The sequence below is a fragment of the Mizuhopecten yessoensis genome, unplaced genomic scaffold (genome assembly GCF_002113885.1).
Source record: "Mizuhopecten yessoensis strain PY_sf001 unplaced genomic scaffold, ASM211388v2 scaffold11041, whole genome shotgun sequence".
NCBI classification, from domain to species: domain Eukaryota; kingdom Metazoa; phylum Mollusca; class Bivalvia; order Pectinida; family Pectinidae; genus Mizuhopecten; species Mizuhopecten yessoensis.
The window spans coordinates 462,578-534,666 of NW_018408849.1; the positions used below are offsets into that span (position 1 = coordinate 462,578).

At 35.3% G+C, this 72,089-nt stretch overlaps 3 protein-coding genes across 4 annotated transcripts in view; 2 read left to right on the top strand and 1 right to left on the bottom strand.

The window, feature by feature from the left end:
* The first annotated feature begins 6,477 nt into the window (after positions 1-6,477).
* LOC110464920 lies at positions 6,478-33,803 on the top strand. Its single transcript, XM_021520396.1, has 2 exons — positions 6,478-7,706; positions 32,367-33,803. Exons 1-2 carry the CDS (start codon positions 7,588-7,590, stop codon positions 33,463-33,465), a joined length of 1,218 nt encoding a protein of 405 aa, XP_021376071.1. The 5' UTR covers positions 6,478-7,587; the 3' UTR covers positions 33,466-33,803.
* A 5,309-nt stretch (positions 33,804-39,112) lies between these two features.
* Positions 39,113-58,936, bottom strand: LOC110464904 (alpha-tocopherol transfer protein-like). The gene is made up of 9 exons (XM_021520371.1): positions 58,738-58,936; positions 58,204-58,367; positions 57,140-57,373; positions 54,890-54,966; positions 54,519-54,635; positions 53,100-53,210; positions 46,153-46,254; positions 44,979-45,139; positions 39,113-43,855 (listed from the first exon to the last, which is right to left on the bottom strand). Exons 2-8 carry the CDS (start codon positions 58,340-58,342, stop codon positions 44,990-44,992), a joined length of 930 nt encoding a protein of 309 aa, XP_021376046.1. The 5' UTR covers positions 58,343-58,367; positions 58,738-58,936; the 3' UTR covers positions 39,113-43,855; positions 44,979-44,989.
* Positions 58,937-62,259: 3,323 nt separating this feature from the next.
* The window catches only part of LOC110464913 (clavesin-2-like), a 10,188-nt gene continuing 358 nt past the window's right edge, over positions 62,260-72,089 (top strand). Inside the window, exons 1-5 of one of the 2 annotated variants that reach the window (XM_021520387.1) lie at positions 62,260-62,324; positions 65,804-65,995; positions 69,091-69,521; positions 70,541-70,651; positions 71,307-71,488. In XM_021520387.1, coding sequence (XP_021376062.1) covers positions 65,851-65,995; positions 69,091-69,521; positions 70,541-70,651; positions 71,307-71,488 — 869 coding nt within the window. In that variant the 5' untranslated portion in view covers positions 62,260-62,324; positions 65,804-65,850. The remainder of the gene's footprint in view (positions 62,325-65,803; positions 65,996-69,090; positions 69,522-70,540; positions 70,652-71,306; positions 71,489-72,089) is intronic. The other variant, XM_021520385.1, reaches the window with a different exon arrangement.

Sequence of the window (72,089 nt, forward strand, 5' to 3'; positions counted from 1 at the left end):
AACGATAAAAATTGCGTCCGCTTCACGTGACGTGACATTGATTGTTCCTATTCGATTGTGACGTCATATCCGGTGTAATATAATATAATAATAATATAATAATATTATAATAGTACTGGACGCAGGCCTATGCCTATATATCCAGATCATGTGTATCGTCAGACTCTAAGCTGACACCCCGACAGTTAATAAGTTCATTATTATCAATTTCATGGTTATAATAGCATTCTGGTTTTTCCCAGTGCTTATCCAGTCGGGCTTCAAACGTTTTTAGTGTTGGTGATGTGACAACGTGGTTTGGCTGTGAGTTCCAATGGTTGACTACTCTTTCTTTAAAGGCATACTTTCTTAAGTTTAATTTACACTCTCCTTTTCCAAATGGAAGGCTATGACTTCTTGTTCGTTTGTTATCGTTTATATTTAAAAACCCTTCCGTTACAGAAGTGTCATAGCATCCGTGTGACAGTTTGGAAACTTGTACCATATCCCCTCGTAATCTTCTGTGTTTTAACGTTGGTAATTTTAGTACCTTTAATCTGGCTTGATAACTTAGTTCTTTTATTCCTGGTATCTGTTTTGTTGCTCTCCTCTGCACATTTTCAATTTCGTTAATGTCCTTTTGAAGGTATGGATTCCAAATGCAAGCTCCGTATTCCAGATGTGGTCTCACGAGCGCTTTATACAAAAGCATAAACCTGTTGCATCTAAATATGTATTTGTTCTTCTTCTTATAACAGACGTTACATAAACATAATTTATGTGACGGCTTTATGACACTGCATAACACGGTATTCATACGATGGATATATTATATGCATTTATTCTGTTTCCTTTTTTACCAGATTAGATCACTGACGGCCGCATAGATTGTTTCTGTGATCTGTTTCACATTCAGGACAGCCAGCAATGTTAATACTCCTTCCGTAATTTGACTTGTTTATAGTCAAATGGCATCAATAAGTCTTTGAATTATTCCTTTCTGCTGCTTCTATATATTCTTGACTTTGACTGATACATGTAATGGTTTGGTATATTAAGGAATTTTTTTTTTTTCATTATTTTATGTTTAAACACAGGAAGTTTACACATATCTATATATTCACAAACAAACATCCCCCTCCTCCTCCTCCTCCTCCTCGTGTTTATAATCTGTAAACACACGTACATATACATTAAACAATAACACACAATGACACACACATCTACTCTACACTGTTTCTAATCGCATTTCCCGACTAATAATTTCAGATGCAAAACATTATGTGTATACCCGTACATTCATTCGATCTTACAGTCTATACAACAGGTCAACGTACACACATATCAGAGACAAATATAGGAGAATCGTACGGACATAATGGCTCAACAGAAAAGTGCTATGTAATAACAAAATGGCTTGAAAATCCATAAGGAAGTTCCTGTTGTTTTATCGATGTTTCGCTTATTTCGGATCATCACTAGGTGATTAGTTAGGGGTAATTCACATAGGCCCGCGGAGGGTGACCAGGTGTTGTTCTCTGTGCTTGTAAAACCTATTCGATTGGAATTACCAAGGAAACTACGGAAGCCTTTATGAGAAAATCAAATAACAATTTTTGCGAAATATTTCTATTTTTCAAGATTGTTTTAAGCTGACATCTCTAATCTCATATACATGGTACGATGTATTTGAAAAATCATAATAATAACAAACCAGTTTTACACGAGATAGAAAATAGATATGTATTGAAGATATCAAGACTGTCAAGTTGTAGATGCTGCCAAGGGAGGCAATTGAATATACCAAGGGATGTTATAATTTATAGCAAGGAGGGTAATTTATCATATTAAAAAACAAACATTTGTATGGAAAGGTAGATGACAAGGGAGATAACTGATTATTTTAAAAGATATAATTGTCGAATGGTACATTTTAATGTAGTTAGGAAGAAACTATATATCAAGGGGCGTATCTATAAAAGTCAAAGGACTTAGGGAAAGCTATCAAGAAAAACCGGGTCAATATGCAGAGTCAACGATATAAGCGTAAAGATTGTTAAAGAAGGTAAAGCACATGGAAGGGGACTGCATGTACTAAAGGGAGGTAACTCTTATTAACTACGAATAAGGCAGTAATAATTAACTAACACTAATGTATATATACGTAAGGTCCGCCCTGCTAGTGTAATAATCTTGTTAACCTGTTTCTGTTAGCTCCCTGTGTACTATGCCAGGGTAAACATATGTTGTAAATGTTCATGTTGTAAAGAAATGATTATATAAACCTAGATAATAATATGTTTGTTAACTGGCAAAATTGGCCTTCCGTATACCAGTTATATAGATACATGTATAACATAAAAAATCGATAGATAAACAAAATATATCAGTATACCACAGTGTTACATCAAATTTCAACTGGAAGCGAACAAAAAAGGCACATTATTGAAACGCAAATCGACAGAGTAACATGATGAGAGCAAACCTATATTATTTGAAACCTGCGTATGGCGCTAAGCGGCCCTAGTACTTGTAATACAATCTCCAACAATACTTTGGGGACTCTATTCTTGATAAATAAATGATTGTCAATTTTAATATGAAACGGCATTGATTTGGCGGCGGAGAGTGCGGAAGGCCTTTGTGAGGGTTGGTCTGTAATAAGAGCGGGCGCTGACAAGTCCTCACAGGGAGTCCTCTTACCCCTGTCAGACCTGTTTTGTACAAATGTCATCTGTACTCGAGTAATTAGCACAATTACCCTCGCCCGGACTCCCCGGAACCACGGCATCGGTTGCCGACATACAATTTTAACAATTAATGATGTTAAGAGAAAATTTGAGTTATTGTGTGTGATTTTATTGACTTCTTAATACAAACTAAAACTTCCGACTCACCTGGGAAAAATATGAAACATGAAGTTAACATATCGCCCTTTTTCCGTCTATTGTCATTTTTTATTGAAGATCAGAATAATCACATCTTCAAATAGAATATTCAACGAGAGAATTCTGTAAACATTACAGGATCCAAAAACATTTTTTCCCCCCCATAAGTGATGTTTGATTTGTATAATCTATAATTATTTGAAAGTATTTTATTATCTTTTTTTTTTACTATAAGAGTGATACATAATGTTACCAAAATACTTCCATCCGGGTACTTGGCAACACATGTACTTCATCAATGACAAACCTGAGCTGTTATGAATGTGATGATACTCATTTCAATTCCAGAAGATAAAATAAGATAATAAAATTAATTCATACGCACAGCATGCCTCAGATTCTTAGGATTTCGTACGTTTTAAACAGTCTAAGTTCAATGAAAACGTTTATCATACAGTACGTGAATTTCAAAAATGACTAAGACATTTTGCCATCAAGCTAGGCAGCACTCTGTTTCATTCATAACAATAGTTACCACAGACAAAGATAACACGGCGAAGTACCATAAAATATATCACATGATTTCGTAAAGGGGTATGATCTGATGTGTCTACCGTCACATGTGAAGCACCGCGATTCTGTCAAAGTTATTTATTAAATATATTTTATGAAGGTCTGTGTTCGATTGTGTATACTAAACTCACCTTATATCACTGTCATCATTTGTGAAGTTCTGTGGTCGATTCTATAAACCAAGGTTACCTAATATCACTGCCATCATTTGTGAAGTTCTGTGATTGGTTCTATAAACCAAGGTTTCCTAATATCACTGTCATCATTTGTGAAGTTCTGGGACCGATTCTATAAACCAAGCTAACCTAATATTTCTGTCATCATTTGTGAAGTTAGGTGATTGATTCTATAAACCAGGGTAATCTAATATATCTGTCATCATTTGTGAAGTTCTGTGATCGATTATATAAACCAAGGTTACCTAATATCACTGCCATCATTTGTGAAGTTAAGTGGTTGATTCTATAAACCAAGGTAACCTATTATCACTGTCATCATTTGTGAAGTTCTGTGACCGATCATATAAACCAGTATTACCTAATATATCTGTCATCATTTGTGAAGTTAAGTGATTGATTCTATAAACCAAGGTAACCTAATATCACTGTCATCATTTGTGAAGTTCTGTGATCGATTCTATAATCCAAGGTAACCTAATATCACTGCCATCATTTGTGAAGTTCTGTGACCGATCATATAAACCAGTATTACCTAATATCTCTGTCATCATTTGTGAAGTTCTGTGATCGATTCTATAATCCAAGGTTACCTAATATCTCTGTCATCATTTGTGAAGTTCTGTGACCGATCATATAAACCAGTATTACCTAATATATCTGTCATCATTTGTGAAGTTAAGTGATTGATTCTATAAACCAAGGTAACATAATCTCACCGACATCATTTGAGAAGTTAAGTGATTGATTCTATAAACAAAGGTAACCTAATATCACTGCCATCCTTTGTGAAGTTAAGTGATTGATTATATAATCCAAGGTTACCTAATATCACTGCCATCATTTGTGAAGTTAAGTGATTGATTATATAATCCAAGGTTACCTAATATCACTGCCATCATTTGTGAAGTTAAGTGATTGATTCTATAAACCAAGGTAACCTAATATCACTGCCATCATTTGTGAAGTTAAGTGATTGATTATATAATCCAAGGTTACCTTATATCACTGCCATCATTTATGAAGTTCTGTGATCGATTATATAAGCCAAGGTTACTAAATATATCTGTCATCATTTGTGAAGTGAAGTGATTGATTCTGTAAACCAAGGTTACCTAATAGCACTGCCATTAATCATACTGCTTATTGTAACAAATGACAATTATGTCATTCTTGAATCAGAATGAAATATTGGGCTAACTTATATCTATATATGTCATGAAACCGCAGCCAAAGCTTGTCCGATACGAGGAGGGGCCCTGCTCTATGGACTTTTACAACTATATATATCATAACACTCTTTATATATAAAATCCAAATTTCGCACTATATAATACTTATTTTTATGATACAAAATTATCCATGACATGTTTGTATTGATGATAAGACTTTTCATCATATAGTACGTGTATTCGAATAAGGACCAAACCACAATAAATGTCATTAAATACAAAAAAATCATTAAAAGTGATTGATGTAACCGGAACGGTTGCCACCTGTGACAGCAATTTGACGTCATAAATCAACACTGGCATACTGACATGCCATAAATAATAATCTGAGCATGCGTTTGTTTTTTCTTACAAAAACGTCAAATGTAACTAGAGTCGACTCCTAATAACTGTAGAACATTAGATATGTCTCTCAACGGATCAACACGGGGATACGAAAACCTGTTAACTGAGATGTAATATAATGAGGGCTTGTCGTATAAGAGGAGACGTTTCGTCAACAGTCCGCGGTGACTGTTCCTACCCGAATATAATCTACTATAAGACATGCCAAGGGTAACCTAGGATGTGTGGAATCGGATTTCAAAACTACGGCAGGGCCAACACACTGTTTCGGATACATATTTCACCACATTTCTGACTCATTAGTCTCGAATACATTTCATATTGTCCGACTGGTGTCTGAAACACATTTGCGACAAAATGAGCGACATTGCACATATGGGAAGCATATACATATTTCAGGATTAACCTTTTATTTTTTAGTTTATGAGATAATAAATCCAATGGAGGTGAATATGATGGCTTCGCGTTTACGCAATTTACCTCGTGCTCCATTGGATATATTTTCTCATAAACAAAACTAAATAAAAGGTTAATACTTAATTAACTGGATGAATGCCAACAATGGATAAACATTCCTTATTTCATATTTATTGCGTAATAAGATTATAATAAAACCAGCTATTCCAATATCATATTTCCTCTCGTGAATTAAAAAACTGTTGTGTAAATATTTATTTCAATACCCGAAAGTGCCCATCACAAACTAAAAAAGTCACCTGTATATAAATGTTAATAAGCGATTGGAAATAATGATTTATGAATACTATAATATTAGGTTGAATGTTTGGGATCAGAGTAGAAAAACGTACGTCGCGATTCGTTAATCAATGGTGTCACCACTAGGACCTATATTCCCTATAGAACAGATTTTTGTCTTTGTCTACTACTTAATTAACGGGCCAAAGCTGTTCTGCTACCTCAATCACAATTAACGCTCATGGTCTTTATTTTATCCGTTCTCTCCTACACATATATTTTAGACGTAGTCCCCTCAGATTCCTGTTTTCATACATGTATAACTCCAAAACAAATCAAAAACAAAACAGTGCTGTTTTATGTGAACAACCCTTTCTATCCAGCTATCATTGATGTGGTTGTTAATGTATTAAGCCAGTATTTAAGTAACAGTTAGGGTGAAATAACTGCCATTTTCTTTTAATGGGATCATAGGTGTGGAGACGTCACTGGTGTACTACTTTGCAAACAGTACATAGTAGCTTGTGTGCTGCTCTCATTCGTCCGACCAAACAATGCGCTGTACTGTATTCTCGAGTGTGGTTAATGTGTACACAAATACGTGCGGGGCGGAGCTTTTTGAAAGATTATTACAGTTGAATTCTGTCACCGTTTAAAAAGTCAAGATTTGTGGGCCTAACAAGGTCGTACCGGCGAAATCTTTACAAGCCGTGCTTACACATGGGAGCGGCTAATTGATCGTTATCAGGAGGAGGGCGAGCAGTATTGACGTCTAACGGAGGAAAGACCCAGTGAAAAGGCCTCAATTAATAATTTTCGCTTTTCAACGAACGAAGTGTATACACTATTTAGCTTGGATTAACGTCAATACAGGGAGTTTACGAGATTTTTTTTATGTTTCATCCGTATAATTTTGCCAACATTCTTGTATTTTTTATAGACAAGCATACATGCTGGCTTGTTGAATAAGGTAATATACATACATATATGTGTATAAATATGTTAGAGTAGTGTAATCTTACCTGCAACTGAAGTACTAAATATAGTCGTATTTATATATAGTTTTACGTGTTAAATGTACTATAACAGTGTAAATTTATCTGCAACTGGATTTACAAATGTACATAGGATCGGGCAAGGATGGCAGTAGACGCGAAACATCTGTAGAGTGTGGTATACCTCAGACGATGATTGGAGTCGCAAGTAAGCGTTATATCTGCGTATGATACAGCAGACCTGGCCAACAGGAATAGTTTGAGTGACATGAGTGTGTTTATGTCCTCTTTGCCAATTCCCTGAATATTTATAATTCTTGATTCGTGAGATTCTCCTGCTGGAAGTGTATGTATAGAACTCCCCGTCAGATGTTGATGTTTCTCAGGGAACGAGCGAGAAACCAGACCAACAGAGGATCTTGTTCAGTTCTGGGATAAAGACGGAAAACTGGAGATATACTTTAAATTTATCTCGGCGGTAAAAGACAGACGAAGAGAACGTTATAATCTATACCTTGAAGGTAAATGTTAGAAGACTATATCGGCGGTAAAAGACAGACGAAGAGAACGTTATAGCGGATATACCTAGAAGGGGTATAATGTCTTATATCGAGTATAAATAAAAAGACAAAAAGAGGAATTACATTGCATTGTGTGGAACCAAGGATATGTCCGGGACGTTATATAATCCCGAGATGTAAGGATGAGACTGGACACTTGGAAGCGACACCTGTTGGCTGTAGTGGGAATACCGGTGACTGTCCTCCTACTCGGACCGTTGCTGTGGATGGTATCGGCACCACGCGATGATATATACAAAGAGTAAGTATAGATGGGGTGGGGTGTTAATACGGCTATCTCAACACATCGACGTATATTATAATGATGAGTTGTTCCTTCCTCGTGTGTTAGTTTCACTTTGACTGCGCACGTTCGTCAGCACAGGTATACTGATAGCGGTATTCGATATCGTCAGGTAGAGTTTTTTGGACATGTAAGAAATTACTCATGGCATTTAATGTGATAGCGACAGTGCTGACATGTCCTTGTGGATGACAATATGAAGGTTTCAAAACGCTTTAACACAGGAAAACACATACATGTATAGAGATGTAAGCGGAAGTATAAAGTGTCGAATCAATATTACTATTTAACTAGTATTAAAAGTGTGTTTTTCTGTAGAAGAAGATAATTATTATAATATGTGCCAAGTCAGACAATTTTTATTGAAAGGTCAGATTAATATTTAATTTAAACCACAAACATGTTTACTTCAAATATGCGTGTTGCGAATTCTTCGTTATTACGACATATCGATCGGGTATGCTTGCAGAAGATATTCTCAGAAAAAATCAAATTTCATAACAAATTGTGTTCGCCTCCCAAAAGTTCCTGTGTTGATAACAAACTCTTTACGAAGTCCTAACTACCTGAAGAAAGATGTGGTCGTCTCAAAAATCTTCATAACGATTTATCCATAAAGGGAAATCTGTTAAATGTTAGTACCATAGTTAGAGTTAGATATAAACTGACGCAGTAAGTATTTTAAAGTAACGACACATGCACTAACACATAGATTTTATGTAAGTGTAATCATAATCTATTACACGTTCCACTGTGTCGTTACAAAGGAATCCTACCCAGTCTATGGTCATACCACAGGGCCGACAGGTGTTTGAGAAAAGAAGGAAGTTAACTGATGATAAAAACTCAGTATGACATATATCATTGAACAGAAGTAATTATCGATCATTTTATTTCTTATTTTGCTGACCAACATCATAGTTCAATGTTCCCTTTTCTTTTGGTGCACATTTGAACTAAGAATAAGTTTTATATCAACTGGCCGTCTTTTGTCGAATATTGTACAGTCATCTGTGAATTCTTTCTCTCTCAGCCGTCCATGTGTTCTTCATCTTCTTTAAGAAGACATTGTTTGTATTGCCTTTTAATCTTATGCTCATTCTCAACAATTAACGTGGGATTGACACCTTTCTAGAGCTAGGTCGTGTGCTTCCTCGAAGAATTCCTCACAATAAACATGGAACAATCAAACGGACATAGTTTACGATTCAAAAATGTTTCCTTCCCGGTACGTGTACAACTTACTATAATTATCAATACAAATAATATTTGCCGTGCAGGCGAGGTTCAAGTTATGGTATGCACCGCGCTGTAGATCTACGCGATACGCGGCTTAGCAGGTATTTACTGTATTTATAAACAGGTTAAAATGACTTAATGAATTGTCCTAATTACCTCGTGGAGGTATGTAGCCAATTTGACTTGTCTAACAGCTGTTTATCGTGTCAAAAAGACAGTTGATTGCAGGCGCATAGTATATGGGATATGCCGTGAATAACTTACCACTCAATAGGAATTGTAACCCTTCTAATGTAGGAAAATGAACACTAGGGACCCCTTTCTTTTATTAAGGGACACTAAGATTTCTGCAGGGAACTCGTACCACTCCCAAAAATATACAATGCACTGGAAACCGCTTTTCTAGTTTGACTATAGCTTTGATAAATCATTTCTGAAAAGAAAATCATCTCTTGTGGAACTTTGATGAAATCATAATAATGAAGATAAAATAAACAAAATATCAACAATAGTGTTTTGAGTGTAAAATGTCAGCGAGCAAAAGTAGGATTCAAACCCTTAACTTCAGAGTTTTAAACTGTCACTCTAAACAACCACAGTTTATAAAAACAAACGAACTGGAGGGGAGGTAAACGATTCACTCTATTGCGATACAGTTCACTCTATTGAGATACAGTTCACTCTATTCAGATACAGTATTGAGATACAGTTCACTCTATTGAGATACAGTTCACTCTATTGAGATACAGTCCTGAGATACAGTTCAAAGTGTTGCTAAACTTGAGAGTAACTAAATTGCGGACTATGTTAAAAGTATATATCAATCTGTTTGGAAGAAATATGTATATTCATATAACAAAAAAATTCTTTGAAACTAATTTTCCACGATTTCATGTCCCTGGTTTTAGGATACAAACTTAACTCCCTTTGCAACACAATACGAACATTTACTGTTTTTAAACATTTTGAAAATTGTACATTAAGTGTCAGCATACCAATAACGTTTGGTCAATTGTGTGTACCGACTGTTTTAACGGTTCATTACGAGACACATAATGAGCGTTTGATTATATCTTCAATTTCTAGATAAATATCAAGCGGTCCTTACCAGAATCGGGGCAATAACCATCACTTGTTATCATCCGTGTAAGCTATTAATGTAACATTGGCTGAAGTAATAGAACCATTTAAACCTAACTAAACTCATAATATTTAGCCAATATCATGTAAATCGGTTTTTTAAATATTCGGAGAAGTAATTAGGCTTGCTAAAATTTGGTTAATTTAAAAATCAATATTTGACAATCTCTTTTCATTGCAAATATTGGTTATCATCGATTTTAACTGGAAAATCGTTTCCATGTTTTGATAATAACAGTGATGTTGAATGACAATTGGCGACATTTAGTGAAATATTAGTGGATGAAATGATATGTCATTGACAGAAAGGATAGACAAGGGTAGATATTAATTTGGATCTGGTAATGGTTATTTTGTGGCGAGATTTTAATTGATGTAATGTATTGTTAACTAATTTATCATGTTATGATTGGGTTTTGAAGTACCAGTCGTTGTACAGGGGCACCTGGATAATCTAACGAGCTTCTCTTACGTAGCTGAATAACTCAAATAGCCTATCAAAAATGGCAATCAGTTCCGTAAACTATTGTCTACGATGTCCAACTACACGGGAAGAACGCTTACAAGGAAAGATAATAAGAAATTATTGAATGAGTTGTTATAATCCTGAAACACACATTAGACCAGTAAAAGTTTCTTATTTACAAGATATAAGATGCTTAACCGTAAAGATTGCTCTGTGTTGTACGATATTTTAGTATCAAGTGGTTTGAACCTGCTCCTGCTTCAGACAAATGTCTTAACCTATTCACCTTAATCTCATTACCTCCACCTTAACGTGCAATCAATACAATGTCAATGAAGTAAAATAGGAAATCATTGTTTATATTTGTAGAAATAGGATTTTGTATGTATATAATATAGATGAATTTTAATCCCGGACATACATTCTACCATTGATTTTGATTATTGAGAACGTTGGAGGATACTCGTTCCACTGCTGAAAATGTAACAACGCATTAGAAACTACATATGTCTTTTTATGGTTTGATTATATCTTTCATACATGTTTGGTTTGGTTTGGTTTGGTTTGTTTGTGTTTTACGTCCTATTAACAGCTATGGTCATTTAAGGACGAGCCAGGTTTTGGTGGTTGAGGAAAGCCGGAGTTACCGGAGAAAATCCACCGACCTACAGCCAGGACCTGGCGAAATTAACATTGGGCGAACATTTCGAAGTTTGACTGAGCGAAAGTTTGACTGGGCGAAAGTTTCCCGGTATATATAAAATCTCCATATATAACATGCAACGAACTGCTCTCCCAATTACCTTTATAAAATCTTTCAAAAAAAATAAAATCGTTACTTACAAACGAACCTTATTTGTGAAACAATATTAACGATGTTTTAACGTTTAGATGAGGTAGAGTGGGTTGGACAATGAACCAAACTTTATTACACTTAAGATTTCGTAAAGAAAGTCTGTTGAAAGAATACTGACGTCATAGTTGCCCCTCGCGTTTAATCTATGATGTCATCTCAATGAACTTTATGACGTCGCGTGAGTTGTTATAATGTATAACATACATAAGCTTGGCAACGGCAACTGCATAGTATGATGATATTACACTTCATAAAACAGACCATAATGATTTGATGTTGAAATTTAACACTGCGTGAAAATGAAACCATAACAGATATTTATAGTTCTATATATATATAATTCCAGGCTTTTAGCAGAACAATTTATCATATAGTTAGATGTTTTAATTTTAACAGTAACGCTTTAAAACGGTCGAGAAAATATATACATTGAATTCAACGGAACAAACATTGGAACATTAGCCAACCACAATATCTAAATCAGCTATTGATTTCGTGTGCATTATGGTGGCTAATAAATAACCTTATTTCACGCTCATTCAAATAACTGGGGTTTAAATCACTATGAAATAAAATAATGTCATTATATTGAAAACCATTCACAAACACGATGTATTCAATTTAAGAAATCGCGTTAACGTAATGGCCTGTAGATTTACGACTTTTCGTCCGTTATAATGTAATGGAAAAATAAAACCACCAACTAAGCACTTAAAATCAGTGATGCGTAATTCAATTAACCCTAGCTAATCCTTAATACCACATAGAAGTTGACAGTAATGTGTTTCCACATGAGTGATCTGTCTACGTTATGCGTTAATGACGACATGCGCCATTAGCAAGCTGAGCCGATCATCACAGTAGGCAGTAATGAGCTGATGCATCCTCAGAGTCATTACACTACTCAGATATAATCTAATTGATAAAATCAGATCATTTAAAAAAGATATCTGCAGTAAATTTACCATTATTAAGTACAACGTGTCATAAAATGTAGAAATACAATTTGTTTTGCATAAGATATATGCATGTTTCGAGAAATATGCCTACATCGGTTATGCTGAAGGTAAAAGAATCACATTGCAAAATTGTAAATCAGCTGTTACATACATCAATCTGTTACTTTAATATACATGTGGCTGGTAAACGAAAAAAGGATAACTACCTTAACTAGGTATAGCTTATGACGAAACTTATGAATTATTGATTATCTATATTTATGAAAAATGGTAAATAGGAGACGATCATAAACATGACGTGTATCATGTATGTGTAAGTTTCCAAATCGTCTCTGGTTTGTAGTTTGGGTTTCTCGGGGGAGAAAGTATTGTCTTATCCACATGTGGCATTCGTGAAGATACCAAACTATGAAAGCTTCGTTCAGCAAGCTTGACAATGTCTGAAATGTACATCCAAGAGATGTAAATTAAAACATGTAAATAACTTTAGCCAGATAGCAAATGTGGCATAATAATCAAGTTCGCAACAATATATTGCAGTCTGATCTTCAGTCTGTATGGAGCAAGACATTGAGAAAATTGGGATGTTAAAAATATGTATCCTTAAATTGATCCTCATGAGGTAAAAACGATAATTAGAAATATAATTTCAGGCCAAATAAACCTATACTGTTGTTTCCGTTTTCGGTTCTATAGCGGCAGGGTGCCAGCTTTAACTGTTTTTGTCTGACTTAAGGCCAAACAATGTGTTTGTCTGAATTAAGGCCAAACAATTCAATGTATGTATTAAACAATAGGATTAGAAGGGGGAAGTAAAACATATATGTTTGTTGTGTGGCCTAACTAGAAAGTGTTTTTTTGACCTAATCGAGAATCTCCTCTCCTCACACGATACTCTCCTAACTTGTGCGTGACATATTTGATATGGCATTTATAAAATATTACTCGTAAAGGTTATGTACTGTTCGAAGAGAAGGAAAGGCCCACATACAAGGAGCACAAATGTATGACACATAATTCATAGCGTAAACCGCAGATTGGCGATAAGTTTAAAAATCAAATTAAGTGAGAAAGTGGGTAGAGTAAATATTTAAACAGACACTTTCACACAAGGCAACACGAATATGCTGGTACAACACGATAAATAGAGCAGCCTATCAAACAATGACCAATAGTTCCCACTCGCTCATGCATAAGTCTAAACAAATTACTGTAAAGCATGACTAGCCACAGCTCAATAGATTTACGACATACAATAAAACAATTTTTCAAATTAGGATAAAAAATATAGGTGACTTCATGCTTTTTCCTCCATTGCGTGCACAGATTAGGTTAAGTTGTGCTGAACTCTGGTCCGTCTTTAAAAATGGGTTGCTGTGGGTTCGAGTCACTAAAACAACCGGGTTTTCTGATTTATTTAAAGGACTGTCGTAAAATCAGTATGTAATTGTTTCATGACGCTGTGGATTAAATAAAGGAATAACTGTTCGTTTAATTAGTTTAAATATACCCAGCGTGACTTTATGACTACATTGTACAGTTACCCTTGCCCCGTCATACTTACTTTTTCGTTTTAGTCGTGACCACTACTGTTATCTCAGTTCTCTTTTCAGTCATTTTCAGTCGCGATCACAACTGTAACCTAATCCCGCGTTTCGGTCATAACTTCTGTGACCTAATCCGTCGTTTCAGTCGTTTCCACTACTGTAAGCTAATCTCTTGTTTCAGTCGTAACCACAGTGACCTCCTGCGTCGTTCCAGTCGTTATCATTACGGTGACTTAATCCTTCGTTTCAGTCGAGACCAGAGAGGCATAACCCTCGAACATGTTTCAGTCGATACCAGAGAGGAATAACCCTCGTTTCAGTCGTTACCAAAACGGCATAACCTTTCTTTCAGTCGTTAAGACGCTGTAGTATATTTTTACCTGTTTTTTGACGCTGTAGTATATTTTTATCTGTTTTCGACACTACAGTTTACTTGTACCTGTATCGTGTGCTGATGCTGAGGTATATTTCTTAATTGATATGTTCTCTTTTTGGCTTCGGCATTTTGATTTAAACCTATTTTATTGGCTATTTCGGCATAATATTTATTGATCTCAGCTCTGAGGCCATAGGAAAATATAACATTCCCCCCATTGGTTGATAAAACATTTGATTCACCTCAGTTAAGATATATATTTGTATACCTTTCTTTCAAACCCCCATGCGGCGCGAAGCACCGCAAGGTTTGAACTGTAAACACTTTGTCCACTTCCAGTGCTTCCCCATGTGTGATAGCCTTTTGGGAAATTGAGGCCGCATACTCTCTAAAAAGATAGGAGAATAATCATTCATTATAACGTTTTTTTTTCACAACTTCACAATTAATATCCTTTTTGTTTGGAAATAGTACCAGTTAAAAGTAGCAAACGGAAAACTTGCAGTGAAAACCTATTTAAAATGGCGCCCTGTTTTGTTGTCATGCGTGACGTCATATAAATCATGCGTAAAAATAACGCTTCAAATTTCCGCGCTTTTCTGATATAGCAATATTTGCCAAGAGTTTCGTGAAAAAAATATAAGAAATAGAAAAAAATATGTTTTTTTCCGTTGAATACGATATTTTTATTTCACGCGTATAACGAAGATGTGATAACAACCAAAAGATCAGCGTTAAGGCAAAGTGTTGTCGAGAAGTAATAACTATTATTCGAATGGGGGTTATGATTGACGCTTTAACCCAGAAGACGGTGGACATTTTTAAGAGAAGCATTTCTTAATATGTATGCAATCAAGTTAGCACCCACTGTTGTATTAATAAGGCTATATGAGAACCGCATCAATATACTCTAAATTTATTAATTTATAACAGAATATGTCACACGGTTATAAATTATGTATGATATTTAATAAAATACAGGATATGAAATCAATAACAACTGAAAACCGTCCCTGTTTGCATAAGATATATATACACATGATATTGGGTTCATAACTGTGTTTGCCGGGTGCGAATTATTGTATTAAAACTTGTAGTAAATAAAAACTATAAAACAGACGAGAAATGACTAAAGCATCAATTTATTGTCGCCATTAGTCATGTTAACACACTGGGTACTCGACCCGGTGACAGGGTCGCCCGATAGTGCGCGCGGCATACCCATGGTATACCAGGTTGCTAAGGATCCCCGGTAATTCTTCAAACTTTACACATAACAGTTACGTGTAAGCTGACATCACAACATGTATTGCAACTACTGCGTCAATATAATTCTTAATCAAGAATTTTCCAATAATAAGTAAATCTTGTTGACTTGGATGCATTTTGATGATCATATTGCAATTCATTAATTCTAAGTGAGGCTGCAATGTAATCCTATTTCATAGAAATTTCAAATAATTCAAATATATAACAAAATATTGCCAAAGAATGATATTTAAATAATATTTGCAAAGATATATTTAGACTTTTCCATTGTTTTGATTTTTGAACTTAACGGGAACTGATTTTTTTTTATATCTAAATTTACTTTCGATAACAACCCGGGCCTTCGTAATTTGAGATTCACTCCTGTCGTGTGCCTGGTCAGGTGAGTGTATGAAGGATTAACCTGTAAGCTAATGTTTGTCTTTCTCAAACTGCCGTTGACAGTTAGAACAACCCAGGCTTAGAATTGTCTCGTCAATTACATTATAAAGGGAGAGTGACACCACTAACTACCACGAGATGACACTCTGATGTTTGACGTTTGCACGAACTTGAACTTGCAGTAGCGTAAAACCCGCTTAATTCGAACTAGACACACTGAAAGGTCCAGTTAAGATAGGTTCAGCGTTCGAGTGTTTGAAGCACCCGGGTAGGTTATAAGATTAGGTATGGAAACGTCCTGTAGAGAACGGGGCATTCGACTATCCACGTTCGACACATTTGAGTCTCACCGTGTGCAATTAAAACAACGTAATTGTATGGTCACAAACCTGTTGACTGAATGTTGACTTCAGATGGGTTTGTTAAAGTTTATGCATCCACCACCAATCCGGTTGTCCCACTATCCGTCTATATAAACGCTTTCCCTGTAACTCGACCGCCTTAATTCTGTACTACACAGGAGGATGTCTGACTCCACACTGTATACAATCCCTTTACCTCAGTATCCCAATTATCAGTTATAACTGTTTAGGATTTTTTAGCGGTCAAAGTTTAATAACATCGTAAATATTCTAAAAATGGCAATACCATTATAAACTAGTTGGCTATCTTATGTATATGAATTTCTACTGAATTCTGTGTTATGTCCAAGACAAGCCTAAACTGTTGGCATACAGTGTTCATACCTATAAATTTTACTTTCTGTTTTAATAAATAGATTTAGAGATTTGATAATTACATTGCGTCTTCGGTATTAGTTTAAATGTCATTTTCAAAAACGGACAAACCTGAAACGTAACCAATTTTCAAAGTCATACGAAAGTACATGTAGTTTAAAAATTTAAAAATTGCCCGGTCCCCAATTCAAGAACGTTCTTTAAAGAAATGTTTCAAACTTGAAGTTTTGAAAATTTAGAAGTTATGGACATTTTCGTTACCAAATTTCATTTAAATTCAAGAGAAAATACACTGTAGTAGCAATATTTGTGATGCATGAAAATGAGTTACAATTTGATGTTCCGATCAACCTAGATTCGCGGCTTATAAAAAAACAGTGTTTCTATGTTTTCAGACTTACTTATTTTGTAATCGTTTGCTACAAGTATCCGTGGTCAATGTTTTAGTCATATTAGACAGACAAAGTTCTTTTTATACAGTAATACATTCCTTGCTTTAATTCAGAAATCAGGTGTCACCATTGTTATCATTAACGAGCTGGTCGTTATAATATGTACTCTGCAATTTCAGTCAAGCTGCAATTTATATATATCAGTCTTTACTTTTCTTCGACATCGCTCCAAATAATGGACATTTCACATCACAAAAATATCCCTCTGTTATTCATTTCCACGAATCATAAAAAAAGACAAGTTGCTTATTTCATATCGATGGTCGAAACGTTACTAATAAACATATTCATTTTCAAATGGTTTTCTTATTATTTCACTGATCACATATAATAGATTTCACAGAGAAACGTTAAAAATGTTTCTAGATTTAGTAAGAAACGCTACATCGTAGTTGATTTTGTGCCAGCTATCCGAAGAATTATTTTCATCAACATTTAAAAAGACATCTATAAAAAAGTGTGTTTTACAGCTAAATATTTACTTTTGTTAACCGAACTGATTCTTACCAGATAAGAAAATAAACCGATAATATAGCGAGCTTGTACATGTGTGTCAGTGTCAGTCTTAAGATATAGGGGGGCTGTTCCCGAGTTATACATAGTGCGCGTGAAATGCGTGGCAGACTGACACATGCCTAGCGATCTGAACGCGAAGATACAGACGCAGAAACATAACACAGATGACGCTGCAGTCGAAAGCATCCGCTTTAATTTGTCAAACTAGTTTGGCAGGACGTCACTGGTGCAAAAGGATTCCTGCGAGATCGCAAACTTAACACTGGGGAATGATGTGGTATATAAAGAATTTGTTACGTTTTATTCAAGGTGTCAATTTCTCCAAAAAGCGATAAAGTCATACGAAACGGGTTCCTTGAAAGATTCCGCTGAATAAATGTAGGTAGAAGGGAAAAAATACATGTGATGCAATGGGGGCATCAGACCAAATCTGTTTCCTTATGAATCAAAGACACTCCGATTCTGCAGACGGGATACTCATTAGTCGCCTCATACGAACACTCGATGACTTACTTCAGATTGCTTGTTTCGAAAACGGAATCATACAGCACAAAAAGTAAAGCTCTATTCAAACATCATATGTTTTTTCCTCTAGAAATTAAGTTTGGAATAGGCTGGCGATGTACGTTGAAGGTCAAAAGTGATGTCTGTTTGCTTCCGTGCACGTCTTTCAGTATTTAGCTATGTGTCGTCTGCAATCATACGAAGTTCATGTTTGCCATTTGTCTGTCCTTTGTTTCATTTCTGTTTATCCACTGCATATTCTTTGTCAGTACATGGGACAGTGCTGTCCTTTGAAATAAGGTGTTTAGTCGTCACGAAAAATTCATTTAAGCCACCGACTGCTTACGAGTTTATGTTTGAGTTAATTGACAAGGAACAGGTTTATGTGAATGGTAATTCGAAGGAAATGGACGCGATGTGTTGTCATATTAATTAACTCATTATTCTAGATTCGATTCTCGTGCGGATTGCATGCAGAAATGCTGTCTGCTGATACGTTATCTGTTTTACCGTAGCTGTGTGAACAGAAAACCCTATTGACGAACATTGCAATCTGATACAATATAGACAGAATGTAAGTAGGCCAATGTTTTTTTTTTACTTAATTACATTGCACCAAGACTCGGGTCAACCGGTTTATTATTCCAGTACACACACAGACAAAATCACCAGCATTTTAATTCACATTTCCACGGTCACATTATTACTAACCATTTTACATTCGCATCAGCATAACTAGGACGAAAACGTAGACAAAAAAATCAACTTTTATTATTGCTTAGCATTTAGGAATAAAACGTGACAACATGCCGTGTTCATTTACGTTTTGTATTTGAAATTAATTAGTGTTTTGTTCACAAGGTTTTTGGGGCTGAAGTTCGGCACCAGTACCAATAAGATTCAAATGATTGTCTCCCTACATCGCTACAGAATGTGTCATAAAATCTGTCATTTATTAATTTCTATTCATACATAAATTTGTTTTTCAATTTCTATTTTCCTTAAGCATACTAGATTACAGGATATATTGTATCTAAACAAGTCTTAAATCGTCTAAAAAGAGCGAAACATGCACCGAGAAGGTAGTTTTAAACACATTGATAGCCCCTTATTTCAACATAAATATTCAGACTCCAAAATAACGTAGGACTTTTGTGGTATAATAACATACTATGTAATGGTACATTGTATCAGTCACTTGGTCATCAGCATCTCGGAGTGGCCCGACGATGTCTTTGTTCCTTACGAATATGTTGAAAGTATAATGTATTCACATTTTCTAAATACACATTAGCTTTAAACGGCACCCTGTTCCACCATGTATTATTGCCACCCATTTGTATATATGTATTCTCTACACTGTATTGTTTATGAGAATAAAACAATTGTCATTGTCATTGGCAATGTATATAACCTGGTTGAATTTATTTGTCCGAGTATTCAGGATTATACGGGCTCATTGCATTCAGCGAGACCTAGCAGATGATTGATTCATACGGTTTCGCCGGTTTGAACTTAGCCAGACCTAGCTAAATATCTAGTTGATGGAGGTTTTTCCGGATTATACAGAAAAGTTTTTCAAAAGGTCTATATTACGTAGTGCATACCCGACTCTAGCTTAAAGGTGTGGGGGACAAACATCCCAGAGCAGACGAATAGCAGGAATGGCAAAAGGGAATGAAGATAAAATATATACATGTCAAATGCTCGTCTCTGAACAGACGGTTCCAATTTCCCAGCATGCCTATCGCTGTTCCGGCGTCATCCCGATAACGCCACGTGCTGGGAAATGTTTCACGAGCTAGTTTGGACACTCTGACAGCTCCTATCTACAAAAACTATCTACGGATTTTTTCTTCTTCGTAGCTCTGAATTTTAAGGATACGTCCCTCCTTCAGCGTCTAGGTGTAAATGAACATGACATTAACTGGAGAAAGGGATGGAAATATGCTTGTTCCGAATTTTCTCAAATATAGCTCTCTGGTCTACGTTCTCGGTAAATGTTAGAAATGATAAATAATATAAAGCACTGTTAACTTACATTTCACCACATCACTTGCTTTAAAGATGTAGACATAGATTTTCTGTTGACGCCAGTTTCCATAAAGATACCATAATAGATGACTAATAAATCATTAAAGCGTCCTAGATATTATTTGATGATATTGGTTGTGTGCGTTTGTCTGATTGGCCATGTGTGACCTTGTGATACTAGGGAATACAAAGTTTTAAAAAGTTTCTAATCGTGGACATTCTTCAGGGAATCTATCTAAAATGTCTGAGACATTCCGCAGATATCACGAGAGATTTTGTCAAATTATCAGATTGATAATTTAAATTAAAAAAATTAACCAATGTTACTATAGAAGAATTTAAATGCGGTCAAAATACATATGAATGCATTGAAGCCAGATTAATTTATAGGAATTTTAGTTCCTCATACACTTTGCTCAACCAGAGAACGTGCCACGATATATGTCGCAAAAAGTTTCTCCGGTGTTGTCTTTACTATACAGGTGATATTACATGGGTACGTATTACCTTCTCAACAGTTATGTGATTACATCATTACTAAATAGCAGCAAAGGGATATGATAAACAAGGCGACATGATTGATCAGACTTGACATAGTTCATTTGCAGAAAACTTTTCTGTCTTGACAATAATGTGCTCAGATGAAGTTGGCCTAGCTGTATAGGTACATATTATTTATGTAGTGTCAAATTATGACGTATTTCCCTCCATTCAGTGTAAAAGTCAAATGGTTAATCGAGAAGGGAAAATAAATCCCCATATCTGTCAAAAATGTCTGCGCGTGATACACTTTTCACGGGTTGTGTTACGGAGTCGGGCGAGTGCTGTACTCGCTTTCGTATGATTTTGACGTGTTCCAGTCCCCTTTTTACTTAAACTTAATTCTTGTGAGATGTTTATGAGAACACACGATACTTCAAATGTCATTAACCTGATACAAATACAGATGGCCCGCTTGAAAAAAATAGAAAACAAGAAATATCTTTTAAAATGAGTGTTATAATTACAATTAAACATCTGTCGCCAATTTATCCCAAAAATGTTTGTTTTTCCCTTTTTAATCTGCCTATCTCATCGACTTAATAGATTTTTATTATCAAGTAAATTAAAACAAGACAACGTCGTTAAAAATCTGAAATATACTCTGGAATAAAAATATTTATCGGTGCATGTCTTGTTTTCATTTACAAAAGAATGTTATAAGTAAAATTTCTTATAAAATTTTCTTTCGTGTATGGTAAGTTTGATTAGTGTCAAAATCGAAATATAAAAATAACTATAATGATAGGTTTTAGCTAATCAAAAGAATATACAGATTCGTCGCAACCCTGCACATTGACGTAGGGCAAAATCGTCAGTAATCAGTTATGATACTGATGTAAATGAAACGAAACATTTAACACTTTATACGTAAGTCAGTATCACACTACAGAGAATTGGACCATTCAGGTTATGTTGGGAAAATGCCATGGCTATGGATAATAATTACACTAAGATTACAAAATCAAAACTCGATAATCTACAAATACGAAACTAAAAGCCTGCAATCTTAATCATTAACCATTATCCTCAATGACCAGGTTACCTAAGAATCTGTAGCATACGTTAATAAAATTGTTTGTATCAGTATCTTGTTATTGTTTGTATAGCTCTGTAAAACTTTTAATTTAGACGGAATTATTTTTTGCACTGATAGCTTAAAGAATCAATGATTTCAAAAACTGAGAGACACACACATCTAAAGACTTCTAGTACTAGGACTTTTGTTTAAATATTGTTTATTGACTGTAAGGTTTAAGAAAACATGGAGACAACAAAACCGCAATCCAAACACAACAACAATTAAACCAGGTCAAAATATGATCAACGGAAACAATCCTAGCTTTTCAATTGCTTCTCCCCAGAGCAATGTCACACATGGCAAAAACAATGCAATAATAAATACAAACAATTGTTTATAATCATATATAATTAACCAACTCTGGACTACGTAGTACATTTGACAATGACGTGTTAAACTATTCGTTGCGTTTATGACACTGTGGTGCAATTGAACCAAAGCCATCGCACTGTTGAATCCTCTGTCAATTGTTTCCTTCGTTGTAGCTCAGTGGATGGGAAATCGTTTGTGGCAATATCCTTTCCCCAGTAGCAACATCTTAGTCTCTTCGGTTTAAAGTGCATAGATCACAGTGTTTGTCGTTATTCCAGAATTTGTTCTAAGCATAAAGATGGTTTCGTCCTCTTGCAGCCTGTTGACGAATATTTGTTTTCTTAGAGTTGTCTAGAGTAGCGCATATACTATAATCGTCGTAAAAGAATTTTGCCATTGTCATCCCGTCTTGATTTCTAAATCTGATTGCATCGTCTGTTATGATAAAACATCTATTCACTGTGTTCTAGACCGTTGATGACCCACATGCTCCCGTATATTTGACTTGACAGATGAAAAAGGACCACGTGTGGTGTTGAAAGCATGAAACTTTTCGGGACACCGGATTTCGCTCTTGTTTCACTTGTAGGTTTCTGATTTCGTTACTTTTGTTTTGGTCTCATCAATTCTTGTGTTATGTATCGTCAGTCATGGGTTCAGAGTCTGTGTATCGTGTAGTTTCATGACTGTATTAATACAACGAAAATGTGTCGCGAAACAATTCATGTCTTTGAAAATGTTTCTTGAAATGGTACCATGAAATTATTTATTCCCCGAATACGGACCGCGAAATAGATAATGCCGCCAAATAAATATCATACGTGTATCATTTGCAACCATAAGAGCTCTTATGCGTGTATTATGTCTGTCAGTGTAAGCAGGCAGAGAAACTACAACTGGAAAGTCAACAACAGTTGTATTGTGAACGACTCAAACCTATGAACACACCACTGTATCAATGCCACATTCAAGATTTATTTCTACTTATTCGTCAAAAACCACTCTAGTTTTATTTACTCAAATGCTAGACTAAAAGGCATAAGGGTCTATTTCCGTCAGAAGGTTAACACGAAGCGTCACCGGATCGCGGTATTTGTATCCATACGCCCACACGAACTGTCTCTTCATTGACCCTCGCAGTAGAGTTCAAGTATTAAGTTTAGAAACAAATAAATGACTTGAATATTGAGACCTTATTGTTCCTGATGTTCCTGTTCACCGGGGTCATTTACGTGCAATTGGAGAAATGTAAGCTCTAATTTCCAACAATTATCCAACCTATTTGCCTTGATTCCGAATGTTCATGCGTTCTTCCGGTTTCCCGTAATTTCGTCCTGACACATCCGGTGTGAATATTTAATCGCTCAACAAGATGATTAATTATATAGTCAGGGAACGATGAAGGCATCGTTTTCTGGTAAACAATTGTATATAAGGAAATTGAAGTCGCATATTATTTTAGCTGTACTTACCCATTCAACTTAACGTATGTACATGTAAGAAATAAACCTCTCATAGATAGCGGCGTACACAAGTTGTAGCAGAATGTCGAGTGTTTATGGTATTTGGACATGCAGTATTTACGGCTTAGTGTAAATCATGTCTTGTTTATAACACTGGTAGCGCCGAGGGGCTCTCCCTTGGGTACACCAAAGCATCGGTAGCGTATATAGCAGGGAATGTTTCGGTCACTCCCTTTTTCTCTAATTATGTTTGCTTATTAACACATATGTGTCATGAACTAATAACAAAAAAGAAAGATTAAATATCCTTTCACTGTTATTGTAGATATTAGAAAATCCTTGTTTGTTGTGCATGGCTACTTTACCTTAGTGAACGACCTCGCGAATTTGACATCATTACCTGTTTATAAGCCCTCTTATTGATGCAATTTTAACTATTTCCGTTTGTAGTAAGTGCTTTACAAGGGTTTCTCTTCTCTCTCCCTCAACATTTTAGAGTGAAAATATGTTTATTTCATTTTTATATGTTGATGGAATATAGATATAGTATGCACTTTTTTCAAGTATTATCATTTTGAATTCCAGGACATGTCATATCTATATTGTCATATTTGATTCTAAGCGAATAAATACCTTTATTAAGTACAATAGGACTATTGCAGGGTTCACCTGTTGTGTAAGAAATGTAATGAATAGGCGAAATAATACTAATATGATCACTATGGAGCTAAGCCTTACGTAGATCAAAGTATCTATTACTTGCTATAAAGAATACAGTGTTCAAATCCTATGTGGGTTTCAATCAGATCAAGCACACTGCGTTGGACAGCTTAGGACAGACTGGTATGCATACAACGCAGGGGATATATTTTGTATCTAATAACAGAAGTACTGGCGTGCGTGTACTCTGCTTACATACAAATAATAATACCATAAGCGCCCGAAGCATCAAGAACTATATATATATATATATATATATATTCAGAACAAAAATACATTGTATTTCGAGGATTTTTGCTGCAAATTGTCTTCTGTTACTTTAGTTGTGTTCCTATACGTCTGTGTTATATATCAGGATCCTGTTAATGCATTTCTACACGATTTATTGACTTTATTTTTAAACTTAGCTACAAACTTTTATTTTAACACGTCGGTCTTCATCTGTACTCAATGACTTTCGTCATCACAGTTTATAAATATACCTTGACACTTAGCAGTGGGTTCACTTGGGGAACACTAGCCGAAATTCTGTATTAGCTCACGTGTCAAACGGTTTAAATCCAAATTTCAATGATTTGATTGATAATTGGAATTTGTTTTAAACAGTTAGACTTTGTCAAGTGACATAATAAATCTGTAGATTTATCAGTGATCCCGCCGTGTGCCCCTCCAACCTGACAAGCTTGGTGGCATTGATAGGCGTAAGCAGTCTCTGACAGCTGAATAAAACATCTACAATAGAGGATCACGAGAGGATCTGACAGGTGCGATCACTGACTGGTTCAATTGCTTGCACCGTACCGATATCTCCGTGTCAAGCTGGGGATAACAGCCACAGTGTGGGATACCAGCTGCGCCAAAACATTTTAAACCCCTCACCTAGGATTATAATTTATACGCGGCAACCCTAGGCCTGTATACAGTATATTAATATCACATACTTTTAATATTCGATCCATCGCTTTAAATCCATTCAGTTTCAGAATTAATATTAGTTCCTACTGGATGATGACAAGGCAATATATATATATATATATATATATAGAAAAAATAAAATTAACGACCGACTAAAAAACTAGCTGCTTTCACCCTTCACAGGGCTCTTGACGCCAAATTGTCCACCAATCTTGTGTACTTCGTGACGTCACGTTACTATTGTAGTGTGATGACATGTAATTGTGACGTCACGATGTTGTTCTCTTTTGAATAAACCTGAAGAGCCCTGTGAAGGGTGAAAGCAGCTAGTTTTTTAGTCGGTCGTTAATTTTATTTTTTCTATATTTACTTCCTTCACATGGACATTTAATCACTTTTTATTATATATATATATATTTATATATACTGTTATCAGATGATTTAGTAGCTTCTGAAAATAACCTTTTTTCTGAAATAGGTTTGAATACCGGCTTAGAAAATGATCTTGGCTCCGGAAGGTTTTCTTCGGTTAATATATATTTTTTACTAAAGAAAAAAAACCCAGGCTTTACATTTAATTTCACATGAGAACAAGAATTTTAGCTATTTTTGAATTTTCGAATGCAACTTAAAAATAATCGATTCATGTACAAGAATTTCTTTCATCAATCAAGCTGTTAGAAATGCAAAATACATACATGCATTGACTAGTTAAATGAGAAAAACAACCATCAATATTATCAAATATAGGAATATTATACCAGAGCACAAATGATATGCAAACAGTAATTCAATTAAACAAAAGTCAATGGAATTAACAAAGGAATGCTTAATTATAATTTGTTCATCTACTTCATCGACAATAGTCGCAATGTGAATCCTTGTCAATTCTAGACAATGTCATCCTCTCAATGTGAATCCTTGTCAATTCTAGACAATGTCACCCTCTCAATGTGAATCCTTGTCAATTCTAGACAATGTCACCCTCTCAATGTGAATCCATGTCAATTCTAGACAATGTCACCCCTCAATGTGAGAACTTGGGAAGTGACAACAAATCCTAATACAGTTGTAAGCAAAAACGTTTCATACTTTAGTTGTTTCTGTTGGTTCAGAATACACTGCATTTTAACTAACTATTGTAACAAATGTTGGAACGACGTTATCGAGCACACGGCCATACGATCAGACGACAAACGCAGTTAAACAGTTCAGGAATTTCCGTTAAAATTTGAATTTATCGTCACGACACGATTGGGTACCGATTACACGAAGTGTAACGGAAAGACCCGATCGAACACAAAAATGAGAGGGAAAATATAGTTAAAGTGTAGAACAGACGTGTTGCATCCATTGATTGGAGGCACGGTAGTTTAGCGGGCTCTTGACCAAAGGGTTGCGGGTTCGAGTCACGACACGTCACTGTGTTGTATCCTTGAGCAAGATACTTCACTCTGTCTGTTCCAATCTACTCAGCTGTAAATGAGTACATGGTTGGGCATTGCTAGAATTGTTGAATGATAGCTGTGAACGTCGAAATGGTAGCACCGGGTGTATGCTCCCTAGGGCGTTTGACTGGTTGCAAATGCCCTATAACCACGGATAATAATGTGTGAACCGCTTTGAGACGACCTACGAACTAGGTTGTGATAAAGCGGTAGTATGAACCTCGAATAATAATAATTATTATTGTTATAAAGGGTGTAAGTTAAAAGCACTGCGCATCATATGATGGGTTCTAAAATTATCGCTAGAAAGTCGTTATAAATATAATTTCCTTTATTTATCTGTTTTATTGAGTTGTGTTTTAAACTTTGATGATACTGCCTAAATGACAACTCAGTAACCATTTTTCATTCAACATATAGTGCTCGCGTTTTTTATAAAATATTATTGGAACTGCACGCTGTTACATCTTCAAATGAATTATTAAACATATTTCAGCACTATAATACAATTGACAAAATGTTGACAAACTAAACAATTGTATACTACAGATATTTCTTTGTGCGGTTTCAGCAATCATTTCTCTTCTTATAATGTTATTTTTTTTATACATTTCTAAATGATTAAATATACAAATGATGGCCTGACACTAGTAATTAATTTTGAAAGCGAAAATTACCGACAAGCACACGCAAATAAAATGTTATCAATAGCAACTTCAGGCATGGACGACCATGCACTGTTATTGAGTACGTAACCTTATAAATCCTTTCATGTCAATCGTTGCTGACACAAGCCATATATTATTGAAATGATAACTGGCACGCAGCTTTTACCTGTCCACATGTTGTTAAACTTACCTGCTGAAGAGGAGATTTAAAGTCCAGCATAGCTAGACAGATTTTGGAAAATCCTATTATGTATATGTAGAAATGAAATGCACGTGTACTCACTAGTTATGCGTGGATGCATTTAATTGGACCATTCACTGTCGATTCGGCACAGCACAACACATAAATACCACGATATATTTGTTTTCGCGTAAAGCATTACTTACGAATTTAAAGTAGCACGCGATCACGTATATGTTATACATGCTGAAAGGAACAAAAATCATTTTTCTATTCCCAGATGAGTACCGACATGTGATTCGCGAAATTGTATGCACGAGAAATAAATGTATTCTACTCTGTGCTAATATGAACATATTTAAAAGTTTGATTTTGTTTTATCAGTCAGCTTAATATTTATTTGATAATATAAAAATGGAACAACCATATCTAGTAATGATGTATACTTTTAGTTTTTATTATAAGAAGGTTTTTAAATAAAAAATAGTTTACTTCACACAGTAGGAATGAATTGGACTGGATTTGTTACAAACGCCTTTCCATGATAAACAGACGTATACAATAATGAGTGACATGAAAAAGACTAACGGATTTCAAATACGTTTTATAGTTACCGTAGGTTAAGAGTTAAGGTTGATGAAAAAAGGTAGGAAGATGATTGCAACACGTCTGGACAATTTTGATGAAGATTTGGGTCGATTGATATTAAAGTATTTGCTGACCATACCGGCAGAATAAATAAAGCAGACCAATACCAATAGCCTTGTCTTTTCGATTATCCATCACTTCCCTTCCCTTGTCTTTCGTTATTCTGGATGACTCTGGTCCTTCCATTTAGAAATTCCTGCCCTGCTTACCATAAGTAATGTTTTTCATTGTCATTGCCGTACGAATCGTCTCTTATTGACCTTTTTGTCTGGTGTGCCATACTGAGGACACAGATGAAAGTAACTATACTTAATGTACCTCTGGCAAAACATGGACTCAACATCATATCTTATCTATTTTTCCTTTGTTCTTGGTAGCCTGTTGTCGTAACAATTTGACTAGTTGGGAGGTGATCCGTTGTGATATTTAGTGCAGTAACTAGTTAAGGGGTCTTGAATTGGCAATCATCTGTAGAGCTGATTGTTAAATAGTATTCTAAGTTTAAATATAATGCATCATATTAAACAAAAATGAAGCAAGCCATACTTTGATATTTGTTTTTAAAAATACATTCATACAGTTTATACTAATATCACATTTAATATTGTATACCGGGTATTTTTTGCGGCTACATTATTTTCGCGCTTGTTGCAAGAGATTCAACACCGAATTGAATAACTCAACAAAATATTCCAGCACCAGACATTACTGTTATTTCTAGTTTGAGACAAAGACCAAGATGACCTGTTTGCAAGGTTTGATCACTGTTGTCTGGCAATTGACACATACATATCGTAAACGTAGTGAATCTATTCAGGTCACTTTTTTAGTTCAACCAATCAAACATATATATATCTGCATTGCGACAAGGTTATTACAGGTAACACATACAATGTACTGTTACTTGTCGAGCATGATTTTATATAATAGAAACGTGATCAATTTTACAACAAACATGAAACAAGTGTATTCAACTCTTCACTTTGTTGGCCCGGATGGAAACGCACCGGAGGTCTTAATGTGGGAGGAAAACCGGGGTACACGGAAAAAAAAACATGTGGTCGGGTAGGTGACCCGATACCTTTTCACATCCGGTTGGGGATTTCAAACTCCGGCCGTTTTTTATTAAAAGGCGAATGCGGTATCAACTGAGCCATCCGACCACCCGAATAACATTCTATTAACCAGTCCATACTTGAATATCAACAGGCGTACGTAGTATGAAGTTAACGAAGCCATGCAACAGATGATCTTAATCAGATTACGGAATATCAATTGCTGGGTGAAAACTCGAAAATAACATTGCGCGAATTCAAATCTGTATACAGTACCAATCTAACTAAACATACAGTCTATATACAATGTAATACGATGTATCTAACGCTACCTATCTGACTTAACATGAAATGTAGCAAGGCTCATATATAATGTGTATATATTAACTACAAGGTATCTGCATTTAAATGCAGAATTAATATTTTTGCATGAAAGATATTTATCTGTAGATAAAATCTAGCTATTAATCAATATACAAATCTGTAAATGGACACATGTGTTGATATAGACCTAAAGTCAGAGTAAACAATATCATAGGCATTAACAAAATAGTGTACACAAAACAACGTATTTAAGTATCGAGCTAGTCCAACCCCGTAACATCTGTATAAACTGGTATACAACTTAACCTTACTGTCACCGACAAGTGAAATAACGTTTATTTACTAAGTAATGACAAATAACAACAAAAGATTCTAACTCTACCATGTAATGGACCCACAATAATCAAAATTTGACATAAAACAATATAAAAACATCTCGGCAATAACTTTATATTTTCCTTTATATCTGAACTGGAGTGTTTTCCAAGCTGACCACGCCGTGTTTGTTCAATCCTTGAACTGGTTCGCATCCTAAGTAATCCGCTATTGATTTAGTGTCATACCGAGTGTAAACAGGAACAGTGGCCTCAGTCCACGTGGAAGCTGGTGAATGGCTGTCGATAGCGAGTCGTACTAAACCTAGGAATTAGCATTGTATGTTGAAGACAAGGTATTTTTGTTTCACGGACCGCCTGTAGTGTGACATATAATCGATACACAGATGGTGTGGTACCAAGGGCAGATAATCAGATTGTATTTTCGTCCCTATCATTCGGAATTCGACAAGGAAAAATCAATAAAATATGACATAACCACTTCTAATCTATGTAAAATCATATGTATAAGGGAAAAGTTCAAACTTACGTTTGCCAACATAATTGCTAACAAACGTCTGTGCTTTATATTTTTTGTGATGATTTTTGATTGCACATCTCGAAAAAGGCTTAATAATACGCCAGTGATGGGAACTTTAATTGCATCTGTCCTCCGATTTCCTCGATGCACTTTAATAAACCGGATCAAATAATCACTGTAAGTAAAATATTGATATATTGAATAAATGTTATTACACAAATCAGAGTGAACTAGCTCGTACATACTAACTCTTACTTAGGGCTTGAATCCCGCTTTTGTAGATTTCATGGGGTGATGAATTGAATTGGTCTTAAAACAAATTCAACATGAACTGCTTTACTAAATTTGTTTCAAGAAAAATTCAATTCGTCACCCAATGAAATCCTCCAAAGAAAGATTCAATCTTTATATTTCAATCAATATGTTTTTTTTTGGATAATTGGAACTTGTGAAAGTCCATTCTGATAGTTTGTCCCAGATTCTGGAGCTAAGTCTACGTATTGACGTAATGTAAGACAATATAGTCCGTCATTGATGGACCATTAACAAAATGATGTTGTACTCTGATAGTTCAATACAGCCAAATTATGAAGGAACAAAACACAAAAACATAGTCGAATGTCATGTTTAAGTTTTTGTTTATGAACTCATAAGTTGAAATATAAAAAATTCTGACGCGTATTCATACGCTCGCACTGACAGTGTTGATCTGGTCGATTTCATGGGCAAATGTCGTGTATAAAGACTCACTGCGGACACATTTATTCACATGTTCAAATTTACTCATCGAAGTTTTATGCTAAACTCGACCCAGTTCATGAATAAATCGCTCCAGTTTTACATCATTCTCGTCCAATAATAAGACAAAGTCATCCCAGTTTTAAAACAGTGTTAACTTAAGTTTTATGAAGATTAATTGGCTTTACGGGGAATGACAATGCAATAGATTTACATTAAAGTATGCATTGTATCTGATTCTTACCAGTTCCAATCAATCGCTGAACATTCGTAAGTCTTTACTATTTCAAAGAGTTTAATTATCAGGATTTTCTTGATAGATGCTTCCTATTGGCCTGATCAATAATGACTGAGACCGTTTTTCCACTTGAGAAGATACAATCTACTTTAAGGAAACGTTACGGTTTTAACCTCATTCTTCCTAAGATGTTTCTGTTTTCCATGATTAAAGACTTGTATGCCGTGTCTTAGATCATCAATGACCTACATACTTTCCTGGATCTTATGGGAGACATCATAATTTGGTGCTCAGAACAATTACCGCTCTACAGCACCTGATTTTGCGTCGATTCATTTGTATTGATGTTAAAAAGGTCTCTCCTGTTGTTTCCGTTTCTTCCAAGTATCATTTTATATTTTTTAATCCGCTCATGTGTATTTTGTATACATTATTTTTGTTTTAAGGAAATTCAATTGTTGAAAAAAAGGTTTATAGCACCATGATCTCATTTCCAAGTTTGTTTACTAACTTCAATGTATGAAGGTTTTTAATTTCTTACATCTCATTCATTAGAACAATTAAACTGAATGTCACTGGGTTTTTTTTCAGGTTTTTATCTACAATTAAGATTAACTTAATATGCAGATGAGACTCGTTGATCCAGCCACCTTTTCTTTCCAGCAAAATGGACTTGATAATGAGATAAAGAGATCATCAACCCTTTTGGCTGTCTATAAACACTAACTATACAGGTCACTAAGTAAAGGCTCGGTGATTCAGTCGGCTTCTTAGTTCCCAACAAATGTGTCTTAATACTGTGTTTGAAACTACAGTAATATTTTGAATAAAAAAGGCGACTCTGCCCCCTAATTCAATTAGGGCAACTGGATAAGAGGTTGCTAGGTTAACGAGGTATACTTGTATTTCTTTCCTCGGTATCATTGAATGTTAATATATCTGTTTTCATTTTGCAGAAAAGACATCCATTTAAGACGGCTGGTTAGATCACTCCACAGTCTAGAGAAGGATCGACAGCTGATTGAGGACTCGAAAAGTGATGCTGATAAAAAGACAGTGTCCTCCAAAGTACCATGGCTTCAAAAAGACTTCAACAAGTTCTTGCCAAACATATATCTGAGAAAATCCACGAAGCCGACAATACGAGATTCTGCAATAGTGTTTCTTCAGCAGGAATTTGCCTCTGCGGATAAACTACTCCATACGTGTTTGTCAAATATATCGTATGACAAAGACCTACCCATGTCACCGGTGATGCATGTGCAAAATCGATTATTGTGGAACGCGGGAACGAAAGATTCCTTGGCATTCAAGGAACGGATAAAAGTGCACCGTGGTCCTTATTCTTTTGGTGCCTGTGATAAAATCAATGTTAAATGTGCCCATTTCATCATGGTACATGATCCATTTGAGTTAGCAATGTCAAGTTATGAATTTTGTAAAGCAGATCCATATCATGAAAAGTGTACAGCGTTTCAATCAAAATCTGTTTCCCTAAGGGAATGGATACTTCTTCAAAAAGGTGCCTTATTTTACCAGTTACTGTTTTCGCCAGAAATGTGTTCACAAGACAAATCAAGACAATTAAAATATCTCCAAAAATCACAATTGAATTCCACCATCCATGATCAAGATCAAAGGAATCCTTGTTGGTACAGACAGAAACTGTTGTTAGGTCAAGCGTTAAGTGATACAGATATCGGTCATATTACGGACTTCATTGTCAATCACCTCTCCGATTGGTTCGCCGTGATTGGCCTCGGTGCTGATGTAGATAGCAGTTTAGAAATGTTTGAAAAAGCTTTTGAACTTCCTTTCACCAAGTGCCTTAAAAGTGACAGCGGCAATGATTTAAACAACAATAATAGTTATAACAGAGCCAGTCACACTGAATCAGAGGAAGATGAACCTTCTGATGACTATGATGACGATGACACCTTAGACTTAAGAGACGACTTTCGTATACAGGAAGCAATGCTACCAGATCTGAAAATTTATAAGGAAGCCAGGCGACTGTTTCATATTCAGCAACAAATCCTTTTAAACAAAGTATAATAGACATTATGTATTTGTAGGTTTGTTTACATTTGTTAAATAAATATGACATACAATAATTTGCATAAACGTTTGTATAAAACATTTACAGTAAAATCTAAATTAGTTAAAAACCACTTATGCGGTGAGTGGAAAAACTACATAAACATAAAAAAGACGAACAGTCCAACTTTGGTTTTGTTAAAATATATCTGCATTAAATGCATTTAGCGCCTGGTATAATTAACAAAATTGATCTAAGACGCCTTAACTGAGGTTTTGTTTGTAAAGTATTTAAAATAACACAGATCAAATTTCGTTTAAAAGTTTTGATAACAAGATCTAATAAAAAAAAAAAAGGAAACCATTAACTCATGTATGAATAATGATTCTCTTAATTAATACAGTTTGTCGGGAAATGTCAACATTGCTGGTTAATTAACAGTCGCCATTTTACTTAATAACGCAACTGTGAACTATAAAATGTAATATTACTGTATCTGATTGCATTGCCTATTTTACATGCCATGTTGTAGGCGGACAGATACGGACAGTGCCGTATGTAAGCTGAATGACGGATGTAACAGTGTGAATGATGAAAATATGTAGGGAGGGGTAAACGATTGGAGAAAATGCTTTATATTTATAGTGAAGGAATACATGATGTGTGTGATTAAATAAAAACATGATCCAGTATTAAATGCTGTTATTTGTTTATGTTTCAAGGAGACGTTCGTAAAAACATTATATTTCGAGCCCGAAAAATAGGCGACTATAATCAACCACGATAATTCATGGCCGTTTTTATATACAACTAAATAGCAATTTTAACGTTCACGGTGTTCTGCGAATTCATTGCCCTTCTCATAAAAGCTAACAAAATTGACTATTAAAGGTGTTCCACGCAGTTGAACCTCACGAATGTATTACCATTCTTTTCAGAGCAAAATACAAGCTATGACTATAGCTTATTGACAGTGTTGGGCGAAATTAAACCTTAGGATTATGTTCAAAGATTTAAACCTCGATTTTTTTTACAGAATAAAACAAATAAACAGTGCTGCCGATCACTTTGCTAATTCTCATTTTCGCAATTGTGTTTGTTATGCCATTTATAAGGTTCTGCATATCTTTTGTGATGATTCCCATGCAAGAATTTTCATTTTGCGCTTTACCATCTGGAAGTGTTGACTCACATTAAAAAATTCGACTAAGACCAGACGAGTAATCTCCCCTATCCTTTATATATTTGGAGAACTTATAGAAAATAGTGAGTTTTGGTTGTTTCCAATCCCATTTTAACTATTTAAAACAAGCCATTCGGATTGATATGTCTCGCCTATGCCCCGCCTTGACCATCAATGCACATATCAGAGAAGCTAACTTAAACGCAAAAACTTTATGTAGATGGAGATGCTGACAAAGTCACTGCACCATGAAAGGTAGGCCGCATCCAGCATTTGATGCATCGGTTAAGATGTACTTTCTAAGACGCATCTATGGTCCAAGTTTGGTTGGTCTAGCACTTATACGTTCAGTGAAACAAACTCAAACGTAAACACCTAATGTTGACGCCGACGTCGCCGCAAAAGCAACACCCCAGTCTCGCTTCCACTTCGTAACGGCGAGACAATGAGTAGTCGAATGAAAAACGGCAAAACGAAAATGTGTAGCTAAAATATTATTTATTTCTCAATCATGATAGGACAGACAAATTATGGAAACAATTACAAACTGAATACAAACTGATACGTTCAACAAACCTAGATCAACTCTCAACTTAATTGAATATAAAGTATTCACAGATCACAGCACATTCGAATCCCAAACATAAAACAGGACCAATGAGATATGGAGCTTGTACAAATTAGCGGGTCATAGTAGACTATGACATACTTTATAATATAATAAGACGTATCATACCATATAATATGGTACGACAATGGCATACTATATAATATAGTAAGACATATCATTATATATGATATAAGTAAGACATATCATACTATATAATATGGTAAGGCAATGGCATACTATATAATATAGTAAGACATATCATTATATATGATGTAAGTTAGATATATCATACTATATAATATGGTAAGGCAATGGCATACTAAATAATATAGTAAGACATATCATTATATATGATATAAGTAAGACATATCATACTATATAATATGGTAAGGCAATGGCATACTGTATAATATAGTAAGACATATCATTATATATGATGTAAGTTAGACATATCATACTATATAATATGGTAAGGCAATGGCATACTATATAATATAGTAAGACATATCATTACATATGATGTAAGTTAAACATATCATACTATATAATATGGTAAGACAATGGCATACTTTATGATATAGTAAGACATATAATACTCTATAGTAAGACATATCATACTAGATAATATGCTAGAGTTATAACAAGAGGGGACAAATATCAATGTCGGGTTGATCCAAGATATTTTTTCCTTTCTTCAAGACGACAGGGACGTTCAATCGCCTTGTCTTTATGATACATTTGACAGACGTTTGAGTTTGAGAATAGAATACAGCACCCAGTATATATTATAATTCCTCGACGTGCTCATGCCCCATTTGTCCGGACCTCTGTGTTCCTATCGAAAACATACAACGAGAAGTATCGCAGTAATTAGGTACTGGGTAATGATGAGTGCACTTTCGGTAATGGATGGCACTTTAATATATCACAAAGAAATAATTGTTTAGCCATTGTCCAAATATAGATAATTCAGGATGTCTTAATTTGAGGTAATTTTGAACGATTTGACGATTTGAAGATTGCATTTCAAAATACAATTTTTTAAATGGAAAAACATTCGTTCGAATAAATATTAAATTCTTCCAATTAAGATATTTTTCATCAAATATCTAAATATTAATTTGACACTTTGGTGATAGATAACCAATCAATATATCACAGCTGTTAAGACAAGTTTCTAAAATGATTAACTACACTATGCTCACTATGCTAGATTTTTTTTTTTATATAAGTCATGTCACAATGCGAAGCGGATATTTGTTAAATGTTAATATCTACATATGCGTTTCCAATTTGTTGAGCATATGCAAATCATAAACAAAATCGTCCTTAACAAAAGAAGTTGGTTAAATATGCCGTATATGAACATAATATTAGTTAGATATGCCTTCAATAATTATATCGTGCAACAATTAATTGATTAACTATGTCATCGCGTTCTACATAAAAATGGTTAAATACACAACATGTCCATTAGTATACATTTTAATACACTCGTAGTCACGAGTTTTATTGTCATGATTGTATCCGATATGGTAAATTATAGCCATTTGTAATTTCAAAAGATTTAATAATGTCAATACAGAAGATCCATTTCTACAAAATATGAATGTAATTAGAACGGCAGTCACATTACAGTATGTATCCAAAGGACACACAATTATAAACGTAAGTGAACCTCTCTGGAATATTAATAGAAATAATTCACAAATTATCCTTTAATTAGTCAGATTATTTTCTCTAATGTATTTTTGTAAGAGTGTTAATTGACCAGAAAGGTCTGTGAACGAAACTTTACATTCAGATATCATATATCATTGTTTGAGGAAAAAGACTACTACTGTTACAAAAAACGAAACATTCATGATTGTAGAAAAATTACACAGCAGAACAAGACCTACTTTACAAAATAATCAATCACAATAACACGATTTTCAAAAGGCTCAATATCATATATAGCACATGGTTTTTTTTTTGAATAAATGTGATTAAACCGTATCAGAGATAAGTGACGAATCATGATCCTGGTATCTATCCAATTCCAATAAAGTGACTTATTCTCTTCGAGTTTCAGATCATATTTCAAACACATGATCAAACTTCCGACTGGAAGAAAATCTAAAGTAAAGACACGTTGCGCAAGGTTATTTCACACTGTGAAATTGAGAAAAAAAGAGCAAGTAATGGGATTGGTGAAATCTATAGCAGTCATACGATAAATATGTATACATGTATAAAAATGTGTTAAGAAAAGAAAGATCAACTGATTAGTACACATACATATAAATATGTAATAGCCCTGAATATTCATGTAACATAATTAAAATAGGAAAGATCAATACCTGCCAAGCTAAGTCGGACTTTTTATTATTCCCTGATAAATAGCATAAAAAAATGTATCAAAGGATATGAAAACAAAAAATTGCGACGCCCTCACATAACAATGACCCTCACATATGTTTTGACAGCTGAGTGTCGTCCCAGTGTTTGTATCACAATGGAATAGGATTTCTAATTGTTTTCGGCATTTTTTTTACTTGGAGTACTTTGCGCATATACAGAAGCAAAGAATACTACACACTGTAACAAAAAATATATTAACGGTAATTTCTTTTTTGACTTAAAACATTTGGCTCCACTAAACCCTTAACTGGCTCGCAACATACAAATTTGCTGTATGATCATTGAGGAAACTAGTAACTAACTTCATACAGAATGTAGCAAGGAACACTGATGATCGCCAACCAGAGACTGTCGGTTAATTAACCTGGTTGGTAAATTATACGATTTGTTTATACCAGCACTATCCGCGTCATTAAATACTACTGCACAATTTCTTATCTCTAAGACCTCTGCAATTACGCTTAACAAGATACAACACCCTTTTTATTTAGAATAATTTAAATTGTTTTTAAGTTTGCTTAATTTACCTCGTTTGGGTTTTGTATGTATAAGTTTAGGTCACATTAAACATTAACCACAAACGACGAGACGTTTTAAGTTACGGTTAAGTTACAAGTTAGGTTACAAGTCACTTGTAGTGATTAATACAAGTTGAAATAACTTGTTTCGTAATTGTTGTAAAATAAATAAAGTTCATATTTATATCCCAGTCACTTTGGTTGTTAGATAGTCATAAAAAATAGTGTTTAAATTATCTAAATTACTCGAGGAAAACCATGACATAATGATCAAACTGGAATGAACAGATTTGTTTTACCCCTATAACACTATTTTGTTGCTTCGGGTAAACAAACACTTGTTTCTGCAACCAGCCATCTGTAAATTAAACATATATAACATTTTGTTTGAATACAAGTACAAACTTCCAGTAAGATGATAACTTAGGTATCAAGCGCCTCGACGTTTCATCCCCCTTCTTCACAAATTCTTATATGTCTCACCCGATATATCGGCAACCCCTTTATAGCGCCAAATTGCGCTTGACAAGTAGTGGCAGCATATAGTCTTTACTGAACCATTTATATCATGATCAATACATCAGGATCTACTCTTTTATTTGTTTAAAAAAATAACAGGGGAAAGCAGTTAAATCAACGTAATAAATAGCCTTAAAACATTTAACAAAATACCTGATTTCATCTATCACAAGATTGAAAATAATTGATATGATATTAACACAACAGATTATTCAAAACATAACTGGCAGGTGTTCAAAGTAACAGCAAACACAACGCATGGTTAAAACGCTTTACAGGATAACAGTAACATGTTTAACATAACGTTTCAATTTTCTAAATGCTGGGATAGTTTATACCATAAAACATGTCGTAGTTGTCATGATTTTCATACAAAAAAATATATAAATTCTATTGGGAAAATAAATTCTACAGAGAAAAATAAAGATTAGGTTTTTTTACAAAATTGTAACGATCGTCCAATAAAAATATTTGTTGAACGTCTACATGAATTAAACACAAACAAAACAGGTTACAATTATTTCAGCTATTACATATCATTTCAAATCTTTGTAGTATATCACTATATGAAAAAGAATCACTTTAGTGTGTTTTGAAGTTCCCTCTTTAGAATAGAAATCCGGTGTGTAGTTAGTCGTCATATCGCATTAACTACAGAGAAAAGAAGTTTAAAAAAAGTGTACTAAGTCATCAGATTGCATTAACTACAGAGAAATGAAATTTAAAAAAGTGAAAATTAAAGTAGTCATATTTATCATAAGCACATTTTCTTATCTAGATGCAATGCTCAGAACATGTTTTTTTGTTTTTAACAATTTTCTGAGTTGTGTTGAAACAACGGATATGTTCAACATTTTATTATTCCGAGGCCCTCACTAGCACCCCTTCCTGCCTGTAGAGCGTGGGATTAGGAGAGATCAATCACAAATATTGTATTTAAATAACATTAGCAACCGAAATACATATAGAAGGCAATATTTTACTGTAAAACGTTGCCATAAACCAGTCATTACTTTCCAACATGGCCGTCGCTATTCAAAATTATTTTTCTCTTTTTATAGGTAACGTCACATTACCCAAACATATCAATAACTCTCCATATATGTTACTTAAATCTCCACAGAAATATGGCAGAACCATCTCTTCTTTCTCAAGAGAATTGCGTATACATTTGATACCTCTTAATTCGTTTTCTGAAAATTACTGTTCGATTTATAAGGTATTGTGTGATGATTTCAATCAATATATCGTCAAAACCCACTTTATAATACTCGCAATAACTAATGGTTATATATAGTTAAACTATATTTCATTATACATACCTTCCTAAGCTAACCGATGCATTAAGGAGAGGGCTTGCATATAGGATATGCCTGTTGTGTTACTCCGTTTGTACTTAACACATATACGATAGACTATTCTGAATTGAAGCAGATACACATGTTTTATATCAAATTGCGATGTCCTATAGGTTACCTGTATATAATGATGAGAATTATTGTGTATGAGTTATGTATAGGTTACTATGAGCAAATAACAGGGTAAAAATAATACATTGGTCAACAGTTATACATATAATAACCAGCTCATTGGAACTTTGCAAGTCTAGACTAAATACTTTTCCCTCTATTTGACTTTTGCTAAATCAGTGCTTAAAGCTGCATGTGCAATTATACTGATATATCATGGTATGTGTACTGTAGCGACATGACAAAGAATACGAAAATTTCCAACCCCAAAAATTAGTCAAAACTCTCAATCTCAGCTCAATTACAGTTTCAAAGGTGAAATCATGACCATTTTTTTTGAAGAAAATTTCCAACATTGTTCGTAAAGACTTTTCAGGACAAAATTTCAACACATATGCCAGCATTTTTCAAAACTTTCTTTCGATTTCCTGTCTGAACTACATGTATTAAAAAAAGATTCAGGATTTTCTGTTTTCAGTGTACAGACAATAATGTATACTATTAAATAAAAGTGAATCAAAGCAGATTTAAATCTGATTGATGAACTCTTTTATGATCTGAACAAGAAACTTTGCAAGTCATTCATCAACAATAATTCAAATAATCCTTCGTAGAAAAGCAAACATTTTCCCAAATTATGACTTTTTCTTTACAATTTTACCAATGGAAAAGTACTTGAACCACAATACAGTTGATATTTTACCGTTTTGGCACTTTTTCATTATATCTTAAGTATGACATCATGTTGTGTATTTTCAAATAATATAATATTTATGTGATGTTGGCTTGGTTTGAGATTAACATATGAACCTTTAATACTATTCAAAGGATTTCCACATCAACTACAGCATTAGAATGAATAGTTTAAGATATGTGTTCAGCTTCTACAAAAACAATCAGAACTGTCAACCCATTGTGGCAACCATTCTTTTTTCATTTTGAATGACAATTTCGAATAATGCTTAAAAATCGTCATTTTAAAATAAGTCATCTCTGCTTGTCACTTTGAAGTAAATCAGGTCATACAATGGTAACAAATCTCACTGACAACAATGGAAGACAAAAATTACAACTGGCTCTCAATCTCTTATGATATTTTCCTGTTTAAGTACTGACTTGAGCAAGTCTACAGGATTTTATGATCGCCTGCTCGAGTCCAGAGGTCAGAAAATCATCCTAATAAAGACTGAAAGTTAGGCTTACAGAAATGCTATTAACAAGACTTTGGGCAAGATACAATTAATCACATCTATTCAAGTACTGATCTCATGTTTCAACTGTTCCAAGAACTAGGTATCACAGCTATAGTTGGAGACAATCTGAAGAAATCATGATGATTAATTCTCTACAAACAGAAAACCAATTTGACATACTTTCCTTTAAGGACGAAACTTTCACTCTTAATCTGAGACTAGTTCAAGGTTATAGCTATAAGATGAAGGTTGAATATAAAAAAACCCACCTCAAACAGTCAAAATTTAGCAGCATTGGAAGCAAAACAAGATCTAAATTATTTTTGTCGACAATGGTTGAAAAACACAATTACACAATTTATCTACAACTGCTGTGCTACTGTCATGTAAGGAATTCATGATATCAACCAATCTATCTCTACCACCGCCACAATGTAATTAGTTATACAATAAAGAGACAATATTTCCCTGACAGTTATCATCAGATCATGAAATGGATTTCAACAGGATGATTTGAAAAGTGTTTGATTTATCACAATAAATTCCACAATATTTACATGGATACTATCTCCACGGTTGGAATTGATTCTACTGTTCATAAGATATATTGTTTACACTTTTCCACTTCGATTTTTTTCAACCGATGTCACTCCAAAATGTCGTCACCCTGAAGTTAAAAATACCTGATACATGTACTTGGAATGTAGTACAGCATAGCTAGGCCATACTTATAATTCCATTTCTACTCAAGCTGAACATTATGAAACTACTAAAGGTAAACTGTTTCGATTGTCATGGAGTTAAGATGGTTACCATTGTTAACGAGACCGTTGTCACTCATTGGAAAATAACATCATAATATATCTGTACAGCGATTCCCATCTTCTTCTAGCAGTACTTTAAATAACTCTCAAGGTGATATATTGATATATTGTAATGGTCTTAACCCACGTCCCACTCATTATTATTAACGACATCTGGGCCCGTATTCATTAAAGCGTTCTCATGCTCAAAGTCATATCTTTTGCACAAACCTAATTTCTTATTCCAGTGAAAACTTAACGAACAATTACAAACTGTCAATGATGTGGAAGAGTTTGGGAGAGTCTTAGGGCTGAGTACTATTTTTAAATGTTTAAATTCGACTTTATGTCCGTGTGACATGATGTCAACCCAGCAGTAAGAAAGAAGGTTGAGCACAGAAGCCATGCCTGAGCACTAGAACGGTTTCATGAATACGGGCCCTGTTTCAAGGCCAACTCATGACGATCAATTCACTATGTAATGAACTTGAATGCCTGTCTACCATGTTGCTGTTCATAAGATTTATATAAATGCCAATTTAGTAAAATGCTGTAACTTGGACTATGGGAGGAAACATTTTTTCATACCCTGGCAAGAAATTGTCTCAGAAACATGCAATCATATGATGATAAATTATGCCTATATGATATTCATTTTGTAGCCCCTCCCCCCTCCCCTCAACCACCCAAAGTGTTCATTATAAACATTGTTTCCTATGTATATGTTTGATAAAACTTCTCTTATTCTATATTATGTACTTAGGTAAGATCAAATCATGATAAGGTCTAGCTCTAAAGAATGTGATTTTCGTTTCGATTCCATTTTTTGACAGGATTTCCCCAGACTAGTCTTAGGTATTTAATTTTGTTTCCTTAGCTTACAGATTGTGAATAAAATATTATTAACCTGATTTTTCTATTTTTACATTATTGTTTTACACCAACCAAGTCATCCCATACAAATACAAAGCTTATAAATATTGCATTTAAAGAAAGAGAAAAACTCTATGACTTGTTAAAAGACATATACTGCCAGCAATAATAGCATTATACTGAGAAATTTACTTTTGGTGAACTTTATCTATGAAGCATGCTCTTTATCTATGAAGCATGCTCTTTATCTATGAAGCATGCTCTAAGAGAAATATTGAATATTGAAATTCAATTCAGGTTGATCAACTTTTTCCTGGGACGACTCGTGTAGTAAAATAGTGTAAGAATCATGAAAAACAACTTGATATTTAAATCACAATCTAATAAATCAGAAACAAAATTAAGTGGCATAGACTTTGGTATTATACTTGATATTTAGTTCCAAACATATCTTTAGGTTGCAATATGAATTGTAGAAAGGTTATATATCACAACCAGTAAGTGTTTTTCAGTGACCTTTCCATGACCAGTACAGTACATTCCATGTCACCATCATCAGACAAATGACCAGCGAAGCGAATGTATACAAAGGTCTGAACTATATACAAGTTGGCAATAGCAATTCAACGTTGATACATAACCTTTCTACCATATCTTTTCCACTTTTACTAAGGTACTGACGACTGATCACATACGTCAGTATCAATCAGAGGAGAAATGTGATTGGAATGTGTACTTTTATTGGAGTGGCTGGACGGACGGTACAGCTGTGTCTTCTTACCGCACAAAACTCAAATATTTTTCTCTCTCCCAATCGGTGGATTCAGTTTACAAATCTGAAACAAAATGAACACAGTGCACATCAGATGCCATTGATAAATCTGGTACGAATTGTACATTGTCTTTGATTGGTTCTTACACAGTCACATGACCTCGAGAAAATAATGGTATCTTGCGTTTGAATTATCAAACATCTGAGACCTACGGACATCATCAACCTCACTGTTGTTTTGTACGACCAGTTTGGGTTAACAAACCTTCATATCACACCACCACTGTGGCCATAAATATGTGCATTTTGAACAAAAGCATTTTTAGGATTGCAAACAGAGACAAGATCGAGGCCCATGGGCCTAAACGGTCACCCGAGTCCTACAGTATTTATTTTTGTTGTTGAAATATGAAATGGAGATAATGGTGTCAAACATCCCAACCAATTTGAGTAAAAAGTAATTAAGTATATATACAGCAAACAATTATCGACAAAATTGTAGACACTATTCCGTAGCTTTATTTTGAATGAAATAACAACACGTGTCTGAATGTTGTAATGGAGGTGTTTTCATTTGCTCTCCTCCGGGATGAGCGTAAAACGTTAAGTTAAGTTTGTCAGGACCATGAGTTGATCATTCCTAGCCGAGTTTCAGTTAAATCGGCCTATTAGAACTTGATTTCAAGATTGAAACAGATTTTTTTTAAATGGCGGCTGTGGCAGCAATATTGGATTTTTGATAGGCCCAGAAAAAAACAAAGAAAAAAAACTTGCCAGGACCATGAGTCAATCATTCCTACCAAGTTTCAGTTCAATCGGCCCAGTAGAACTTGACTTTACCTTTTATTTTTTTTCTCTTCAAAATAGCGGTTGTGGCGACCATATTAGATTTCTGATCGACCCAAAAAATAACAACACTTCATCAGGACCATGAGTCGATCATTCCTACAAAGTTTCAGTTAAATCAGTACCAAATATAAATTGATTGGACAATGATGCACAATTCTCTCATCTATCAGCCAGAAGAACTATCAGAGGTATATCTATTCTGATAAGAGCCTTTGGTCAGCCAGGGCAGGAGAAAGATATCATGAGGATTTTATAATGTAGGAAAAATCAAACCAGGAAGGCCAGCATCATACTCAATAGACTGATCCACCAATAGGACAATGTCCATCAATCCTTACCTCTAGTACATTTACACGTCCAGTTTACGATATGACCCCACAAGACACTCCATAGCGTCAGCTTTGGAAGACTTAGAGGCTTTGGCTGTAGCATCCATTAGGCCGTATTTTGCCTCTTGGTCAAACTGCTCATCACATGCCAACAATTTCTCTGCCCAGTCCTAGGGAAACACCAAATGATATTAGTTTTTCAGTTATAAGGGGAAAAACCAAATGATATTAGTTATATCAGTTATAAGGGGGAACACCAAATGATATTAGTTATATCAGTTATAAGGGGGAAATGTTGGTTTTACAATGTTCAGTCTAACCTTGTTAATCTGTAAACCCATATCCCGCACATCTGAACACCCATTCCAGAAATTTTTCCACAACAAAATTTGTACATGTTTATTCAATAATTTGTATTCTGTTCAGTCTTCTAAGGAATGAATATCACATTTCTGATCAAAAATAAGAAACATCTAAGGAAGTGTAAACTATTTTTGTAGCAATACTGAAATTCTAGATTGTCTTAATAGACTCGAAAATGTTGGTTGTACAAGCAATAAAAGTTTTCACACTATTTTTTTTACCTAAGGTCGCATCTGACAATTGCAACATGTTAATACAGTTGCTCCAATCTTTTGTTCTATCTGATAAACAAGATTAACCCATTCACCCCTAAAATTTCATAATGAACTATTCCAACCTTTGATTTGGAAGAGTTCAAATGTGCCTTCAGGGGTGAATGAGTTAATGTGATTCAGTTTTACATGCAGTCTGATTCTGTCTGGCACAAATTGATATCCTATTAATGTTAACACTAATATAGAATTTCACATTATACTATCATATCACCTTGACCTTTGACCATAAATATCACTTAAGTTATGTCATACAAACAAAACCATTGGACATAATCCCGAGTTATATAATCCGCTATCGCTTTAATATAAATATTCATTTTTTTTCTTATTTCAAAAACAGATATTTGACACTCAATTTGATACAAACAATTATTGTTATTGATTATGTAAGGAGGCATTATTATCAGGTTCATGTAGATATTCTGATAGAAAAATCTGGTATTCCTGGTGCGATTAGATTTCTAAATCTTATACCTTGTTCAGTTATAGGGACATGTAAAGACTAAGGTCAATTAAAGCATTAACATGTTATTATTTTTTTTTACCTTATTTGAAAATGGTGGTAGCGGTCCTCCATATTCCTTTGGAAGGATGGCCTCGCCTACGAACTCCTTTAGGCCCTCTGGTTTGTCACCGTGGAAATGTAGCTGTGAAGGAAAGTGCATAATGCAATCATTTAGAGAGGAGTGAATGGTACAGTGATTACTCCTTGATTTGGTAAGATGTGTCAAAACAGGTTTATCTCCCTCCAATTATTGTGTCAATGAGTGGAGTTATTTCCCCTATTGTCAGAAAGCCAACATGTGACTTATTTCCCCTTTGATTCAGATGGGACAGCCAACATGTGACTAATTTCCTCTTTGATTAAGGTTGGAGAGCCAACATGTGACTTATTTCCCCTTTGATTAAGGTTGGAGAGCCAACTTGTGACTTATATCCCCTTTACAGAAGTTGTCATGAAAGCATAATTATATCCCCTTGATTATTATGTATATGACAGCCAACAAAAGGCTATCTCAACAGACTGAGGTTTGAGTGCTAACATGGGTATTCTCCCCTTGAATCATGTCCAACGTTTATAAATCTTCTAATCATACATTTGGACAAGTTAAAAGTTTTGTATGAGAAATTAGATGGAGGATCTTGAATAGGAATTAAGAGGGAGTTTCAGGTTCCTGCAAATTTTCTTTTGTGTATAAAGTAGAACCTTGTTAGTCTGGACATGTACCCAATAGGTTTGTGTTTACAGTAGAACCTTGTGTCTGGACATGAACCGAATATAGAATTGTGTGTACAGTAGAACCTTGTTAGTGTGGACGTGTACCGAATAGGTTTGTGTTTACAGTAGAACCTTGTTAGTCTGGACATGTACCCAATAGGTTTGTGTTTACAGTAGAACCTTGTTAGTCTGGACATGTACCCAATAGGTTTGTGTTTACAGTAGAACCTTGTTAGTCTGGACATGTACCCAATAGGTTTGTGTTTACAGTAGAACCTTGTTAGTCTGGACATGTACCCAATAGGTTTGTGTTTACAGTAGAACCTTGTTAGTCTGGACATGTACCCAATAGGTTTGTGTTTACAGTAGAACCTTGTTAGTCTGGACATGTACCCAATAGGTTTGTGTTTACAGTAGAACCTTGTTAGTCTGGACATGTACCCAATAGGTTTGTGTTTACAGTAGAACCTTGTTAGTCTGGACATGTACCCAATAGGTTTGTGTTTACAGTAGAACCTTGTTAGTCTGGACATGTACCCAATAGGTTTGTGTTTACAGTAGAACCTTGTTAGTCTGGACATGTACCCAATAGGTTTGTGTTTACAGTAGAACCTTGTTAGTCTGGACATGTACCCAATAGGTTTGTGTTTACAGTAGAACCTTGTTAGTCTGGACATGTACCCAATAGGTTTGTGTTTACAGTAGAACCTTGTTAGTCTGGACATGTACCCAATAGGTTTGTGTTTACAGTAGAACCTTGTTAGTCTGGACATGTACCCAATAGGTTTGTGTTTACAGTAGAACCTTGTTAGTCTGGACATGTACCCAATAGGTTTGTGTTTACAGTAGAACCTTGTTAGTCTGGACATGTACCCAATAGGTTTGTGTTTACAGTAGAACCTTGTTAGTCTGGACATGTACCCAATAGGTTTGTGTTTACAGTAGAACCTTGTTAGTCTGGACATGTACCCAATAGGTTTGTGTTTACAGTAGAACCTTGTTAGTCTGGACATGTACCCAATAGGTTTGTGTTTACAGTAGAACCTTGTTAGTCTGGACATGTACCCAATAGGTTTGTGTTTACAGTAGAACCTTGTTAGTCTGGACATGTACCCAATAGGTTTGTGTTTACAGTAGAACCTTGTTAGTCTGGACATGTACCCAATAGGTTTGTGTTTACAGTAGAACCTTGTTAGTCTGGACATGTACCCAATAGGTTTGTGTTTACAGTAGAACCTTGTTAGTCTGGACATGTACCCAATAGGTTTGTGTTTACAGTAGAACCTTGTTAGTCTGGACATGTACCCAATAGGTTTGTGTTTACAGTAGAACCTTGTTAGTCTGGACATGTACCCAATAGGTTTGTGTTTACAGTAGAACCTTGTTAGTCTGGACATGTACCCAATAGGTTTGTGTTTACAGTAGAACCTTGTTAGTCTGGACATGTACCCAATAGGTTTGTGTTTACAGTAGAACCTTGTTAGTCTGGACATGTACCCAATAGGTTTGTGTTTACAGTAGAACCTTGTTAGTCTGGACATGTACCCAATAGGTTTGTGTTTACAGTAGAACCTTGTTAGTCTGGACATGTACCCAATAGGTTTGTGTTTACAGTAGAACCTTGTTAGTCTGGACATGTACCCAATAGGTTTGTGTTTACAGTAGAACCTTGTTAGTCTGGACATGTACCCAATAGGTTTGTGTTTACAGTAGAACCTTGTTAGTCTGGACATGTACCCAATAGGTTTGTGTTTACAGTAGAACCTTGTTAGTCTGGACATGTACCCAATAGGTTTGTGTTTACAGTAGAACCTTGTTAGTCTGGACATGTACCCAATAGGTTTGTGTTTACAGTAGAACCTTGTTAGTCTGGACATGTACCCAATAGGTTTGTGTTTACAGTAGAACCTTGTTAGTCTGGACATGTACCCAATAGGTTTGTGTTTACAGTAGAACCTTGTTAGTCTGGACATGTACCCAATAGGTTTGTGTTTACAGTAGAACCTTGTTAGTCTGGACATGTACCCAATAGGTTTGTGTTTACAGTAGAACCTTGTTAGTCTGGACATGTACCCAATAGGTTTGTGTTTACAGTAGAACCTTGTTAGTCTGGACATGTACCCAATAGGTTTGTGTTTACAGTAGAACCTTGTTAGTCTGGACATGTACCCAATAGGTTTGTGTTTACAGTAGAACCTTGTTAGTCTGGACATGTACCCAATAGGTTTGTGTTTACAGTAGAACCTTGTTAGTCTGGACATGTACCCAATAGGTTTGTGTTTACAGTAGAACCTTGTTAGTCTGGACATGTACCCAATAGGTTTGTGTTTACAGTAGAACCTTGTTAGTCTGGACATGTACCCAATAGGTTTGTGTTTACAGTAGAACCTTGTTAGTCTGGACATGTACCCAATAGGTTTGTGTTTACAGTAGAACCTTGTTAGTCTGGACATGTACCCAATAGGTTTGTGTTTACAGTAGAACCTTGTTAGTCTGGACATGTACCCAATAGGTTTGTGTTTACAGTAGAACCTTGTTAGTCTGGACATGTACCCAATAGGTTTGTGTTTACAGTAGAACCTTGTTAGTCTGGACATGTACCCAATAGGTTTGTGTTTACAGTAGAACCTTGTTAGTCTGGACATGTACCCAATAGGTTTGTGTTTACAGTAGAACCTTGTTAGTCTGGACATGTACCCAATAGGTTTGTGTTTACAGTAGAACCTTGTTAGTCTGGACATGTACCCAATAGGTTTGTGTTTACAGTAGAACCTTGTTAGTCTGGACATGTACCCAATAGGTTTGTGTTTACAGTAGAACCTTGTTAGTCTGGACATGTACCCAATAGGTTTGTGTTTACAGTAGAACCTTGTTAGTCTGGACATGTACCCAATAGGTTTGTGTTTACAGTAGAACCTTGTTAGTCTGGACATGTACCCAATAGGTTTGTGTTTACAGTAGAACCTTGTTAGTCTGGACATGTACCCAATAGGTTTGTGTTTACAGTAGAACCTTGTTAGTCTGGACATGTACCCAATAGGTTTGTGTTTACAGTAGAACCTTGTTAGTCTGGACATGTACCCAATAGGTTTGTGTTTACAGTAGAACCTTGTTAGTCTGGACATGTACCCAATAGGTTTGTGTTTACAGTAGAACCTTGTTAGTCTGGACATGTACCCAATAGGTTTGTGTTTACAGTAGAACCTTGTTAGTCTGGACATGTACCCAATAGGTTTGTGTTTACAGTAGAACCTTGTTAGTCTGGACATGTACCCAATAGGTTTGTGTTTACAGTAGAACCTTGTTAGTCTGGACATGTACCCAATAGGTTTGTGTTTACAGTAGAACCTTGTTAGTCTGGACATGTACCCAATAGGTTTGTGTTTACAGTAGAACCTTGTTAGTCTGGACATGTACCCAATAGGTTTGTGTTTACAGTAGAACCTTGTTAGTCTGGACATGTACCCAATAGGTTTGTGTTTACAGTAGAACCTTGTTAGTCTGGACATGTACCCAATAGGTTTGTGTTTACAGTAGAACCTTGTTAGTCTGGACATGTACCCAATAGGTTTGTGTTTACAGTAGAACCTTGTTAGTCTGGACATGTACCCAATAGGTTTGTGTTTACAGTAGAACCTTGTTAGTCTGGACATGTACCCAATAGGTTTGTGTTTACAGTAGAACCTTGTTAGTCTGGACATGTACCCAATAGGTTTGTGTTTACAGTAGAACCTTGTTAGTCTGGACATGTACCCAATAGGTTTGTGTTTACAGTAGAACCTTGTTAGTCTGGACATGTACCCAATAGGTTTGTGTTTACAGTAGAACCTTGTTAGTCTGGACATGTACCCAATAGGTTTGTGTTTACAGTAGAACCTTGTTAGTCTGGACATGTACCCAATAGGTTTGTGTTTACAGTAGAACCTTGTTAGTCTGGACATGTACCCAATAGGTTTGTGTTTACAGTAGAACCTTGTTAGTCTGGACATGTACCCAATAGGTTTGTGTTTACAGTAGAACCTTGTTAGTCTGGACATGTACCCAATAGGTTTGTGTTTACAGTAGAACCTTGTTAGTCTGGACATGTACCCAATAGGTTTGTGTTTACAGTAGAACCTTGTTAGTCTGGACATGTACCCAATAGGTTTGTGTTTACAGTAGAACCTTGTTAGTCTGGACATGTACCCAATAGGTTTGTGTTTACAGTAGAACCTTGTTAGTCTGGACATGTACCCAATAGGTTTGTGTTTACAGTAGAACCTTGTTAGTCTGGACATGTACCCAATAGGTTTGTGTTTACAGTAGAACCTTGTTAGTCTGGACATGTACCCAATAGGTTTGTGTTTACAGTAGAACCTTGTTAGTCTGGACATGTACCCAATAGGTTTGTGTTTACAGTAGAACCTTGTTAGTCTGGACATGTACCCAATAGGTTTGTGTTTACAGTAGAACCTTGTTAGTCTGGACATGTACCCAATAGGTTTGTGTTTACAGTAGAACCTTGTTAGTCTGGACATGTACCCAATAGGTTTGTGTTTACAGTAGAACCTTGTTAGTCTGGACATGTACCCAATAGGTTTGTGTTTACAGTAGAACCTTGTTAGTCTGGACATGTACCCAATAGGTTTGTGTTTACAGTAGAACCTTGTTAGTCTGGACATGTACCCAATAGGTTTGTGTTTACAGTAGAACCTTGTTAGTCTGGACATGTACCCAATAGGTTTGTGTTTACAGTAGAACCTTGTTAGTCTGGACATGTACCCAATAGGTTTGTGTTTACAGTAGAACCTTGTTAGTCTGGACATGTACCCAATAGGTTTGTGTTTACAGTAGAACCTTGTTAGTCTGGACATGTACCCAATAGGTTTGTGTTTACAGTAGAACCTTGTTAGTCTGGACATGTACCCAATAGGTTTGTGTTTACAGTAGAACCTTGTTAGTCTGGACATGTACCCAATAGGTTTGTGTTTACAGTAGAACCTTGTTAGTCTGGACATGTACCCAATAGGTTTGTGTTTACAGTAGAACCTTGTTAGTCTGGACATGTACCCAATAGGTTTGTGTTTACAGTAGAACCTTGTTAGTCTGGACATGTACCCAATAGGTTTGTGTTTACAGTAGAACCTTGTTAGTCTGGACATGTACCCAATAGGTTTGTGTTTACAGTAGAACCTTGTTAGTCTGGACATGTACCCAATAGGTTTGTGTTTACAGTAGAACCTTGTTAGTCTGGACATGTACCCAATAGGTTTGTGTTTACAGTAGAACCTTGTTAGTCTGGACATGTACCCAATAGGTTTGTGTTTACAGTAGAACCTTGTTAGTCTGGACATGTACCCAATAGGTTTGTGTTTACAGTAGAACCTTGTTAGTCTGGACATGTACCCAATAGGTTTGTGTTTACAGTAGAACCTTGTTAGTCTGGACATGTACCCAATAGGTTTGTGTTTACAGTAGAACCTTGTTAGTCTGGACATGTACCCAATAGGTTTGTGTTTACAGTAGAACCTTGTTAGTCTGGACATGTACCCAATAGGTTTGTGTTTACAGTAGAACCTTGTTAGTCTGGACATGTACCCAATAGGTTTGTGTTTACAGTAGAACCTTGTTAGTCTGGACATGTACCCAATAGGTTTGTGTTTACAGTAGAACCTTGTTAGTCTGGACATGTACCCAATAGGTTTGTGTTTACAGTAGAACCTTGTTAGTCTGGACATGTACCCAATAGGTTTGTGTTTACAGTAGAACCTTGTTAGTCTGGACATGTACCCAATAGGTTTGTGTTTACAGTAGAACCTTGTTAGTCTGGACATGTACCCAATAGGTTTGTGTTTACAGTAGAACCTTGTTAGTCTGGACATGTACCCAATAGGTTTGTGTTTACAGTAGAACCTTGTTAGTCTGGACATGTACCCAATAGGTTTGTGTTTACAGTAGAACCTTGTTAGTCTGGACACTTCGATTGAAAAATACACAAATTAATCAGCACAAAGAGTGCTTGAAAACTTTAAATAAAATGTTGGGTTTCAAATTACGGATTAGTAAGATAGAGTATTTTTGTGATTTGCTGAATGAAATCAAAATAATGATATCATTATATGATATTTTTTGTGAAATCTACCAGTTAATTCTGTTTGATAACATGGTTGATATTTCATCCAGAACAGAGAAATATTGAGAGGGGTCACTTATACAGTACAACCATGGTGCTACTCAGATGGACGTGTTTAATTATCTCCCCTGTTATCGAGTCTTGGTTACCTTAATACTTACCCTACTGACTGTCTTCTCTTTCAAAAACTGTTTGACGATGGCGAAGACATAGTCAAAGAAGACTGGCTCGTGTAGGTAGTGTAGGCCCTTAAACCTAGCAGGGAAGGCATCCTGTAAAACACCAGGCCTTTCAATGGACAAATCATTAAGGTAATAGGATTGTGTCGCCATTTCTCAGTAGAATTTCTTCAAATTTTGTAGTTATAATGCTTTAGAGTAAAGAAAATTTTCTGCCATCAAAAAAATATAGGTTGTCAGAATTGTAAGGATTTTAAATGGAAATTTATGTAAAAAGGAGTGCATTTTGAAAAAAATGAAACACAATTTTTTGAAAAATAATGTCAATAAAAATGATACTGACATAGACTAGTATTGCATTAATGTATATCAATTTCATAAATGATGAAATTGTGTAAAATTAATTATCTATAAACGATTAAAAATTGACATTTTATAATAAAACCATATACACATAGTAATTGCATGAAAGAGTTATCGTTCTTGAAAAACTTCACAGTAGTGAAATAGGTAGCCGGTTTCCTGAAGTACAGAAAAATGGACACATGTGACTCATTGATTAAAAAACAACTGAATTAATGCCTGGATTGCGTTGAAATACTTTAATATTGAAAGAACACACTGTTCTGTCAATAATAAACATACAATATTCATCAGTTTAATATTAAACATTAGAATATGCGGAAATTGTGATTCTGTCTTCCTACATTGGATTTTCAACTAGGGATGTACTTCCTATTTCCGTTTAGCAATACACTCCTGTGACTTTAACAGATGGGCCAAGACAAGAAATACAATTATTTCAAGACACTGTTAGGTCTGGCAGGTCAACCAGAGTAAATAAGTATGTATAGAGATTTAACAAAACATAAAATATTTACTCCAAGAGCATCAGGCAAATATGGCCCCGACACTTCGATACTATCACTCAGAATCACAGGAGTAGCCATGGATGGCTGCTGAAGTCAGAGTGACATCTGACATTAATTATTTGGTGGACATTTTGTAGTTTGATCATCTGATTGGTCAGCAACTACTATTGCCTGTCTTTTAAAGTGGTTGTGTTTCTCAAGAATGTATATATTAGAATCGTAGTAATTAACTTACATTGAATTTCAAATGAAAATCTTTTGTAATGTTTAAGAAATTTGAAAACACAACAGACTAGGGCTCTTTCATACAATAGCATCACCTCTGGGTTCAACCAACCTTGTATGTTGCCTTTAACTCGTTCACCCCTGAAATTTCATAATGAACTATTCCAACCATTGAATTAGAAGAGTTCAAATGCGTCTTCAGGGGTGAATGAGTTAAAGAAAGTCAACAACTGTACATTACATTTAGCACTGTACAACAAAAGAAGCTTTATGACAGAAAATATCTTCTTTATAACTCAATTACCTGAAGTAAACTGGAGATACGCTTGGCATAAAATGGAGAGACATTTTTTGCATGACTCCAACTAAGATCCTTTAAATCAATCACCATGACGATACCATTCACCTGGGTTTCTTCCTCCTTTCAAACAAAATCAACAAAATAAAATTAAACAAATATTGGCCCTTTAGAGTCTTACTGTATAACTTGGCTGTCCTAGATATGAAGTCTGAGATTTGAAAATGAATTAGTTCTTTTTAAAGTAGCAACAGGTGTGTATTATAAGGGATCATATATTAAAATTGACTGTGTGTACATTTTTTGTTTATAAAATAGCTGACCTGTCCTTGATATTAAACTTTGTATTCGAAATCTGTTCTTTCTATGACATTTACCTCTATAAGTTTGGATAAGGTCAAGAAGTTGGTCCGGAATATGTCATCTAATCCATAGCGTGCCACATCCCATTTACCTGTAAACATAAAGGTTAGTTAAGTTCGCTCATTATAAACTATTTGGTTGGTTCAGATTTTTGTTTGAACTTTTAGACTTAAGATAAAGGGTATTCCAAAAGTGGTGAAAAACACTTTTTTTTTTAATACAGGTCTTCTTTAGAGAAGATTAAGCAACAAATGTATTTCTAACAGGGGACCAAGGGTGGCTGTATAGTTAAGATGTCGGACCATCTACAATCACTAGCTCTCCACTAGCTGCGATAATGTAGCTTTCTGATGACGAGAGATTTTTTTTATAAATATTGCTTTGTCAGAGGAAGCCTAGTGGGTATTAATATTAGTACTAGCTCTCCACCACTGGGTAGTAGGGACCATCTACATGTACAATCACTACTAGCCCTCCACCACTGGGTAGTAGGGACCATCTACATGTACAATCACTAGCTCTCCACCACTGGGTAGCAGGGACCATCTACATGTACAATCACTACTAGCCCTCCACCACTGGGTAGCAGGGACCATCTACATGTACAATCACTAGCCCTCCACCACTGGGTAGCAGGGACCATCTACATGTACAATCACTAGCCCTCCACCACTGGGTAGCAGGGACCATCTACTTGTACAATCACTAGCCCCCCACCACTGGGTAGCACGTTCTAGGCCATTTTACTGGCCGCAGGTCCGTGTTTCTTCTCCGTTTACTCCAGTTTTCCTCCACCACCAAAACCTATCATGTCCTTAAATAACCATAGCTATTTAATTATGGGATATAAAACACAAACAAACCAAACCAAATATTTCTAACATAGAGTTACTTCCCTTGTAAAAAATTGACGTTCTGCAATCATAGATCTTGAATAACAGCATCGGTAAAGGGTCTGATTGCTAGTAGATTGGTCCTGATCATGAGTTCAACCTCTGGTTTTCTGTTTACTTTCAACTTTTACTTTTAAAATTTTAAAACTCCTTGTAATTCTGTGAACTGCATCACAAGATGTGTTTGGAATACAGTTACATTTCTGAAGAAAATGACCGACACAAATATTTCATAGTAATGTCAAAGGGAAATGTTTACCGGTACCGTACCCTAATCAATGTAAATCAGGATATGACATGCAGCCCTATATTACGAACATCATACTGTTCAAGGGGTTGATTGAATACAGTCTTTAGCATTTCAATGTATTCATATATATGTATTTACCTTTATGTACAGATGTATATATATATATGTAAAAGATGTGCATTGATTAGGTTGCCTTACAAGCATCAGCAGTAGGGAATTTCCCTTTAGCTCACAGCGGATGCCGGTATAGTATCTGGCTGAAAAGCCAAGGGTCCCTGGTTTGAGCCCCAGCGATGACACTATCTTTATCAGTATTCTTGCCTTACTTCATAAATATATCAACTATTACTGACTAAACGAAACATTGTATTTGAAACATAAAATTTCTCCAATTGTACTGAAGGAGTAGAATTTTAAAGATTTACCTAAATTTTACCTGTTTGGCCCTGCTCTTCTGCCCCCAGTGGGGAGAAGGGCACACCCTCCATTTATACAAAATTGAATTCCCTTTACCCAAGAATACTCCAGGCTTAATTTAGACAAAATCTAATAAACCGTCCAGGACTAGTAGCCTTCTAAAGGAAAAGTTGGCAGACAGATGGACCACAGACAGACAGTCAACGAACGCCACGCCACGGCATAAGCTCTTTTGCCCTTCAGGCAGGTGAGCTAAAAAATGTTGTTCATGAACGAGCACTATATATGTGAAGTAGTCTACACGACTTACTGGGAATTAATACAAAATAATTTTACTCAATGTATAAAAGTACATATTTATCCAAGACACTGAGTAAGTATTATTCAAAATTATCTGGCTTAACAGGCAAATTAGGATACAATTACTTGTATAAAGAACTTTGTATACCTAGATTTAAGCAGATGATTGAGTGCACTTTAATTTCTTTTCCTAAGTAAAATGTGTATTCCCTGATAGACCATGCCAAAAGTAAAGAACTGAGAAAAATCCTTCAATAAACCTATCTGATCATTTTGCACACATTCATGTAATCAACTTTTAAAAGCATTTTTCATTTATTAAGAGATCAAGGAAAATTTAGTTTGAAAGACAGAAGAGAAAGAAATGTATACATTTATATAGACTGTCATTTTATAAAACTAACCTGGTCGGAATATAACAACCCGACGGCCTTCTTTGTCGCGACTGGCAAGCACTCCAGTCACTCCATCATCTAGCACATGTTTGACAGCTGAGGGCCGTAGATTGGTAAATATTTCTTTGTTTTCTATTTTCATTTTGTAATGCGTCATAATTAACTGAAAGGCACGTTCATAGTCAAACTTTTTGGCACGTAGGAATCGCAGCAGAAAGGCATCGTCAGTTCGAATTTTCAAATCTGAAATTCATTGAAGAAAAAAAATTGTAAACAGAGAGTGACAAAATTGCAATATGATTATGAGGGGGAAATGGTGTTCATGGTGATTATTAATGTTGAGCAAAAAACTTTCAGAACCACATCTGGGGCAGTGGGGCCTCACAACAAAACCTTTGCTGAAAATTCTTCTGCACCTCAAATGGTACCCTATTAACACATTCATTTGTTAACCTATAATTCAGACTTTGTATATGTCTTCAAATAAATTTCCACAATTTACCTTCTTAAGCTTCACGAGAGACTGAATGAAAGTTGAGAAACTATGATCCCACATAAGTTTTAATTTGTCAGGCTTCTTCACTATTTTCTGGCAAAATAATGGTTTTATTTCTAATTCATCACACCAGTTCATACAGGTGGTGGTATATTATATTACATGAGATGAAAATCTGAGACTTGATAGATTTTTTTTTTAAATCCAATATTTGCAATAAATCATTGTGGCTATGAGAAACCCTGCAGTGGTTAAAGTTGACATATACATACATTGTACTGTACATGTATATATATATATACAGTAGGTTTCTCCCACTGCCTGTGGTTCTTATTTGTTTGACAACCTTTCTTAGTTTCTGCATCCATAATAATTGTCCGAGCACAGGTATTACTATAATCAGCTTGTCTGTCAATACACCTATAATATAATCTATAACAGATTATATAACAGGTTTATTGACAGACGAGGCTAGTACCTACATATGCCTGAGTACATCTTTGGACCGCATACATTTGTATGGTTCCAATATTCAAATTTCCTAGACCACATGTGGTACCCATATATATATACCAACCTCTTTGTTTGAGAACCATCTCCCTGAGGGCCTGAATATCCCTGCTTCGCCATTGAGCTTTTTCGTTGAGTTCCTTCTCAGCCTTGGCTATTAGTTCTGGAGACAGGGTACAGACATAATCAGACTGAGAGTCTGTCATGATTGATGATCTTAATGACGTGGCTCTAAAAAAAATAGAAGAAAAAATAAGTTAATACAGTGTGTTTAGTGAAGTTGAACTGGCCATTCAATTATTAAATCAGCGAGGAATTGAAAATCTCCCCACTAAACAAATATGATATGCCCTTCGATGATATCCAAGCACAGGTGAAATTATTTGTCGAATTTTCCGAATGGCCTGGGTTTTTTTATGTCGGGAAAGATTTGCCTATCTTTAAGTGACTTTTAGTGTACATAGGTTAAGTTATAGCCTCCGGCTAAATCTAAATTAAGACATACAATATTTTGACACGCCCGACCTATTGCTACTTGATTAATCAAGCAAAACGACTTGTTTCACTTTAAAAACTATGTAAACAGGTAAAGTGACTTTACCTGTCTCCGCCAACCTTTTAACCAAAGTTGTCCTCGAAGTCTACAATGATCGTCCTGCAATTGCCACAAATTGTCTGTCGTCAAGTTAATAGCTTCCGTTAGATAAATATATAAAGCGTAAAAAAAGTTTTTAAGAAACTAGTATTCTAGAAACTAACACACATTTAATTGTGATTATATTCTGCTCGCGTTTTATGACAGGTGCGTTCGACAGGCAACCTTTACCGGTGCGTGCCCAATTCTCACGTTCCGCCGGAACTGAACAGTTTAAAAAAGTATCTATCTGTGATATTTTGAAAGCATCATAAAAATGATGTTTATTCAGGTAAAAAGCATTTCATTTACACAAGTGGTACAAACATACAAACAAACACAAGACATACAATGTTATAGAATATATTATATCACAGTAAGTATCCAAATGAAACAGCTGGCCTTTTTACCTCGGATAACCCATAGAAGTGAAATATAACTTATTCACAATGGGGTCCATAAAAGAGCACGTCCGCTCCGGTTGAGACAGGTATTTCGTAATAAATGTTGGCACATATATATCTAGGTTATCACAGATAGTTTCCATTAACAATAATGAATACTCCAGTAAAAAATACAAATTGCTTCTAGTAGAACTAGTAGAACATGATCCAAAGGAAGGCGGGATTTACTCCTGTAAATGAAGTTTTGATATGTTCTGATGATGCTGAATGTGGTCCAATCATACTGAACACCCGACAGAGCCGCCCATTTGCATCATGGTTTGCGAGAAAGAGTTACTAATTCAAATCGAAATAATTTTAGCGGCCATTGTAACAATATGATCCCTGCCAGAAAGAGTCGTTCACAACAGCATTGTGGTATTTGGAGGTTTCGATCTGGGTTAGTTATCGAAGAGACGTATATACATTACGTCTCTGGTTATTGGAAAAGTGTAACTAAATGGCTCCTGGAATGAGTGACTGAAGAAATAACAAAATTACCTACAGATATAAAACAGTACACGTTATTAGGGTTGCACCTGTTGTCCAAGGCTAGATTAGGGTAATTCCCAGAGATACATGCTTAGGGACGTCCGATCTTATAACAGTATGTACAATGTACGTTCAATTTGACCGACAAATAGTAATTGAGGAACAACAGACTGTAAGGGTAGCTAAATATAATTATATATAGGTATATTGTTTAACGGTATTTACGTCTCTGTATATGTGTACATATGTTAAATATATGGCAATTTCGTATAAATAGAAGAAGCAAGTTAGTAACTTAACCCAAATCAAAACGACCGGCAACAGGATAGAACGGCTCACAGACATTTACACATGAAGTAATAACATACCCGATGAAAAAAACAAGAGCGAGAGCGAGAGGGAAGTCATACATAACGTGTACTTGAGTTGAACTGAAGTTGAACTGTATCAGCATTCGTCGTTAATTCTTGTGTTACACCATTTAGTCCTACATTGTATGATAAAACCGAGGAAAGTCACCGTCTTAAAAGCTTTTTTATTTTCTGAACCGGATACTTTGCTATAACAATCATGAAAACAAATAATTTATTTATTCATTCGCGATCGTGTTGCAACACCCCATATAAATCAATCAATACACATTTCAGAGTATTATGAGGTTATTACAAACTATTATGAGGCTATTACAAAGCATTATGAGGTTATTACAAAGTATTATGAGGTTATTACAAAGTATTATGAGGTTATCGCTACTTAATTTATTTTAACTTAATGTATTTTCGATGATACAATCTTTTGATTGACCTAAAATTACAGTAAATTATGATGATAGAATTTACCCAAAAGCTGTACCAGAGCGCTTGTAGATTGGCTCTACTAGTGTGTTGCCAGTATCATAACTCTAGCCCTCGAAACACTAGAACTGTTGCTCTAATGATTGCATATTTCGGTTATAACATGCTGTTGAATTTGCGAGATTAGTCGAGTCACTGCTATGTAAAAACGATGTTCTTACCCAGACAGTTTCGCTGACATTATGCCAGCTTGGTCACTGGGTAAGAACATCGTTTTTACAAATGTACATTACATTCCTGTTAAATGAACCCTTTCAGTGATAAACTATATGACCACACCAAGGTGGTGTGTCGCTTACTAAATACGATGTCGTGTTCCGCTATAAACCGAGTTAACGCCCTTTTATTAACTATGATACAAACATTTACCCGGGACGTAACGTTCCACTACCATCACACACTAACTGTACATGTACTTTTATGATAGTTGAGATCCTCCAATTCTATAGCTGAGCATGGCCACTGGTCAGACTCTCAGGTGCCCTGGCGTCTTTTGAAAGTACAAATTGTAGTATATCTATCATCCCATCGACTCTATTCCTTGTTAATGCGTGATCACCAATGTCAGTATAACTTTATAGCACTAAAATAAGATTCCATACAGCTTTACGATTAATCACGGATTTGAACAGATCTAGACGACAAAGTAAATATTGGCGACAAAGAGGAATTAAACGCAAGATAGCTTTTTGAAACACGGGATGCTAAAATAGCTACTTAGAAAATGAAGACTAGGTATGACACGCATTGGTCTCTTAAGAGAGTCGTTGCATAGACAACTTAGCGGTAAATTACTCTGTGAAACATATTCAAGATTCCCCCCCCTGATAATAGTCATTGGGATACACTTGATCCAAGTTGAATGTTTATTCGTCGAAGCAGAAAATCATGATTTCCTTTTTTCTTTCATTGTTGGTCACGTTTACATTGTAGGTCGAAACAAGTCCGATACAAGATACTAGAAACTTTACTTAAAGTCGCATACATAAACAAAGAACATTATTGTGACAGACATATGTAAAATAAAGCGTGCAAAATAAAAATAAAATATACATTTTTTTTTATCCAAGTGCGGATACTTCTTCGATTTTTTAACATAATAATACAGTCGTGTAGCAAATAAATAAGATATATTGATTCACTGTAGATTTTTAATATTTTTTGTAATCAAATGCCTACTTGGTATTACTGACAGGATTCGAAAAACAATGTAGAAAGATACCTGTTAATGGGATAACCGCGGTTGTATGGGTATTTTAGTAAATACAGAATGTTTCAGTACTTTTTTGAATTTAAAAAAACGCAGAAGAATCTTTAAATATAAATTCAACAACATAAAACACAAAAATTAAACTAAACGAAATGCCAAAATTGTTCACATCAACATATCTGGACTGGTTCCCTCTGTAATTAGTTCGCCGACTCCAACGATCGCTTGCGAGAGAGGGAACCTGTCTACCAAACACCGAAACGGCGTACATTGACTGGATCGAACGCACCCCAGGGTACCGGAAGTTATCCAATCCTTGATAACATTTCTTATTATTTCCGATAAAATTAACTAAAACAAATAATTAAATGATATTCAAACTCATTTTTTGGGTGAATTTTGTAAAAGTTGCAATAAGTTAAACAGCAATTATTATCAACTTCGCACTGTAGTAAATAATAATTATATTCCTATGTGGACTATCAGGTTTGTCATCACTTGGATGAATCAAAGATGATGAAGGGTACCGATCGAACCGATGCAGTTTTGGTTCAGGTTTCTTGATTTTGCATTTTTTATTTGGTTTTATTATTTACTTTTCAACGCTTTCTCATTTATCAATGTGTTCGATGTGTAATCCATGTACTATAAGATGTCGGCTGCTGATGCTGGACGTATTATATTATCATGTGAATCTCCAGTCTGCTCTGTCGATCTTTTTATTTTATTATCATACAAACATATATCTTTAAGAATCATTTGGGTTAAGGAAATTCTTTTCATTATTTCATCTTTGTGATTCTTTATTCCATCTTTTAAGGTTCAACAAGCCCCCTAAAAGATGACGTAGTCAACTAAAATTCCAACCCCCTGGTAAGTCATGTTCAAAGACCTCAATTACAAATCGGAACTCACATATGTTATTTGTATATATATTGAACTTGTACATTGGCCATACAAAAATACATTGCCAGATTAACGTACTCAAAAAAAGGCATTAAGGCTGATGTCTTCATAAAAAAACCTCACTGCATGGACTCCCCTTAATACATGTCAATTTCTTTTGCAACCCAACTGAGTGCTGAAAAATGACCCATAATCTAAAGTTTGTTTATATACCTAGGTCATGCGGAGCTTTATTTCTCTTCTACTAGCTGTTGAGAGGAATTCCGACCACAAATAAAGATAGATACTATGCGAAACCACTAAAATCATAATAAAATCTCCTGGTAATACATTTTAGCAAATTTTAAATAAGAAAAAATGGCTTAGTAACCTTGATCGATAAATGAACTTTAAATAATGTGCCATTTGATAACATTATGTGATAACATAGTTAAAGAGACATAAAGCCCTGCATGACCTAGGTATATAAATGATCTTCAAATAACATGTCATTTCGTAACATTCAGTTGGGTCGCTTAGGCGATTGACATGTTATAAATCTGGTGAGCAACTTTTATCATTACATCAGCCTTAATGCCGTATTTTTGACTTCGTTGAAATGGTTATATACCTTTTTAATAGCTCATGTACAAGTTCAATGTATTTAAATTACATATATTTTTTCTGATTTGTGATAAGGGTATTTAAATATGACTTGCCATGAGTTTGAAATTGAGGGTAACTATATAATTACCTCTTTTAGGGGGCTTTTTGAACCTTAATCTTTTTGTATATTTCATTTTGACGATATTTGCTTTGACTACGTGTATGTATATAATTATTATCAAAATAACCTTTGTTTAAAGTAGATTAACGTTTAATTTAGGGTCTTGTGTGTTTTAGGATCAGATGTTTTGTTGAAGGAGTGAGAAATGAGGTGAAACTAGACTGGCTTGATTGTCTATCTACCTCAGTTAAACTTAAAGTAAAGTCCTCAAGTTTTGAGGCCCTCGTTCAAATTCCAGTCTTTTCTTTGCATTGCAGTCTTTCTCTTTAGTTACATATTGCAATAAATTCATCGAATTCTACCATATATGAAGTAAGATGTAGAAAATTATGTTTATTATGAAAAACAGAAAAATGAAGGTAAAAGAGTACATATACTGTATATGAACATACATGTATTTAATGATTTGATAGATTTCACTCAAATTCACAGCTTCCTTAAGCTTTAAGCTAGCTGTATATATAGTTAAACCAAAATTCAGTGACAAAAGTAGATATTGAAGTACGCCTGCTCCTGGTCATGCCAATTCACAACACCTCCAGGAGAAGAGGGCACACGTGATAAGGGGCTACTTTTAATGTTTCCGGTTTAAGTGATATTATTGTGACAGGAACTTTGATATAGAGACCAATTGCATAAAGAGACCACTTTTTGGACTTCCCAAATTTAAAGGAATATCGGAACAGGCATCTAGCTACCTGTACACATGGTATGCAGGTGAATCCAGCAAACTTTCAAAAAATTGTATAACTACAACTACTGTTTGTGGGGGGGTTTGTGGTGTACTGATGAATGTGTCGTCACAAATTAGGTGTGCTGATATTATATATAAAATGTAATTAAAACCATGATTTTATTGTAAAATGTCTCAATTTTGCAATCACTTCTTGCGATTTACCCATTGGAAAATTATCCTCAGACAGATAAATCTTAAAAGTATAATGTTCAATTTTCCACCGGGTGAGCCCGAAGGAGGGAAATTCATTTTCAGGTTTCTGCGCCTTTGTCTCTAGATCTCTACCGGGTACCAGGGCCATCCCCCTGGACCTGCTCCTAAATAAATCCACTTCAAGCAAGGACTAGCTATATATATGTGCCCCTGCATAATACAGGTTTGACTTTATTACTGACTGATTGTAGTTATTGTTTTAATTGATTGGTACCAGGTAAAATCTTTTACTTTGATTCATTATTATCTTTAACATTTTTAAGGGGAGATGGAAAATTCAACAGGGCCAGACCAAAATTCCATACCAGGACCTCCCGACCCTATAGCTCGCACCTGTTGAGCTGTTCCGTCTTTGCATATTGCAGAGTTATCTTCTCTTGGGAGCAGGTATTGATTGTTACGTCACTTGTTTGGGAGAGTAACGTCATCAATTTTTGAGAAAACGATGTAATTTTCTCGCACAAATCAATGACGTAACAATCAATACCTGTTCCCAAGAGAAGATAACTCTGCAATACGCAAAGACGGAATATGTCAGGTCAATGGTGGTAACCCAGGAAAACCACATATTTCCCTTGGAAATACGTATACAGTTGTAGTTGTGTCTGTTTCCGATAGCGGAAACAATTGCCATGAATTATGACGTCACAACAAAAGATGACAATTGCCATGATTTATGACGTCACAAGGAAAGATGACAATTGCCATGAATTATGACGTCACAACGAAAGATGACAATTGCCATGAATTATGACGTCACATTCAAAGATGACAATTGCCATGAATTATGACGTCACAACGAAAGATGACAATTGCCATGAATTATGGCGTCACAACAAAAGATGACAATTGCCATGAATTATGACGTCACAACGAAAGATGACAATTGCCATGAATTATGACGTCACAAAGAAAGATGACAATTGCCAAGAATTATGACGTCACAACAAAAGATGACACCGCAAAACTTTGTTTCGTGACTTAGTGATTAAAATGTTGACTACTGAAATCATACCTGGGAAGTTTTTACCTGGTGGGTTATATAATTACCAAAAGTGTCTGTCAACTCCAGGGATCCTCAATCTGATTAAAACCATATCTTGATCTAAGCTCCGTTCCCTTCTGTACACTCTGTACAGTCCGCTATGTCAGGCATAGCAGAAAGCTGAGTGTACGGAGGGAACGGAGCATAGATCAAGATATGGTTTTAATCAGATTGAGGATTTAATCCTAGCAGGTTTATCCAATGAGTCTGAAGTGAGTAAATTAAACCTATAGTGGTTGTGTGAGAAACAGTATTTATTGTAAAGGTCGGCATATAAATATGTAATTGCTGACGTTTACATGAGTAACTATGTAGACGTTGTGAACATTTACAACTTGAAATGTTATGCAGGTATTTTTTCCCTTCAGATTCAGGTCACGACGATGACCATGTGACAGGGTTAGATGACGTTCTCATGACATCACATATGGCGGAGTATGGATGGGGACTCTCCGAGGAGCTCGTGAGAAAGGCCCGCACTGAACTCAACGAGGACCCGGAGAAATTTGCCGAGTTCATCACAGCAGTCACTGACCAAATGGTCACCAGACCAGACATCAGTAAGTGTAGATCTAAACTTTACAGACATCAGTAAGTGTAGATCTAAACTTTACAAACCTCAGTAAGTGTAGATCTAAACTTTACAAATTAATAAAACATCAGTAAGTGAAGATCTAAACTTTACAGACATCAGTGAGTGTAGATCTAAACTTTACAGACATCAGTAAGTGTAGATCTAAACTTTACAGACATCGTTAAGTGTAGATATAAACTTTACAGACATCAGTAAGTGTAGATCTAAACTTTACAGACATCAGTAAGTGTAGATCTAAACTTTACAAACATCAATTATCGTATTTGCATTAATTAGCGGCCAGGGTACATGAAAAATTGGCTGAAGGGGATACTTATTACAATAACAAAATATGGATTGTGGCAGTTGCTGAATGGGCGATTTAATTGTCACAGGGAGAGTTCCAAAATTGTTCAGTGTTTTTGTTTACATATCGCAAGACTGTAGTGTCGGATAAAGAATGAAAACAGTAATACATCTTGTTAATTGGAGAGGGCAAGAATGGAGGATGTGTTTGGGAAAGGGGGAGATCTAGACTACATCGTTCAATAAATGTTGAAAAAAGGGGGAGAGGTACTCATAATCAGAGGAGGGGTGCTATAATTATGGGGAATATGGTAAATAAAGTTGGAGATTTGCGAGATCAAGTAACCCACAATTCTAACGTCTTTTAGTTTAGTCACATGTTTCAACTGACAACAAATTATTGATTCATTTTTAAGTTTGATTAGTCTCCATATTTGATATTGGACTGATTCTGAGAAATCCCATACAGAGGGCTTGAGGTATAGGGAGCTCAGACACTAAACAACAGGCTCATGGTTTATTATACAACAGGTGTAGGGGCTCATGGTTTATCATACAACAGGTGTAGGGGGCTCATGTTTCATTATACAACAGGTGTAGGGGGCTCATGTTTCATTATACAAAAGGGGTAGGGGGCTCATGTTTTATCATACAACATGTGTAGGGGGCTCATGTTTTATTATACAACAGGGGTAGGGGGCTCATGTTTTATCATGCAACAGGTGTAGGGGGCTCGTGTTTTATTATAAAATAGGTGTAGGGGGCTCGTGTTTTATTATACAACAGGTGTAGGGGGCTCATGTTTTATCATACAACATGGGTAGGGGGCTCATGTTTTATTATACAACAGGTGTAAGAGGGCTCATGTTTTATTATACAACAGGTGTAGGGGGCTCATGTTTCATTATACAAAAGGTGGAGGGGGCTCATGTTTTATCATACAACAGGTGTAGGGGGCTCATGTTTTATCATGCAACAGGTGTAGGGGGCTCATGTTTTATCATACAACAGGTGTAAGAGGGCTCATGTTTTATTATACCACAGGTGTAGGGGGCTCATGTTTTATCATGCAACAGGTGTAGGGGGCTCATGTTTTATTATAAAATAGGTGTAGGGGGCTCGTGTTTTATTATACAACAGGTGTAGGGGGCTCATGTTTTATTATACAACAGGTGTAGGGCTCATGTTTCATTATACAACAGGTGTAGGGGGTTCATGTTTTATTATACCACAGGTGTAGGGGGCTCATGTTTTATTATACAACAGGTGTAGGGCTCATGTTTCATTATACAACAGGTGTAGGGGGCTCATGTTTTATTATACCACAGGTGTAGGGGGCTCATGTTTTATTATACAACAGGTGTAGGGGGCTCATGTTTTATTATACAACAGGTGTAGGGGGCTCATGTTTTATTATACAACAGGTGTAGGGGGCTTATGTTTGATTATACAACAGGTGTAGTGGGCTCATGTTTCATTATACAACAGGTGTAGGGGGCTCATGTTTTATTTTACAACAAGTGTAGGGGGCTCATGTTTTATTATACAACAGGTGGAGGGGGCTCATGTTTTATTATACAACAGGGGTAGGGGGCTCATGTTTTATTATACCACAGGTGTAGGGGGCTCATGTTTTATTTTACAACAGGTGTAGGGGGCTTATGTTTTATCATACAACAGTTGTAGGGGCTCATGTTTTATCATACAACAGGTGTAGGGGCTCATGTTTTATCATACAACAGGTGTAGGGGGCTCATGTTTTATTTTACAACAGGTGTAGGGGGCTCATGTTTTATTATACCACAGCTGGTGCACCTTAAGTAGCTCAGAGTTTACAATACATGATCCCTTAGAGGTGATCATAGTTTATAATAATGTTAAATCTGACAAAATGTAAGTAAATTATATACAAAAAGAACTGTACATGTTATTACCAAGGTAACTAAAAAAGATGTTACATTTGGCAGAAATGTTTTCACTGTATTAGATCCTCATAGGTTACCTATAGTAACAGTGGACAATTATAACCCCACTGTTACTATCTACCTGAAGATCAAATACAGTGAAAACATTTGTACAAAATATAACGTTTTCTTTTATCAATAAGACATTTTATATGTATACGTAATTAAAGGCTTAAAACGGTATTGTTCATACAACCACCAATTCATTTGTGCAAGTCCCTGATTATTTTCAGTGCAGTTCCTCGAGAACTGGTATAGTTATTTATCATCAGACTTGTAACTATGTATTTCTAAACATTTTCTTCAGGTTGGTAAGTATTGATTGTGAGAAGTTCTTTTTACAAACCCATACAATTTTCTATGTGACATTTCCATGACTAGTACGATACGTACACTGTCACCTTCATCAGACAAATGACCAATGAAGCGTATACACACAAAGGTGTAAAATTGTAACTATGTAGTTATAATTGTTTATCAGACTTGTAACTATGTAGTTATAATTGTTTATCAGACTTGTAACTATGTAGTTATAATTGTTAATCAGACTTGTAACTATGCAGTTATAATTGTTTATCAGACTTGTAACTATGTAGTTATAATTGTTTATCAGACTTATAACTATGTAGTTATAATTGTTTATCAGACTTTTAACTATGTAGTTATAATTGTTTATCAAGCATAGAGTTCCCCTGATTTATTTAGGGAAGGCACACATGTATGCATGTCGGTGACTAGGGTCATTTACATGTGTTGTACAGTGAAAGATTTTCATGATATAATGTGTAATATTTAATTTTCTTACTTTCAGCTTTTCTGAGAACAGATGAAGCATTTGTCACTAGATTCCTTCGAGCTCGGAAATATGACACATTTGAGGCATTCAAGCTATTTGCGCGTTATTTTGAATTTCGACAAGACAACACAAACCTTTTCAAGAAGTTTCAAGCATCAGAGCCTGGAATTAAGGATGCCTTGTATGATGGTCTGCCCGGAGTCTTGCCAAATCTTGACCACTTTGGACGCAAAATTATCGTTTTGTACTCTGCTAACTGGGACAATAATCGGTATGGTTTAGCATCTATATATCGCGCAATATTACTGACTCTGGAAAAGTTGATAGATAACGACGAGGCCCAGATCAATGGCTTTGTGGTAATTGTGGACTGGAGTCAATTTACATTCAAACAGTCGACATGGCTCAGCCCAAAGGTTCTTAAGTTGATGATCGAAGGATTACAGGTAATTTGCTGAAATCTATAGTGTAACCAACCATGTTATAATCTGGCAGTAATACATTTTGTAGACTATTATGAAAACAAAACTATCAAGTAATATCTATTTTTGAGTTATTCAGATCATTCTGCCAAATTCAATCCTAAACATTTATATGTTTTATATTTATTAATATAAAAAATTAAACATTATCTAACTGGAAATATTTTAGTTTGCCATGAATCTGAGAGTAAACCAATTTAGCGACTTGATTGAATGGCAATCAACTGCTAAATTTGGTAGTTTCCAAAACGTTTGATACGTGTACTTAAATACATGTATTGACCACACTATATGTATGCTAGTACCACAGGGTAATATAAAGGAGATGTATCTTTTAAATTTTCAAGAATGTTGTATTTCTGAGCCAATTTGTCACACTTGTCTTGCATAAAATGGCCCCATGATTGGTCTCATGTCCCACTTGATACAGAGTTATGGTCCTTCTTTTACCGTATGTACAGTATAACTTTGTCTGGGGGCAAATTTCGTATTAAAAAAAAATGCATATACTAGTACTGTCACAGGTCTGTATAATTGCCAAATTTTTAATGTGAGTATCTTTTAGGATGGCAGAGTGTCACATAAGGAAGTCGGGTGACATGCCCGTCTTTATACTGGTTTAATGGCACATTGTTTATTTTTGATGCCAAAGCCAGTCTAGATCTGCTGGTGGGGGACTTGATAATGCTGGTGGGGGACTTAGTAATGCTGGTGGGGGACTTAGTAATGCTGGTGAGAGACTTAGTAATGCTGATGGGGGACTTTGGGTTGCTCCCAATACTTTTCACAGATACACAAATGTTCCAATTCTTTTAATTTGATTTTGTAATCAATGAGATTATGTACAGTGCATAATGCTATTTAACACATTGAATTTACCATTTGTAGTACTAGTCATGACTGTGGCTAGGAGTGATAAACTTAAAATTGTATACCAGTCAGCAGGATATAGCATGAAACACATTGGAATTTTACTTTTGTAGGACTGTTTTCCTGCACGATTTGGAGCGATACACTTTGTCAATCAGCCGTGGTACATTGAGGCAATGTTCAAGATGCTCAAACCTTTCCTGAAGGAGAAAAGCAAAGACAAGGTACTGAATAAGTTTATTTGAAGTTAATTCGGAAATGACAATTGTCTACCTTATATATATATAAATAATACAAACATTTAGAAATGGAGACGAAAGATGAGTTATTCTTTGAAAGACTAACCTTAAGGACCTTATTTGGCAGGAAGTAGGGGTTTATATCTAAAACATTACACTTTAAAAAGATATAATTTGGCATCGAGTATCCCTAGCCAGGCTAGTGAGGAGTAGAGGGGGAATTCAATGTTTTATAATTGAAAAGTATGATTACTCAAGGGGTGGAAAAGTAGGACTCTAAGGGGAAAACCAGGGTTTTAATATGTTTAAAAAACTACTCCTCAAGTGTTTGTGAAAGGATTTTAATTGGCATGAACTAGAGGTATCATTGGACCAAAGGAAAGGAACATGTGTTTTACTATATTACATACCAAAAGAAGCTTGTGGGTTCATTTTTTCCAATCTTGGTAATTTTATGAGAGTAAAGTGGGAATATTTTGGTACAGGGATGCTACATAACAGATACCTGTTTCAACTTGTTGTGTTCTGTCTACGTCCTCATTAAATATACATTTTAGTCAGGTTGATGAAACCTCACACTGACCTCTGCAGAGGATAATAACTGTATATTATCAATCTTGATATAATGTGCTGTTTGCAGATCCATATGCATGGTATAAACCTGGGAACACTTCACGTTCATATCCACAAGGAGGTCCTGCCTGCAGAGCTTGGAGGCACACTTCCCCCGTACAACAACCTGCTCTGGGCCAAAGAGCTGATCGGCGACGAAAGCTTTAGCTTTGGTGATAAACAGATTTACTGGCCAGGCCATGGTTCAAAGTAGGTTGTAGTCCTATATGTATCAGGCGTTACTGAATTGGCTAGCTAGAGGTGTACAATGTATCTGTATCTGTGTAATAATGGCTCTGAGGTACATTTAACTCTTTCTCCCCTGAATTCTTCCAATTCAAAGGCTGGAACAGTTCATCATGAAATTTCAAGGGTGAATGAGTTAAACAATATGGACATGCTGATAACAAGGAACGTTTTACAATAGTTACAAAGTGTAGCAGATCTGTTACTGTATTCTACCCTAGAAAAACTTTGGATGTTTTAATAGTTATGAAAATCATGTACATATACAAAAAAAATGAAATCAGGGATGGAGCACCTATTGGATCAATTTATGTTTGATCTCTGTCACTGGTACATAACTAACTCATTTGGTTGAAAGTCTGCCTGTAGTTTGGATGTTCAAGTTTCATTTCTTTGTTTTCCCGGTAATGCGGTAGGATGCTTTGAATTTTTGTTTTCCTTTGCAAAATGGTGCTGTGACTAAAATGGGGAATTGCATTTTTTTGTCTTTTTTTGCTAATTGCAGATCCAACGCAAAAAACATTCAACAACCATAATACTAATTTTTCTTATTTTAGAATCTTTG

Bases quoted from the DNA above. Each gene is read 5' to 3' on its own strand.
- LOC110464920 (XM_021520396.1), top strand. From the start codon at position 7,588: ATGAGACTGGACACTTGGAAGCGACACCTGTTGGCTGTAGTGGGAATA. The intron at 7,707-32,366 runs GTAAGTATAGAT...TTCATTTTGCAG, and splicing joins CGCGATGATATATACAAAGA to AAAAGACATCCATTTAAGAC.
- LOC110464904 (XM_021520371.1), bottom strand. From the start codon at position 58,342: ATGACAGACTCTCAGTCTGATTATGTCTGTACCCTGTCTCCAGAACTA. The intron at 54,636-54,889 runs GTAAATGTCATA...TTTGTTTGAAAG, and splicing joins CCTTATCCAAACTTATAGAG to GAGGAAGAAACCCAGGTGAA. The intron at 53,211-54,518 runs GTAATTGAGTTA...GGTGTTTTACAG, and splicing joins GTATCTCCAGTTTACTTCAG to GATGCCTTCCCTGCTAGGTT.